The sequence below is a fragment of the Engystomops pustulosus genome, chromosome 6 (assembly GCF_040894005.1).
Source record: "Engystomops pustulosus chromosome 6, aEngPut4.maternal, whole genome shotgun sequence".
Lineage (NCBI taxonomy): Eukaryota > Metazoa > Chordata > Amphibia > Anura > Leptodactylidae > Engystomops > Engystomops pustulosus.
In genome coordinates this window covers 110,984,076-111,056,164 of record NC_092416.1, presented here as the reverse complement: position 1 = coordinate 111,056,164, position 72,089 = coordinate 110,984,076, and the positions used below count along the sequence as shown (strand labels likewise).

General features: G+C 45.0%; 1 long non-coding RNA gene across 3 annotated transcripts; it reads right to left on the bottom strand.

Moving 5' to 3' along the window:
• Positions 1-15,594: 15,594 nt before the first annotated feature.
• On the bottom strand, positions 15,595-67,797 carry LOC140065826 (uncharacterized). 3 transcript variants are annotated; one of them, XR_011848076.1, is made up of 4 exons: positions 25,710-25,841; positions 24,959-25,305; positions 24,698-24,843; positions 15,595-18,179 (listed from the first exon to the last, which is right to left on the bottom strand). It is a non-coding gene; the product is annotated as an uncharacterized lncRNA (long non-coding RNA). The 3 variants fall into 3 exon arrangements; XR_011848075.1 differs by lacking the exon at positions 25,710-25,841 and adding an exon at positions 67,649-67,797 and having other exon boundaries at positions 24,698-25,305; XR_011848074.1 differs by having other exon boundaries at positions 24,698-25,305.
• Positions 67,798-72,089: the final 4,292 nt, after the last annotated feature.

Sequence of the window (72,089 nt, the reverse complement as noted above, 5' to 3'; positions counted from 1 at the left end):
TGCATGGAAGACTGACTGGTGGACAAATTGCTCGAAGCATTGTCGGCAATCCACGACATCACCTGTTCGCACTGTTCTGGCCTCAACAGTGCTCTACCACGAGTCCCAGTAACTTCAGACATGAACCTAGGGAGTGTAGCTCTGCGGCGTTCCCCTGCTCCCTCATAAGCAGGTGGTGTCTCAACCCGCCCAGGACCACGGCCTCTGACCCCTGCAGTAGTTTGACGCCCACGTCCCCGCCCTCGTCCTCTACCCCTAGCCCTCGGGTTAAACATTTTGAAAATGAAAACTTTTTTTTGTGTTTTTTTTTTTTGTGTGTTTTTTAGTTTTTAAAACCAAACGATGCTATCCTATTGCTATGGCTATTTTCTAGCCAAGTATGAAAGCACACTGCTATGCCAGATGAGATGACGCTGAGTTATGAAAAAAATAAACGTAAAATAAAAAAGGAAATGGCAGACTGTGCCTAATTGAAATCCAACCCCGGGCCCTAATAAATTTTCCCACTTCGGTCTTTGCGATGGATATGTGCGTCACTAAGCGCAAAACACAGTGGTCGCAAGTCTCACTCCAAATTGCTCACAATTTGCTAGTAGATGCACTGCAGCAACTACAGCCACCAGCAGATCAACCAGAAATCAAATATATATAACGCTACTGTAGGCGTAAGTAAGCCGTTTGGATTCTCCTATGGCTATTTTCTAGCCAAGTATTAAAGCACACTACTATGCCAGATGAGATGACGCTGAGTTATGAAAAAAATAAACGTAAAATAAAAAAGGAAATGGCAGACTGTGCCTAATTGAAATCCAACCCCGGGCCCTAATAAATTTTCCCACTTCAGTCTTTGCGATGGATATCTGCGTCACTAAGCGCAAAACACAGTGGTCGCAAGTCTCACTCCAAATTGCTCACAATTTGCTAGTAGATGCACTGCAGCAACTACAGCCACCAGCAGATCAACCAGAAATCAAATATATATAACGCTACTGTAGGCGTAAGTAAGCCGTTTGGATTCTCCTATGGCTATTTTCTAGCCAAGTATTAAAGCACACTACTATGCCAGATGAGATGACGCTGAGTTATGAAAAAAATAAACGTAAAATAAAAAAGGAAATGGCAGACTGTGCCTAATTGAAATACAACCCCGGGCCCTAATAAATTTTCCCACTTCGGTCTTTGCGATGGATATGTGCGTCACTAAGCGCAAAACACAGTGGTCGCAAGTCTCACTCCAAATTGCTCACAATTTGCTAGTAGATGCACTGCAGCAACTACAGCCACCAGCAGATCAACCAGAAATCAAATATATATAACGCTACTGTAGGCGTAAGTAAGCCGTTTGGATTCTCCTATGGCTATTTTCTAGCCAAGTATTAAAGCACACTACTATGCAAGATGAAATGACACTGAGTTATTAAAAAAATAAACGTAAAATAAAAAGAAACTGGCAGACTGTGCCTAATTGAAATCAAACCCCTAATAAATTTTCCCACTTTGGTGTTTGAGGTGGATATGTGTGTCACTAAGAGCTAAACACAACGGTAGCAAGTCCCCCTGCTAATTCCTCACAATTTGGTACTAGCTGCACTACTAGTGCCAGCAAGCCCAGCCACAAGCAAATAAAAAAAAAAAGTATAACGTTATTGTAGCCCTAAGAAGGGCTGTTGGGTTGTTGTAGAATCACTCCTGCCTAACAGTAAGCTAATAGAACAACCTAACGCTTTCCCTGACCAGCAGCAGCTCTCTCCCTAGCGGCATCCAGACAGAGAATGATCCGAGCAGCGCGGGCAGCGGCTAGTCTATCCCAGGGTCACCTGATCTGGCCAGCCAACCACTGCTATCGACGTGTAAGGGTACCACGTCATGCTGGGTGGAGTGCAGAGTCTCCTGGCTTGTGATTGGCTCTGCTTCTGGCCGCCAAAAAGCGAAACGGCGGGAGCTGCCATTTTCTCGAGCGGGCGAAATACTCGTCCGAGCAACGAGCAGTTACGAGTACGCTAATGCTCGATCGAGCATCAAGCTCGGAAGAGTATGTTCGCTCATCTCTATTTATAAGTGCATTTTCCTACATATAGGTAGTATATGTATCAGTATTTTGCCTGGTTAAGACGCAGAGAGGAACCAAAGGAGGTGAGCAAGAAGCGCTGAAATGATTTCCTATGTGAACAAAAGGTTGACCGTATATTTAGTCGATAACACAGCATGATGGCAACATAGTGACCAAGTTCCATAACGTATATGGTGAAACACCCGAAAAATTAGCCTGACACAGCTTGTTTGCTAAGGGGACGACATGTGGAGGCAGCCATGGAGACGACTTCCATGATTAAGAGTGACAGTATGAGGCATCCATATTGCGCTGCTATGATTGAAACTTCAGGTCTCCAGCATGGCGGCAACAGATGGGCCAAGTTCCATTATGTATCTGGTGAAACACCCGAAAATTCTGCCTATGGAGACAAAAAAATTTGGATAGGGCCTGTATGTGGCAGTCCAAAAAAGTTTTCAAACCAAAGAAGCAGGTAGGTGGCCCCCCAGAAAAAAGAAATAGATTGAGTGCCTGTATGTGGCAGTCCAAAAAAGTTTTCAAACCAGAGGAGCGGGTAGGTGGCCCTCCAGAAAAATTAAATACATAGAGTACCTGTATGTGGCACTCCCAAAAATTGTTTAAAATAGAGGACCGGCTAGGTGGCCCTCCAGAAAAATTAAATACATAGAGTACTATAGCTAGAGCCAGTTGGCCCTGGCAAAAAATAGCCAGTTTCCTCTGCTTTAGTGTACAAAGAGGAGGAGAATGAGGAGGAGGAGTGCATACATTATTCAGGTTGAGCTGCTTTTACCTGGTGGAGAATGGAAATCCTGAGAAATCCAGGCTTTATTTATCTTGAAAAGCGTCAGCCTGTCAGTCGACAGGCGTGTACGCTTATCAGTGATGATGCCACCAGCTGCACTGAAAACGCACTCTGACAACACGCTAGCGGCAGGGTAGGCAAGAACCTCCAATGTGTACAGCGCCTGTTCGGGCCACATGTCCAGCTTTGAAACCCAGTAGTTGTAGGGAGCTGTGTGATCATTTAGGATGATGGTATGGTTAGCTACGTACTCCCTCACCATCTTTCTGTAAAGATCAGCCCTACTCTGCCGAGACTGGGGACAGGTGACAGAGTCTTGCTGGGGTGACATAAAACTGGCAAAGGCCTTGTAAAGAGTACCCCTGCCAGTGCTGGACAAGCTTCCTGCTCGCCTACTCTCCCTCTCTACTTGTCCCGCAGAAGTATGCCCTCTGCCGCTAGCGCTGTCAGAAGGGAAATACTGTTTCAGCTTGTGCACCAGGGCCTGCTGGTATTCATGCATTCTCAGCGTCCTTTCCTCTACAGGGATGAGAGTGGAAAGATATTGCTTGTACAGTGGGTCCAGGAGAGTGAATACCCAGTAATCGGTGCTGGAATAAATTATTTGAATGCGAGGGTCACGGGATAGGCAGCCTAGCATAAAATCTGCCATATGCACCAGAGTCCCAACGTGCAAGAATTCACTCCCCTCACTGGCCTGACTCTCCATTTCCTCCTCCTCCTCCTCCAACTCCTCTTCTTCTGCCCATACATGCTGTTCAGTGAAGGACTGAGCAATACTCCCCTCTTCTGTCTCGCCAACATTCTCCTCCTCTTCCTCCTCATCCTCCACCACCTCCTCCGATATGCGCTGAGAAACAACCCTGAGGGTGCTTTGGCTTTCAACAAGGGAATCTTCTTCCCCCATCTCTTGTGAGGAGCGCAAAGCTTCCAACTTCATGCTGACCACAGAGTTTTTCAACAGGCCAAGCAGCGGGATGGTGAGGCTGATGATGGCGGCATCGCCACTGACCGTCTGTGTTGACTCCTCAAAGTTACTCAGCACCTGACAGGTATCAGACATCCATGTCCACTCCTCATTGTAGACTTGAGGAAGCTGACTGACCTGACTACCAGTTCTGGTTGAAGTTGACATCTGGAAGTGTACAATCGCTCTGCACTGCTGGTAAAGTCTGGATAACATGGTTAATGTTGAATTCCACCTCGTGAGCACGTCGCACAACAGTCGGTGAGATGGAAGTTGGAGGCGGCGCTGCGCTGCCCTGAGAGTGGCAGCATCTGTACTGGACTTCCTGAAATGTGCACAGATGCGACGCACCTTCGTGAGCAAATCCGACAGATTGGGGTATGTCTTGAGGAACCGCTAAACTATGAGATTTAACACATGGGCCAGGCATGGCACGTGTCAGTCTGACGAGTTGCAGAGCCACCACCAGGTTACGGCCGTTGTCACACACAACCATGCCTGGGTTCAGGTTCAGCGGTGCCAGCCACAGATCAGTCTGCGCCGTGATGTCCTGTAATAGCTCTTGGGCGGTGTGCCTTTTATTGCCTAGGCTCAGCAGTTTGAGCACCGCCTGCTGTCGCTTAGCAACAGCACTATTGCTGTGCCTAGAGCTACCGACTGATGGCGCCATGCCCACGGATGGTAATTCGGAGGAAGAGGTGGAGGAGCGGTGGGAGAAGGAGGAGGCATAGTAGGCCTGAGAGACCTGGACCAAGGTAGGCCCCGCAATCCTTGGCGCTGGCAGTTTATGAGCAGCCCCAGGGTCAGACTCGGTCCCAGCCTCCACCAAGTTAACCCAATGTGCCGTCAGCGATATATAGTGGGTGATGTTGTCTGACACGTGCTGGTGCCGGGCTTGGACTGCACATCGGGAAAAGTAGTGGTGGCTGGGGACAGAATACCAAGGGGCGGCCGCCGCCATGAGGTTGCGAAAGACCTTGGTCTCTACCAGCCTATAGGGCAGCATCTCCAGGCTGAGTAATTTGGAGATGTGGACGTTGAGGGCTTGGGCGTGTGGGTGGGTTGCACTGTAAGGACCGAGCACTTTCTTGTTTTTTTCATTTTTATGTTTCGCTCCCAACCTTCAAAAATCTATATATTTTTTATTTTTACACATAAAGAGCTCTGTGATGGCTTGTTTTCTGTGTAAAAAAATTGCACTTCATAGTGATGGTATTGAATATTCCATGCCATGTACTGGGAAGCGGGAAAAAAATTCCAGATGCTGTGAAAATGGTGAAAAACTGCATTTGCAACGTTTTCTTGTGGGCTTGGATTTCACAGCTTTCACTGGACGCCCCAAATGACATGTCTACTTTATTCTTTGGGTTTATACGATTACATGAATGCCAAATTTGTATAGGTGGGCAGTCCCGAACCTGTTAATATTTCTCTCTGTACTGGGAAGGGGGTCTGATCACTGGTGCAGGTCTCCAGAAAGCTAGAGATCCACTGCCCAATGTCTGCCATACAAACTGCATCGTTACTGCAAATTATCATTTACGTGCCATACCTAGGGGGTAGAGAATGAGCTAGGTATGTTCAAGGTTACGGAGATTGGGGCTTGGTCTGACCATAGTGCCAGGGTGATTGAGGCCGTAAGCTGCCAGGCCAGGGCATGGTGATTCAGCCAGAGCATATAGATTTGGCTGTAACACTGATGGGCAGGGGTGTAATAGGAATAGTCCCATCTTTGTGGATTGAGACTACCATACATCCGCTAGTCGCGAGTTGTCTATAGCTCACCGTAGGGAACGCATCTGGGAGGGGGCTATAGGAGGTCTGGGGGATGAACAGTCCGAGGGCAGTTCCATAATGGAGTTAAAGTTGCCCCCAAGTACAATTATCCCCTCTGTAAAGTCACGCAGTTTGAAAAGGACAAAGCGGCAGGCTGCAACCTGTCCTTTGTTGGAGAGGTAGAGGTATGCAAAGGTGATCAGGTGCCCCCACAGCCTCACTTTAAAAAAGACATAGCATCCCTTCGGGATCAGTTTTAGTATCCAGTATCCAATAACTCATGGGCCATCCTCCTGTGGATAACAATGGAGGCCCCTGTGGATTTAGATATAGGTTTTGTGCTGTGAAACCAGGACGTGTATGTGCATTTGGTATAATATCTGGTTACATTAAGAGAGTAGCATGTTATGGAAACCATAGGGAAAACAATGAGGGATGGGGCTAGACACAAAGAGGGTAGGTGATGCCAGGAACGAGTATGGAAAACAAGAACTTAACGGACACTACAGACACAGTCGGGTACTACGTAACTCCAAGCAGTGGAAACCCTGGTGGGGTCACGGACCAGAAAGGTCTAACCACCTCTGACCAGCAAAGCCAGAAGCACCCCAACAGGAAACAAGCTTTCTGTGAAGGGGGTTACCCTCCAGTCCCTCCCCCATCACCACCATAAATTAAATGTAAACCTGAATATGTAATATAAATTGTATGCATGGGAACAAGAACGACACATTATGTTTGAGCTAATATCACAGACAAAACTATGTAAGAAAATTAACAGGTAATCATATGAACTTATGTAAACTATAACCTTTTTGTGATTTCCCCCTCCCACCTTCCTTCCAATGTCATCATAACCACTTGTTCAACATAACACCCATAATTGGGCCACTACAGGTCCGTGAAGGAAATTTTTGGCTTACCAGAGGATCCGATTCTAACTTGAAGGTCTATGCACCAGTGGGGGGTATACAAATTTATCACAGAACTTTTCAATCAGTCGCCCCAGGTCGTGGGCCTCACTCCGGTGGGGCGACCCCTCTACCATGGCGTATCCTATTTAACCCGCGTGGTCCTCTTTGTGGGAGTGGTGGGAGACCCCATCTACCTCCCTGAGGGAGTGTGAGGAGGGATGGCCAATCCTGTATTTCAACTGCGGGTAATGCAATGTCTCTGGTAAGAGCTGGAAGGTCATCTGGGTGATGAAGAGTGTATGACCTGCCAGGCTGATGGACCTGTAGGCGGAACGGGAAGCCTCATGAGTATTGTAATTGGCCAGTAGAGGGCGCAAGGCTCTGCACTTTTGCAAGGTGAGGCAGGAGAGATCAGGAAGGAGTTAAATAGGATGACCCTGGAGGACCAGTGGGCCTCTTGCCCTCCCAACCCTCATAATGTTATCTTTAAGTTGGTATCTGTGTACCCTGCAGATCAGGTCTCTAGTGATGTATTGGGGGGCACCCCTAGAGACTTTTTAAACAATTGTCGGAGGGTAGAGTCTAGGTGGCGGGGTTCAACGGACTCAGGGAGGCCCCGCACCCTTATGATGTTCCTCCTCCCCAGTTCTCGGCATCATCAATGACATCAGCTAGGTGTTGAAGTTGCATAGAATGCGTAGTTAGGAGCTCCTCCATGACTTGAACCTCAGAACGCAATGTAGCTAATTTCCACTTTGTAAGTCGCTTTCAGCCTTTTCACAAGATTCCATATCGTCCCTGTTTTGGATAGCAGCAATGTGTGTTCGGAGGTTGCTAATGTCGTCCATTTCTCTTGTCAAATAAAGTGCTTCCTGTGAGGGATAGAAATCCCCCAAGGAAAACGTGGTCAGCAGACTAAGCTAGCCCTGGGGGCATGCTCCCTGGAGGGATGGAAGACATCTGGAATGGAGGGGCATGACAAGTCCACATGGGGGAGCCAAGTGAAGGGTGGTATTGTGCTAGGGCCAGCTCTCTGGTTACACGTTGGGCCCCTGCCCCTATAGGAGCCTCTCTCTCTGTGGCCTCTCGGAATAGTGCCCTCTTACGTGTTCTGATGGGAGTGGAGGGTGATGCCTGTCTCCCCCCAAGAGCTGTGGCCCAGCTGCTTGCTGTAGCCCCAGAAGTTGGTGGGGACCAGTCCCTGACCCAGGGCCCACTGGGCTACTCTCTGTGGCGGTCTCTGGGTTGTTCAAGGCACTGTGCTGCTGCGGTCGGTTTCCTGAGAGGGGCTTCCCCCAAGTGCTTAGCCACAGGTGTAGATGCCAGTGGCCGGATGGTAGGAGGCAACCTTGCTGCTAAGGAAGCCGGTGTCTCTGGTCTAGGGAGGGCCGGAGGTGGTGGTGCAGACACCTGTATCTGTGCAGCTGGGAGGTCATGTTCCGCCCACTGCGCCACAGGTGGCCACCTTGGCTGTGTCCGTAGGAGGATCCGGCAGGAAGAATATCTCGATTTCCGGAGTGACAAGTACCATGACCATGGGGAGAGCCTCTTATACATGCTATTCGGTGGTGGTACGATGAGTTGTGTGACTGGAGCGGGAGTACATGGCAAACAAGTCCTCACTACTGCATAACCAGTCCACATCCTAAACATCTTATATTTATTCTATATGATTATGTGGATACCATATGGGGATATTTTTTCTTAGGATGTTACTAAATTTCTCAAAAAAAAACTTATGTGAGGAAAAATCCATCGTTTTTCATCAACGTCTTCGTTTTTGCATCGCCGGAGCTGATTGATGCCTTGTTTTTTTGCAGAACATTTTGATCACTTTCTATTGCATTATTTGCAAGATGAAATACCCTATATATACTTGAGTATAAGCTGACCCGAGCATAAGCCGAGGTCCCAAAAACTGGGAAAACCTATTGACTCAAGTATAAGCCAAGGGTGGGAAATGCATTGGTCTTAGCCTCTCAGTATATAGCCAGCAAGCCCCAGTAGTATACAGGCAGTCCCCTTTAGTATATAGCCAGCCATCCCCCTGTAGTATACAGCCATCCATCCCCCAGTAGTATACAGTCTGCCCTGTATACTATAGCCAGTCAGTCCTCTGTATTGTACAGCCAGCCAGCCGGCTGTAGCATACAGAAAGCCAGCACCCTTTAGTAGCCAGCCAGCCCCCAGTTTGCCCAGCACTTAAAAAAAGAAACTTATATACTCACCTTCGGGTGGTCCCGATGTTTGGTGCGGCTCCCTGATGCTTGGCTTGGCGATCAGAGCATCGCTGGTTCAAGTTCAAGTTTGAAACACTAAACATTATAATAAATAAAAAATAAATAAATAAAAATATAAGCCCCTAAAATGTCACTTTCCCATAAAAACACTAAATAAACTATAAAAAACACAAAACACACAAAAAACCGCCTCATATTTGGTATTGCCACGTCCGTAACAATCTGTATAATAAAACAAAATTGTTACTGGATCTGCACTGTAAACTCTGAAAAAAAACGCAATTAACGTTCCAAAAAAAGATAATTTTTAATAAGTACCTTTAAAAAAATGCTCTAAAAAGTGATAAAAATGTTCACCACTAAAAAGAACAACTCTTCTCACAAAAAAAGAAGCCCCTAACCAGATTTGTCAGCCGAAAAATAAAATAAGTTATGCATATGGAAATATGGCAATGCTAAAATGAACAAGATTCTCTCCAAATTAGTTTTTATTCAGTAAAATTTAATACGATGCACAAAACCCCCACATATTTGGTATCGCTGTGTCCGTAACAATCTGCATAGTAAAACAGAATCATTATTTGATCCAAAAAAAACATAATTCCATGCATTTCTTGAATATTTCGCTCTGGAGTGGCGATACTGTTAAAATTACTCCATATGTTAAACCTACTTCCACCAATTCTATCCTAGAAGCTACCTCATGCCATCCCCCACACATCATTAAAAACATCCCAGTTGGTGAACTAATTACGTTCAAGCGTAATTGTACAAATCCCTCTGATTTTTGCATCACTAGTCATCGAGTACAAGAAGAATTACACAAAAGAGGCTTGTTGCTTCGTAGAGCATCTAACATAGTTAATGATATTTCTAGAACAGATCTTTTACAAGATAGTAAGAGGAAAAATAATAGTCATAATATTACTAAACCTGATGCCCCTGTTACCTTCTCCACTCCTTACAGTGACCAATACCACCAAATTGTAAAGTACTTACCTTTATTACAGACAGACGATTCCATCCCTAAGTCTGCCAGCAATAAGATTCGATTTGTCTCAAAAAAGGCACCCACATTAGGCAATATCTTATCACCTAGCTTGTTTACGTCAAATAATGACATCAAAAAGAACCATTGGCTTTCCATAACAGGTTTTTTTAAATGTGGCCACAACAAATGTACTTGTTGTAATCATGCAACTCCGGCACGGTTTTATCAATCTATGCATACACAACAAAAATATAATATCTTTCTGATGCCAAAAATAAAGACCTAGTCAACGTATCTATGGCATCAAAACATTTTCGTACCATTCATGGTGGTGACTGTAGTTCCTTTTCAAGCATTGGCACAGAAAGGATTTACAGTTCACCGCGTGGAGGAGATCGAAGAAAGAAAATGTTTAAATCGGGAAACGTACTGGATTGTCTGCCTGGAGACTCGGGTTCCCAATGATCTAAACAAATGTCTTGATGTGATTTGCCAAATATGAATTGCAACTAAGTTTTGATACTATGTTGTCAATATGTACTTCTTTTTCTTTACTATATGATGTATAGCCAAGCTCTTATTTTAACAATTTGTGCGACAGTTTGCAATGCAAATAATACAAGTTTTAATGTTTCCGGATCACTCCCACACCTTGGAGCTGATTGGCCCCTAGTGTGGATCTGACCACATTGATGTTTGTATATATAGTTAGTCATTTCATCTTTCGCTAGCCATGAATAAGGATATAGAGTTTATCCGAAACGCGTAGGCGTTTAAGGGAATTCTCCCGCTGTCCATGCCAACCCTTTTATGATGTTATTGGGTAATCTTCAATAAAGCTTCTTCGATTTTACTCATTTGGATTGGAGTTCACTTTTGAGCCGGATTTCCTCCTCCCTTTTTTTCTTGATTGAAGCGCCTTCTGTGAAGCGGGCGATATCCGAACTTGAGTTTACTTCCCCATCAATCCACTGCGTTCCAGGTGAGCTGACAGAACTGTTTCGTTTGTACTTGCCGCTCGGCCTATCCGGCCACATGTCACTGTTCCCCCGGCCACACTTGGCTGTAGGTCCCGGGGAGGAACACTGCCCATGGAAGTAGGAGCTCCTACTTCCAAAGTGATGACGTCAGCGGGAGCAGCCACTCGGCCTATCCGGCCACATGTCACTGTTGCCCGGCCACACTTGGCTGTAGGTCACGGTGAGGAACAGAGCCCATGGAAGTAGGAGCTCCTACTTCCAAAGGGGACGTCAGCGGGAGCAGCCCCTCGGCCTATCTGGCCACATGTCACTGTTCCCCGGCCAGACAGCAGCAAGTCCCGGGGAGGAACATGCCCATGGAAGTAGGAGGTGAGGTGCCGTGCCCGTTGGTGTCTTGTGGCTGCCTATGACGAGCTTTGCCCCGAGAGGCGGCTTTACAGCACACTCTGGCGACGACCGGGAAAACCCCCCTCCCATAGCCGAGCCCATGGAAGTGGGTCCCGGCCTGGAGGTCCAGGGAGCCTCCGGCGCGTCCCTCCACCGTCCGGAGGTGATCTGGAGTGTGAAAATTTTTCAAAGTGTGGTACCTGTCCCGGACCGGCATGACCACCTTCCCGCGGCCGCCCTCGTGGAAGCGTTCCCCGGCCGCGGGGTTGCGGGAGCTCCCGGGGTGGGAAGAGAACCGGGAAAGGGAGTTTTTCCGCTAAGCCGCCGCCGAGGAGGGCTCCACGATCCCGGCGTGATTCCTGCAAGGCACCGGTCCCTAGAGCGACCTCGACAGGGTGGATTTATCCGTGACCAGGGAACCCTGGGCCGGGAGCCACGGGGCGAGAGGGGTTCCATGGAGTGCGGACAGACTAGAAATACCCTCGTCTGCCCACTGGAGGGCGCCCTTCCCAGAGCGGAAGGGACCCCCTTTGCGGGTTTGGAGCTCGAAACCCTACCAGACTTGGTTGTGGGTCCCGAGGAGGAACAATGCCCATGGAAGTAGGAGCTCCTACTTCCAAAGGGGACTTTAGCGGGAGCAGCCGCTCGGCCTATCCGGGAACATGTCACTGTTCCCCGGCCACACTTGGTTGCAGGTCCCGGGGAGAAACAATGCCCATGGAAGTAGGAGCTACTACTTCCGAAGGGGTACGTCAGCGGGAGCAGCCGCTCGGCCTATCTGGCCACATGTCACTGTTCCCCGGCCACACTTGGCTGTAGGTCCCGGGGAGGAATAATGCCCATGGAAGTAGGAGCTATACGTAGGATATATACACCGGATTTTCTTCCTCATTCATTACAATGTGCAATTAGCATATTGTAATGAATGGGTGTCACGGGTGGTCCTGCGACCCATATCGCGGGTTGCGGGCTCACCCGTGCTTCCCTGCCCCCGCCAGTGCATCGCCAGCACTGCTTACTTCTCCCGGCTCCCGGCTCGTTCCCTAGCATTTGGGGCCGCCCGCGGCACCTTCTCAAAATCTAAAGGGTCAAAATTTAGCACCCTAGAGAAAGCTTTTCTGATACCTTGTGCTCTTTCTGTGAATTCCCATTGTGACCCTGGTTCCGTTTCTGACATCGCTCCTTTGCCGCCTGCCCTGACCTGTTGCTACGTCTCTGACTCCAATCCTGTGCTGACCTCCTGTCTGTTCCCGACTACAAGATTGCCTGCCGTTTCTGTACCTCGACCTTGGCTGCCACTGCGGACAAGTCACGCCTGTGGAACGACCTGGTGGTACCACGCCGCAGCAAGTCCAACCCGCTTTGCGGCGGCTCTGGTGAAAACCGGGTACCACTTAGACTCCGGTCCCAGGTAGTGGCAAAGGGTTAAACAAGACAGCTTCGGGTCTTCGGAAGACCCAAGTCATAGCAACAGATCGGCTCTCCTGGATGACGTCACAGGGAGCGCGATCTTCGGCAAGATGGCGGCGCCCAGGTGCCGCCATCTTTTTGAAGCCGGCGACAGCTTTGCCGGTGACGATCGGGTGTATAACACCCGCTATCATTGCTAGCACAAATATGCTGATGTTACCGGTAAGTCTTTGCTTCAATATGCAGACCAATGTGCCGCGTTCCTATCCTGGGAATTTAGGTTAAATAAGGTTATATCTAACAGAAATAAAATTGCTTCATTAGTTCACACCCACATACACCTGAAAAATTCTTGTTGTTTGATATAAAAGTGCACCATTAGTTCACACCCACATACACCTGAAAAATTCTTGTTGTTTGATATTTTTTAATGTCATTAAAAGTATTAAAAGTGATTTTAGTGACATTAAAAAATATCTATACTAGATTCAGATGTATGAAAAATGTGTGAAATAATGGTGCACTTGCAATTTTGTTTCTGTTAGTAATCTTAAATTTGACTTTAAAACTGTGACTGTGGTAACACCCACCAGAGCCCTTCTGGTTGATTAGCATAATTTAAAAAGTTGATCTTAGAAGGAAGGAGACCATGGATAAAAAATATAAGAAGATTACCATAGTCAAGGGGTCTGAATCTATGATTATTCACCTGTTTATCATGTTTTATTTTGATGGTAGATTTCCTTGAAGGATGTAGTCAGTTTGCAACTTTGATTAACAGCCCTGCATCTGCATTACTGGGGGTCATTTACTAAGGGCCCGATTCGCGTTTTCCCGACGTATTACCCGAATATTTCCGATTTGCGCCGATTGTACCTGAATTGCCCCGGGATTTTGGCGCACACGATTGGATTGTGGTGCATCGGCGCCGGCATGTGTGCGACGGAAATCGGGGGGCATGGCCGAACGAAAACCCGACGGATACGGAGAAACCGCCGCATTTAAGAACGGAAAATGTGTCGCTCGGGACATGCTTACCTTCACTCAGCCCGAGCCGGTGAACTCCAGCGCGTTCAGATGCTTTTCAGCGCAGCAGCGGAGGAACTACCTTATTAAATCCCGGCCGGACCCAAATCCAGCGCAGAGAACGCGCCGCTGGATCGCGAATGGACCGGGTAAGTAAATCTGCACCATTGTGTCCACACATCAGACCTCATCTGCATGCAGTTCAGGGGAGATGCAACTAGAGAGGAATTGTATATATATATATATATATATATATAAACATATAAACACCTATCTCGCACATGTAGGTGTAGCTTTTGCGGGGTCCCCAACTGTCTAGTCTATTTAAGTGATCTGGTGCTTCCTGCTTAAAGACATTAAAATAACAAATCATCTTATATAGAAAATATAACCTAACTAAACCTAATACATGGGGACGGTACCAAAACCAAGCTTACTAAATACATATGTTGCCAGAACCAAGATTATGACAAAGATAGAGAAGCACATCCAAGCTTACTATACACTCACCGGCCATTTTATTAGGTACACCATGCTAGTAACGGGTTGGACCCCCTTTTGCCTTCAGAACTGCCTCAATTCTTCGTGGCATAGATTCAACAAGGTGCTGGAAGCATTCCTCAGAGATTTTGGTCTATATAGACATGATGGCATCACACAGTTGCCGGCTGCACATCCATGATGCGAATCTCCAGTTCCACCACATCCCAAAGATGCTCTATTGGATTAAGATCTAGTGACTGTGGAGGCCATTTGAGTACAGTGAACTCATTGCCATGTTCAAGAAACCAGTCTGAGACGATTCCAGCTTTATGACATGGCGCATTATCCTGCTGAAAGTAGCCATCAGATGTTGGGTACATTGTGGTCATAAAGGGATGGACATGGTCAGCAACAATACTCAGGTAGGCTGTGGCGTTGCAACAATGCTCAATTGGTACCAAGGGGCCCAAAGAGTGGCAAGAAAATATTCCCCACACCATGACACCACCACCACCAGCCTGAACCGTTGATACAAGGCAGGATGGATCCATGCTTTCATGTTGTTGACGCCAAATTCTGACCCTACCATCCGAATGTCGCAGCAGAAATCGAGACTCATCAGACCAGGCAACGTTTTTCCAATCTTCTACTGTCCAATTTCGATGAGCTTGTGCAAATTGTAGCCTCAGTTTCCTGTTCTTAGCTGAAAGGAGTGGCACCCGGTGTGGTCTTCTGCTGCTGTAGCCCATCTGCCTCAAAGTTCGACGTACTGTGCGTTCAGAGATGCTCTTCTGCCTACCTTGGTTGTAACGAGTGGCGATCTGAGTCACTGTTGCCTTTCTATCAGCTCGAACCAGTCTGCCCATTCTCCTCTGACCTCTGGCATCAACAAGGCATTTCCATTTTTCGGACCATTCTCTGTAAACCCTAGAGATGGTTGTGCGTGAAAATCCCAGTAGATCAGCAGTTTCTGAAATACTCAGACCAGCCCTTCCGGCACCAACAACCATGCCACGTTCAAAGGCACTCAAATCACCTTTCTTCCCCATACTGATGCTCGGTTTGAACTGCAGGAGATTGTCTTGACCATGTCTATATGCCTAAATACACTGAGTTGCCGCCATGTGATTGGCTGATTAGAAATTAAGTGTTAACGAGCAGTTGGACAGGTGTACCTAATAAAGTGGCCGGTGAGTGTACATCCAGGACCAGATTCAAGCTTACTCTCTAGATACATTAACAAAATCATGTCTACTTCAGAAATACTTTAACAGAACCAAATCTACAACAATGAAACAGCAAAGAAACAAAGCCTACTACATAGAATGCTAAATATATACATTACAAGAAACGATCAGACTTAAGGTACATTCGAACGAACGAACGAAAAGGTCTGTATGCGTATCATACCATACAGGTTTTTTTTATGGGTTACATATGGCCACATTCATTTCACAGGACAATACATCCAACCATTTATATTGCCGTTGTTAGAAAAGTACCTTTTGCTGGCCGTAAAAAAATATAGAGCATGTCTTATTTCCTCCCGTATATGGGTCCTGTACACGGGTTAAATGGAAGTGAATCCCATTTTGTGAGACAAGCGGGCAGAAAACTTTGCGGACCAGCCATGTAGGTAAAAGCGTGGGAGGAGCTGACGGCACAATTGCTGTCAAATGCATGGAGCGTAGCGGAAACTGCTAAGCAAAGGAATGCACTTGGTGAGTGAGATTGACTCCCAGTGTCCCTATCAAGTTCCCTAAAGCCATGTGCAGCACCTGCGTGCCAGTGACCCCTGTAGCATTGTGCATTGAGACCAGTAAAAGCGAGAGAAAAGCATGATCAAAAAAAGTGGTAGTGGAAAACTGAACAAAAAATCCTGTCAGGATCCCCAATCCGGACTGTCCGATGAGGATGAAGTCCGGCGCGATTCACCAAGATCGTGCGCCCAAGATCCTGCAAGTGTCACTTCTCAGCTGAGGTCGCCAGAGTTCCTTCTTCTTCCCGGTGTATGTGAGTGCATATCTTGCGACACAATTTGACATGTTAAATCCCACGCATTGTGCGAATCCATCGCATCGTCCGTCGGCCATGCCCCCTGATTTGGCTCCGATGCGCCAAAATCCGTTCATGTGCGACACAATCCCCCCTGCGATCCCCGAAAACGTTGGAAAACCCGGCGGAAATTTCTTTCCAACATGCAGAATGATATCCCTCATCCGAGAACATTCATTAAGCATGGTGGACAGGAATCCCTTGCATATGCATGTCCATTTTTAATTTAAATTTTTCGTCCCACAGAATGGCTGATAGCCTAATGGGGCAGACTTTCTTACCCGTTCCTGTCGCGATCCAGCGCCGCATTCTCTGTGGAGGATGCGGGTCTTCCGGGGATTCACTAAGGTAGTGCGCCCGATGTCCACCAGGTGTCACTGCTCCGCTGAAGTCCGTCGGAGTTCACTGGAGTTCCCCATCCGTTGCTGGGTGCCGGTAAGTGCGTGTCAAGCGACACATTTTTTTTTCAAAATACAGCGTTTTTTCCGAATCTGTCGGGTTTTCTGATGGCCACGCCCCCGATTTCCATCGCCGATGCGCCACAATCCGATCGCGTGCGCCAAAATCCCGGGGCAATTCAGGGAAAATCTGCAAAAAACGGTAATATTCGGGTAACCTGACGGAAAAACGTGATTTGGGCCATTAGTAAATGACCCCCCATTGTGTTTTTTATGTAAAGTGTTATTTGAATTGTAGTGGAAATCTACGTCATTCTGATTATACATGGGTATTCCCAGAATCCAAGTTTAGCCCTATCCACAAGTATAGGGCCTAACGTGCTGATGGGTGGGGGTCTCAGTGCTGAGACCCCTACAGATCATGTGAAACCGGGTTCTGAATGGGTCCAAGGTACCTCTGCACCTGGTACCCCATCAGACAACATTGAGACCCCCAACGATCATTAAGTTAGGCCCTATACTGCAGTTTATAGAAATATATTGCATGGACATTCCCCTGACCAGATGATGAGCCGGGCCTCCACTACTCAACTAAGCAATTCGGGCAAGGCTGATCAGCCAAACAGGGGAATTGTCCCTGCATAATATGCATAATATTTGTACATAATGCAGTGTGCTGCAACCACACCAGTCTGTGCAGCCCGTGTCATTGAGCATCCAAGCAGCAAGTATACACGGTCTGCACACACTTGTGTGTACATGGCACTAATCCCTAATTCTCCACCCCCAGATCCGATAAAACACTAGACACAATTTTTTTTTTTTTTAAATGTATTTTCAATTTTTATCACCAAATGATAATGTCTTGGTTAACTCCTTTGACTCATTTTTAATCTTGTAGTACAAATACCACAAATCAAAAATGGGTCAATGAAGTTTTAAGATCACAACCCGTGTCAACGGGCCCCATCTCTTGCGAGTCCCTACACTAAACTACCCCCAAAAAAAGAAAATAATAAAAAAGCTAATCTATTAGTCCAGAGCCTCAATGGCCACTAATAGTATCGATCAGGAACTGCACCCTCCAAAGAAACAAAGCAGGAGGCAAACTGCTCATGAACAAACAATCCTACCACTCTGGAGAATGTTGTCCAGGGGAATAGATGCTGTTGGAGGTCTTCCCTCCAGTTCACCATCTGAAGTACCATCATGGATCCGAACGTAGTTGTGAAGAATAATGCACAAATGGTGCAGGAGGTTCAGTAGTTCCAGGTAGAGATCCTGGCTCTGGAAGGGCGAGCTGGTTGGAGCAAAGCCGTTCACTCATTCTGGAAGCCCTGAAGACTGCTGCATCCACAGAACTTCAATAGGCCCCAATGTCCACAATTCTAAACATCTAGTCACTATCAGCCAAAGCCAACAAGACAACAGAAAAATATTGTTTAAAATTTAAGAATTGGGACCCTGAGAGAGCCGGGATCTTCACACGAATGTGTTTCCCATCCAGCGGCCCCGATGCAATTTAGAAACTCTGCTAATTCCTGGAAACCATCAGATATCTGGATCCAGTCTTCAGCAGTCGGCTCAGCTGCTCCCGTATCCCTTCGAAAGTCGCTCTCACGATAATCAAAATGGTGGAAACATTCAGCTGGAACCCAAAATGCAGGGAAGCAAACTTGTTCCCAGTGGCAAGAAACCTAAAAAAGATAATGGAAAAAATGATTATTTAAAGAGACAGTACTACTTGAAATTAAGAAGTGTATATACTAGAAAAAAGCACATCTTGCGGGCATACGCTGTGATAGAGAATTAAAATGCTAATCATTCCGTTGAGTTCCTTTGCGCAGAGTAGACACAGGACAGAAGATGGCCGCTGATCACATGTCCACATCACAGGTCATTTGATCACCTCTATGTCTGGCTGTAGTGGGTTGGTTGACCAGTGTTGTGGTAAGTGTTGTGAGATAACCTCAATGAGGTAATGTGCAGTGATGGCACTTACATATTACTATTGTAACAGAGCAGAACAGTCTGTTACATCATCAATGGGAGCGGAGCATAAGAGTGAGTAGGAGTTCCTGAGAAGTAAAGTATTATGGGACTTGTAGTTTCCAGTAGCGGCAACTACGATTCGACCAGGTTCACTTAATTTTCCAAAGAAAATTTGTTTAGACTTAAATCGAATTATGTCGGATTACCTTAAAAACAGGTATTTTCTGGCTGCAGAGAGCCTGTAGGGTGTTGTAGAATGTTGTGTCATGCTCAAATATGCATAGGGAACATGATTTGGTCTTCAAACAATGCTGTGTTTTAGTATGACATGCACATAACAGCTGCTGCTCTTAGAATCGCTTCACACTTAAATTCCATGGGCACTTAAAGGGGCCAACTTCACCAAATAAGTGAAGCTGGAACGCAGCCTGACAAGATTAAATCTGTGCCAGCTCGAAAGGACTGGGCTGTGGGCCAAGATCCCACTATAACAACAAAGTGTGCACTCTTTTTACACTGACATCAGATGATTCCATAAATTATGACAGACAAATTGAAGAGGAAAACCAAACATAGTGGCAACAACATAGAGTGATGGAGCGTGAAAACAGCATTATGGAAATCACAGCGTGTTCCGGGGAAACAGTGGTCAGTTGGCAGCAGCATGAGTAGGCTGCAGTGTGTCACAATGACAAATTATGAAGGTGGCAGCAATAAGATAGGCCACTGAGTGGGAGAATGACAGAGTGTGCAGGTGGCAGCAACATGGTTGGCCACAGAGTGGCACAATGACAGAGTGTGGAGATGGCGGCAACAGCATCATGAGGTCAGAGAGTGGCACAATGACAAATTCTGGAGGTGGCAGCAACATGGAAGGCCACAGAGTGGCACAATGACAGACTGTGGAGGCGGCAGCAAGATGTGGGCCACAGAATGGCACAATGACACAGTGTGGAGGTGGCAGAAACATGACAGGCCACAGAAAAGCAGAATGTGGAGGTGGCAGCAGCAGGAGGTCAGAGAGTGGCACAATGAAAAATTCTGGAGGTGGCAGCAACATGGTTGGCCATAGTGTGGCACAATGAAGGAGTGTGGAGGTGGCAGCAACATTGTGGGCCACAGAGTGGCACAATGACAAATTGCTGAGGTGGCAGCAGCAGCAAGAGGTCAGAGAGTGGCACAACCACAGTGTGTTTAGGTGGGCAGCAAGATGTGGGCCACAGAATGGCACAATGACACAGTGTGGAGGTGGCAGAAACATGACAGGCCACAGAAAAGCAGAATGTGGAGGTGGCAGCAGCAGGAGGTCAGAGAGTGGCACAATGAAAAATTCTGGAGGTGGCAGCAACATGGTTGGCCATAGTGTGGCACAATGAAGGAGTGTGGAGGTGGCAGCAACATCGTGGGCCACAGAGTGGCACAATGACAAATTGCTGAGGTGGCAGCAGCTGTATGAGGCCAGAGAGTGGCGCAATGACAAATTCTGGTGGTGGCAGCAACATGGTTGGCCACAGTGTGGCATAATGACAGAGTTTAGTGGTGCAGACAGCAGCAGCAGAAGGTCATAGAGTGGCACAATGACAAAGTGTGGAGGTGGGTGACAATAATCCACCAGTATTGCTGAAGCCAAAAACAAACATGAGTGGATCCAAAACAGAGATGACCAGTAAATGGGATATTTGCATGTCCTCTGTGTTCTGTATCCACACCTGCTTTTGACTATCAATCCTAAAGCTTTTCATTCAATCTGACAGATTAAATGAAGGGGGAAAACCAAACATAGAGTGGTGGAGGGTGAAAACAGCATTATGGAAATCACATGGTGTTCCAGGGAGACAGCAGTCAGTTGGCAGCAGTATGAGTAGGCCGCAGAGTATCACAATGACAAATTATGAAGGTGGCAGCAACATGGAAGGCCACAGAGTGGCACAATGACAGAGTGTGGAGATGGCGGCAACATGTGGGCCACAGAGTGGCACAATAACAGAGTGTGGAGGTGGCAGCAACATGTGGGCCACAGAGTGGCACATTGACACAGTGTGGATGTGGCAGCTAAATGGCAGGCCACAGAGTAGCAGAATGACAGAGTGTGAAGGTGGCAGCAGGAGGTCAGAAAGTGGCACAATGACAGAGTGTGGAGGTGGCAGCAACATCATAGGCTACAGAGTGACGTGCCGTGGCTGAACTGTGGGCGTGCCTGGCTGTGGTGTCATGTGACCGGCTCAAGCAGGAGGAAGGAGGATTGTGCCGGTCACGTGATCGCCCAGCCAGGACTCACTACACACCAGACACAGCACAGATGAGCAATCTAGTCAGCCCCATATATAGAAACTACATACGGTGTATCCACATACACCCCTGAAGAAGCCACAGGGCTAGGTGGTGCAACACGTGGGGAGCCAGCCCCCCCTCCTGTTATCCCTGTTATATCTTTATATTTAGCCATTTCACAGCATATAGAGCTTTGATTGTATTTATTTATGCTTTATATTATACTAGGAAATTGATTGCACATATCATTGATTACAGGGGAGAGGGTTTTACAGCAACCACTGCTTATTCTTTGCACATATCTAAGTGGATGCTATTGTAATCCTTGCATCATTTTGCACATATTTGACTGATTACATAGGACATGAATTTGCACATGTTAGTGCTTTTAAATGTTTTTAACTTGTCTGTAGTATGAATTTAAATAAAGATATTTGATATTTTTTCAAAAACTATTTATTGAGTTGGTACCTTTAACATGTCACTCTGTTTGTTTGCACTGAAATGCTTGTTTTTGACATGTGGTACCAACATTGGCCATTAACTGGTTTCAAGGCTACAGAGTGACATAATGACAAATTGTGGAGGTAGCAGCAGCAGCAGGAGGTCAGAGAGTGGCATAATCACAGTGTGTGTAGGTGGGCGGCAGCAGTAGCAGTAGCATGAGGCCTGAGAGTGACAAATGGTGGCAGCAACATGGTAGGCCACAGTGTGGCACAATGACAGAGGTGATGGTGCAGACAGCAGCAGCTGAAAGTCATAGAGTGGCACAAAGTGACAAAGTGTGGAGGTGGGTGACAATTCCAGTCCTTGGTAAAGATGGTAGGAGGCAGATGTAGCAACTGGCAGCAGATTTTTGTCATCAGGCGGGTGGCAGCATCAGAATAGTGGCAAAGGTAGGTAGTTAGAATTGAGACTCATTTCTCAATGTTTGGGGCTGATCTAATCTGATGCATAAGGCATTGGTGTTGATATCCTGGTCCACCCATGCCTGATTCATCTTGACAAAGGTCAGTCTCTCCACATTACGGGTGGACAAGTGGGTTCTCCTTGGGGTAACGATGGCCCCAGCCGCACTGAACACCCGCTCTGATGCCTCACTACTGGCCGGGCAGGACAGCTTCTCTACCGCAAACTCCGCAAGTTGCGGCCACACATCAAGTTTGACTGCCGAGTAGAGCATCCCCTGGACTACTCGGCAGTCAAACTTGGGGTGGTAGAGTGCTGTCCAAGTAGGCCACCACCTGCTGGTGCAGGGTCTGCTCCATGTCCTGCTGTTGCTGGTGGCGGCTACCCTCCTCACTAGGCGGGAGAAGGAAGCTGCTCATTAAGGACTCCAGGAATACAGAACCCCAAAAACTGACACCCTGGACTTTGAGAAAAAATCACTCCATCAACTATGTTGATGTGACACAGACACGGTGTTCCTTTCTTCTACCCAGAATTCTCTACCCCATGTAACACGTGCTCGCGGCCATCTCTAAACAGAACCTTTTAAGAAAAAACATGTAATTACCATATATACTCGAGTATAAGCCTAGTTTTTCAGCACAAAAAAAATGTGCTGAAAACCCAAACTCAGCTTATACTGGAGTAAAAAAATATAGGTTTTACCGGGTTTTTGTGGTGAAATTAGGGGCTTATACTTGGGTCGGCTTATACTCGAGTATATACTGTAATTAAATATAATTTTTGAAAAATTATGTCACACTGGTTAATTGTGTTACGGGTGTTCAGACCCAGTTCACCATTCTCAAAATGTTCTCGTTTGGATGGCGTCCTTGTACTACTGGTAGATTCTGTGTCATATTGGCCTATGGCAGTATCAGCAACCCAGTAAACAACCACAGTTGGCCCTCCAGGTGTTCTCCTCAGATATCCATGATAAGAGGGCACCACATTCCACTTCTTGTTTGTAAATTACACAATGTGGTTGATTTACGCCCCATAATAATGGGAGAGACCGACTCCAGGAGTTTGATAGCATCAGTTGGTTTACAATAGGGTTAACCTCCAACTGTCCATTTGTGATCCCTATCAGGGTGTTGTCCATTCTGTTACCTTCTTGCTATTTTACTTTATTTGATATGAAATTTAATCATGTTGACTTCAACATAGGAATAAAAAAATATGGAAAAACCAGAGACCCTGTAGCTAAAGGTGCTATGGTTCCATTAATGTGGAATTGAATTATTTTGAATTTACATTAAAACGCATTTTAAAAAATCCTCTCTTGAAGATTACAGGCGCCACATGCATTATTCATTGTTCGGTGTCTTTACATCTTTAGTTCTCTTTCCTCGTGTCTGCTTTGGTTTCTTATGCTGTCTTGAACCCTGCTTGTTTCATCCTTGTTCGTCCTGTTTTTTCCCTCTGTCTGAATACTGTCCTAACACCCACATTGCAGCTTTTCTGCCTTATCACCTCACTGCGGCTGACAGACCTATTTGGGTTCCTCTCACCTCCCAGGGCCTTGCATGGTAGTTAGGAGGTTCCTGCGGCAGAGGCTCCCTACCTTCAAGGGGGTTTCTGCCTTGGTAGGGTCTAGTTGGTAGATCAGCGCAGGGTTAGTTCGCCCTCTTGCTATGTTCTGTCAGCCTGCACTCAGACTGTGTGGTAGTTTTGTGTAAAGTATTCAAGACGTGAGTTTTCCTAACACTAAACTAAAAACACTAAAAAACCAAGCCAAGACTAGGGTTTTGTATAAGAAACCCTCAACCCACTAGCCTGGCAAATAAAAATAATAAGTAAGATACAATAGAAAAATGTACAGGTAGTGACAAGTTAGCAGCAAGATATAAAAACCTCAGTAGATATGTATATATACAAATAAACATCCCTTAAGTTCTGCTAGATACAGAATACAATTACCAGTATAGAATATGTAGATACATTACAGTTTGAAATAAGCACAACTTTTTTAGAGCATTCCAGCATGCTAAGTGTAAGAGGGCCAGTGTAAGAAAGTTCACCATGAACCCAATTGTCACTTTGGCAGAACTCCAAAGATTCTTTAATTTGATTGTATTGGAGTAGGTGGATTTATAAGACTCGGCCTTGCTGCCTTGTGGTTTTTAGTGCAGAACATGAAGGTGAAGCCCATGTATGGAGAACCCATAGCTTCTTGAAAAACCTCTGATTAAAATTATCAGATAATATTATAATTTTCTATATTGATAATTTATTTTAGTCAGACGTTTGTTCTTCCGGGCATGATTTCAATTAGTGGATAATGGATTTCCTTCTTTCCTGCTGGATTTGGTTATTGTGAGATGTTAAACAGTTCCAGATCTTGAATTTGACCATAAATCTCTTGATTGTGTTGTGTTGATTGACAGGGCTGGGAAGGATTAAGTGAGGATTTACGTAGATAAGGCTCTCAATGATCTTACACGGTCACTAGCTGCACAGGGTACTGTACTTTTCATGTCCATTAACTCAAATTAATTAAATTAATGGTTCTGCTACATGCAGACTTTTCCGAATGCAGATTTGAGAGTGTTTCAGAAAATGTGGACTCTCCTTGTGTTTGTTCTTCTCGACTGCCAACAAAAACACATAAAGCTCACTGACAGCCGAGAGAAGTGGCTTAAAGCAACATTCCTGGAGAACTTAATCTCTTTCCTCTTTATGTGAATGCTAACTTCTTGTTCACCCATCTAAAGTGAACAACACTCTCAATACTGGGCTGGGGTTATACATCAATGACATGGACTGAATTGTACAATGAGCCAATATATGGGTTTTATACTTAAACTGCTAAAATAAATTAGGACAAAAAAAGATGAAATTTTGGCAACTTGCACTGTAGAAAGCCTCTACACCAGCATAGGCCCCACAATAGGTTGCCAAGCAGTCCAATACTTTCTATCAAAATATAAAGATAAGAGCTAGGCCCAATAGAAAATTAATATTAATGCCCAATGATTTGTGTTGAGCCATAATTATTTACCTTTGATGCATGATTCATCCTTCAAACCCATGGAACGGTGATGGGACTGCTTGCGCGTCCACCTTTGCTAATCTGTTCCTTGGGTGATGGCAGTAGGAGAGGGTATTGGGAGGCGATTTAGAAGAACACACTGGATCTTTATTAACCTGGAAAAGGTATATAGATGATATACTGTTCATATGGAAGGTAGAGAGGTTAAACTGGTAGAATTAATTCGTTTCCTTAACCAGAATGACAGAAACATCAAATTATTCAGCGCACCATTTCAGCAGTACTATTTTTGAATATAAACATCCACAGGGTGCAATTGAATCCAATCTTTATCTAAAAATACATTCACGAATAGTCTCCTCCATGTAGAAAGCACACACTTGAAGGGGAATTCCTTAGATTATGCAGAAATAGACTTTAGAAAACATCAAAAGAGGGGCCGCACTTTTGATGGAAGCCTAAAACAACTCCATTATTGTTATTATAAGTGTATATGGAAAAAGAAAAACAGGTTTGCTATGTGACATGCTACAACCAAGACAGAAGTTTGTATTTATATGGACAAAATTTCTTTAAAATTCAATGCCGAATTTGCGTCTTCATCAGGTCTGAATATACTGTAGAAAGGAAAAAAAAACAAACACAATATAAAATTAGCAAATTAATAATAACATTAGTAAACTAGTAATACATTTATGGTAAATTAATTAAATAAAAATGTTGCTTCATAAATAATTGATAAATAGTTAATACATAGTTATAAATAGTTGTAAATAGTTATGAATAGTTATAAACAATTAGTAGTTAGTAAAATAATCAGTAAACATGGGTAACAAATATATATAAAAAACATAAAAAGTAGCTGACCATAGCGAAAAGATACTTTGATTATAATTTATATTGATAATAATTCATATTAATAGCAATGACAATGCAGCAGAGGACTAATCAGCAAATGCAAAGGGAAAGGAAATAGGAGAAGGAGATAGTAATGATAAGGTGTACAATTGAGTGTACATACCAATCCAGTGGAAAAGAAGTCTCTGGGATGTCGGTGTTTGTGTGCGTGCCGTTTGTACTAAAGCCGGCTCAGGCACGGGAAGGAGAAAGCCGAGTGCACAGGCGTGGTGTGCTGAGGAATGGAGGGACGGAGAGTGCAGGGTGTACTATCACTAAGCGGAAAGCGGAGGGGAAAGCTGTGCATGTGCAGGGAAGGTTCCATATTATAAGGACTGGGAAATAAATGATATAGCTAATTAGGGAAAAAGATGTACAGGGGTGGAGAAATTATAATGAAAATTATAAGATAAAATGTAAAATAGGAGTAGATTGAGTGGAAATGTGTAGTTGGGTGTGATGAGATAATGAATTTGTTTACTGAGTGAACAATATACCAGGATGAGAGAAGCGTGGTCTAATGGAAAAAATCAGCTTACACGAGTCATATGATATGATGAATTGTATGGGGTGAAATTCAATTAGTATATATATGTGTATACGCGGCAGCTCGGGATTCACCAAGTACTGCAGTAGAATGTGGTCAGCAAATCAGTTGAGGTTACCATTCACCACCAGATAACTGACCAATTGGAAAAAGCATTATATACATTGTGTCATGTCCTGATGACCCGGAAGAATTTCGCCCATTATTCCTTGATATTATTTATATTATCATATTATTGTTATTGGCGGATATACTTGTCAGTTATGTGTTGCGCAGCAACCAAAATTAACTTTCTTGCTGATTGGTTAAAGTGACATCTTGGAGACATTGATCCCACCCAGAAACTATATATTGCCCTCTTACCTCATCCCACAAATTAGTAGCCCTGATCCCCTGATGACGGCGGTGATCAGGGGAAACTTGTCGGGGAGGCTTATGTATGTGTTTTAAGGTGTATTGTGATGATACTGCAGAGATACACTAATAGAATAAACCTTGAAATGCCCACCAACATCTTTTCATTCAACATTACTGCTCTCTATATAGATGTATTTATACTATATAAATATAGTAGATATACATTATATACTCGAGTATAAGCTGACCCGAGTATAAGCCGAGACCCCTAATTTTACCACCAAAAACTGGGAAAAACGACTGACCGAGGGTGGAAAATGCATTGGTTACAGACCCCCCCAGTATACAGCCAGCCAGTCCCCAGTAGTATACAGCCAGCCAGTCCCCAGTAGTATACAGCCTGTCAGCCCCCATGTAGTATTTAGCAGCCCCTAGTAGTATACAGCCTGCCAGCCCCCATGTAGTATACAGCAGCCCCTAGTAGTATACATCAAGCCCTTAGTAGTATACAGCAGCCCCTAGTAGTATACAGCAGCCCCTAGTAGTATACAGCAGCTCCTAGTAGTATACAGCAGCTCCTAGTAGTATACAGCAGCCCCTAGTAGTATACAGCAAGCCCCTAGTAGTATACAGCAAGCCCCTAGTAGTATACAGCAAGCCCCTAGTAGTATACAGCAAGCCCCTAGTAGTATACAGCCAGCCTGCCCTCACGGCCTTTAAAAAATAAACTTAAATACTCACCCTCTGATGTCAGCGCGGCTCCCCAATGTCGGCGCGGCTCCCCGATGTCCCCAATGTCAGCATGTTCCATCTTCTTTCTTCTCCGCGGCTCCTCTTCTCTCTTCCGGCATGGACGCGGCCATGTTTTCTTCTAGCAGGCGCATACTATGACGCCAACCTTTACATGGGGTCATTTGAAGCCAATTACATCCTCGGCCCTAATCCCTTCTCTAACAACATCATCTTCTTTCGCGGTTACATTGATGACCTAGTTTTCATCTGGCAAGGAGACCAGACTTCAGCAAAAGACTTTGTGAGCCATCTAAATAACAACACATGGGCCTATCTTTAACTCTCCTCCACAAGCAAAATCGATTTCCTAGATCTCTCCATCTAGCTGAACAATGAAGGTTGTTCATTGAGCACACACTTAAAATCCGTCAATGTCAACAGTTATTTGGACTTGCAGTGCCCATTACGCAAATTGGCTCAAGAACATCCCATATGGCCAATTCAAACACATCAGAATAAATTGTACTGATACCACCACTTTTCTCAAACAAACAAACATCCTGAAATAAATATTCATAGACAAACACTACCCCAAACACCTGGTACGAGATGCACTCAAAAACTCAAAACACTAGCTCTCACTCAGGACCAATATGTCTACATCCAACCACCCACACCTCTAGCCTAACATCTCAAACACTCCCACTCAACTTCATTACAACATACAACACCAGCCACCGCACTATCAAACAAATCATGATGAAACATTGCTTCATTCTACTCAGTGATCCTCAACTTAAACGTTCTCGCCAAACCGGCCTATGGTTACATTTAGGAGAACCAAGACAATTTGCAATATCCTAGCACCCAGCAAACTAAAATCCGAGATAAAAACTACATAAACCACCTTTTTCACTGTCAAACGATCATGCAAATGTGGGTTGGCTAGATACCTCTGTCGTGAAAACATCAAACACAGAAGAAAAACTTTTTGTCCTATCACCACTGGAGAGGTTTTTCGAAATCCAATCTTTTCCTTAATGCCTTTCGTCCTTTGTCATCTACCTCCTTGAATGTCCGTGCAATTTACAATACATAGACCGTACCACCCAAGAACTACATATCCGAATGAACAATCACAGATTGAACACTACTAATGGCTTTTTAAATCACAGTGTCTCAAGCCACTTTTCTTTAAAATACCACAAGGACTTTAGTTGCATCCGGATCACCAACCTTCAACCACCAGAAATAGTTTTCAAAAACTCTGCCAGCAAGAATCCTATTGGATTTTTTTTTTTTTAATTTCATTCTCTTTATTCAAAATTTTTCTTAACATTAATACACCAATATACAAAACATGAGGAAGGGAACAATTGTTATCTATACATTGGTCATAGAAATAAACAGACAATCTTATACTTCATTTATCATCGACCATATTCCACAAGTTATATTCATCATCCTGTTCCTTCCGCTGATTAAATCTAACCATCTATAACCCCGTAACCCCCCCACCCCTACTCTGCAAAAAAAATAAATAAATAATTTTTTACTCTTATTGACCTTGAGAATCCTCCTCCACATCACATAACCATCTTTTTTTCCATGCTCTCTCTTTCCTTGCTGCTCCATACTTTATTTTTTCTAATATTTTAATTCTATTCACTCTATTATGCCATTCTTTAATGTCGGGGGTACTGGATGATTTCCAACCATAAATCAGCATACTTCTAGCAATTTGTAATACAGTAAATAGCCATTGTATTTGGTTTCTAGACCCCTTTATTTCTGTTGTGTTTCCAAGCACCAAGACATCTGGTGTCTTTGGGATGTCTAATCCTGAGAATTTTACAACCTCTATATAAATTTCTTCCCAAAATTTCAAAATCCTCGGACAATTCCAAACCATGTGTAGAAAATCTGCGCTTATTTCTTGACAACTGAGGCATTTTTCTGTCCGCTTTTTCTTAAAATGATTTATCTGTTTTGGGGTGTAATATAATCTATGTATAATTTTAATCTGAATTAATCTGTGGGATTCAGAGCAGACCATGCTACCCACATTCTGAAATATGCTTGCCCAATGAGTATCTAATAGGGTACTAATATTCTCTTCCCATTTTATTTTGCTACTGTGTTTCATACCATCATAAAAACTGCTTGACAAATATCTATAAATTTTTGAAAGTGATTTTTTCTTCCCTTTTATATTACCCAAAAATTCCACTGTATGGTGCTTTTCTACCTTTAAAAGTTGTCTTTCTCTTAAGCTATTCACCCTATGGTACAACTGTATATATTGAAAATAGTGTTTTTTCTCAAATTTATGTGCGTCTTTCATCCTATCGAAAGATATCAGTCTGCCGTCCAGAAAAATATGTGAAATTTGATCAATCCCCCTGCCCTCCCAAAAATTGCGCCCCTTAAAGTGCCTCATCTCTTTTAAGTGGAGATTATTCCATAACGGTGCATATGTTGTGCTACTCTTAATTTCAAAGTGCTTTTTAACCCAATCCCAAGTTCTCCTGAAACCCCTACATATTGGTACCCGGGCTAATTCTGTAGAATCCAGAGCCCCAGAGTCCAACAATGTCAAGCCATTTTTAATATCTAAGTTAACCTTTTTAGCTATAGCTTTAATGATTATGTCATCGTTACCCCCTAATAGATATTGCAAATTAGCAGATACAAAGTATAGAAAAAAGTTAGGCAGGGCCCAGCCCCCCTTCTTTTTCGGTTTGCACTAGTATTGTAATTTTAGTCTGACTCTCTTCCTTCCCCAGATGAGTCTTTCAATGATTTTAAAATATTTACTACTAATCCAAATTAGAGTGGCTGTAATCACATACAGTAATTGCGGCAGTAGGATCATTTTGATAAGCGCAAGTCTATCTACCTGGGATATTGGCAATTTCACCCATATGTGTTTTCTTCCTTATCTTCTGAATTAAGGGTATCAGGTTCTGATTGATACAAGTTCCAGGGTCCCTAGACACTCTTCTCCCTAGGTATTCTATCGAATCTCCTCTGTCCAAAACAGGAAGTGCGGTGAGCTGACAAACTGTAAAGTCATCCACTGGAAGAAGGCATGACTTATTCCAATTCACCTCTAACCCGGAAAACTTACTAAATTCTGCTATTGTTTCCATTATTTTTGGGACAGATTCCTCTGTTCTTTCAACAGTGAATAGTATGTCATCTGCATACAATAGCATTTTTTCTTGGGTTCCATTGCACCCCCAACCTAAGATCCCTACGTTGCTTCTACACCTAATTGCCAACGGTTCTAAGAATAACACAAATAGAACGGGGGAGACTGGGCAACCCTGTCGAGTTCCTCTTAGAATATCAAATACATCAGTCAGACTTTGTCCAATTCTGATTCTAGCCTTTGGATCCGCATACAGCAATTGGATATATTTCACGAACTGTGTCCCGAATCCAAATCCTCTCAACACTTCCCAGAGGAAGGTCCACTCCACCCTGTCGAAAGCCTTAGCTGCGTCAATCGACAGGATGGAGCGGGTTCCCCCCTGGCCTAGCTGAATCCCTGCAAAAATCCTCCTTATATTGTTGGAGGCATATCTACCGGGAATAAATCTCGATTGATCTATATGTATGAGCCCCCCCACAACCGATTTCAATCTGATTGCCAACGCTTTAGCATATAGCTTAACATCGGTGTTTATTAGGGATATAGGGCAGTATGACTCAACCTCTGTGTCTATTTTGTTTTTCTTCGGCAAGAAGATTATGGCTTCCCTCATGGAGATCGGTAGTCCTCCCTCCTTCAGTGAGAAGTTTAGGACCTCCAGTGCCTACTAATTTGCTACTTATTTGCTACTACTATTCCGGAATAATACCATTAATGCATGTATAGGCTGGACTAAGCCGAAGTTTCAGATTGAGTGACTAACCATCAAACTAATTTCTGCCTATTAATTTTCTACTCAACAGCTTTCCTCCTAACTAACAACTTATCTTCCTGGAATTAATGAACTAAGTGTATGTCTCCGCGTGGCTTTAAGCTGTCGTTGATGCGGAAAACGGCAATCTTCTGTAATCTGCCTGTTTTTTTTTTTTTTTTTTTTTCGTTTTTTTTTTTTTTTTTTCTCCCCGCTGAGTTCCCCTAAACTATTCTGGAGTGTTGTGTTAGTTGTCTATGACAGCTTTTTTCTTGCACTGGCTTTTTGAATTTTATTAAGGCGGGTATGGGCTGGTCCGAGCGGAGGTCTCAGGCTTATTGAGTTATTAACCATCTAACTACACTCTGTCTAACCACTTGCTATGAAACTGTCTCACTTCTAACTAATGGACTAAGCTAGTGGAAAATTGGGCAATAGTCTCTTGGACTAACCGTCTTTCTGCAGGCAACAAAACAATTGCTTTTTGCGGTCATTTCTGCAATATATTTTGTTTGAGGTTTGGGGAACATTGGCTGTTTTTTTTTGGTTTTGTTTCTTTTCTGGTCGGTTCATAACCTGGAAAGGTTAAGTAAGCTATCACTCTCTATATCACTGAGCGACGAAGAAAAATAAACGCTGTGTTTTCACCAATCTCTTAAAATTGACCATACTGTCAACTTGCAGAAGGGGGGAAATAGGGCAGACTAACTGGGTTTTTTTTTCAGGGCCTGGGTATAATGACGAGAGGGAAAAACCTACTAAAAAAAAACACCCCGCCTAAACTAAAAAACCAACTAACCCGCGCCCAAAATAAATCTTCTGTACGAGATCCAACTTCGAATATATCAAAGGGAGTTAACTCTTTACGTTTTAATTTTCAGCCTAGATTAACGCCCCAGATCCCCCCTGTTTCTCAGTCCGACGCCCATTCAAAAGCCATGGCAATGTCTGCGAGAGATGTGCATACTGTAACCTCCTCTGCAAATCAGCAAGGAGTACTTACAGTAGAGGTAATGCAGAGTATGCTAGACAGATTTGAATCTAAACTCCTAACAAAAATGCAGGACATGATGGGGGAATTACAAAAAGAAGTAAGATCAATTGGAGAAAGAATAGACCAGGTGGAAACTAAATTATCGGAAGTAACTGGGTCGCACAATAACCTAATGACCTCGCATGCCGAAATGGAACATAAGTTAAATAACCTGGAGTTAAAAATAGGGGATTTAGAGGATAGATCAAGGAGAAACAACGTACGACTGAGAGGCATACCGGAGGCGGTCCCTGACTCAGCTCTTGAGGAATATGCAGGTAAATTTATCTCCGCAATATTACCAGAAGCAAAGGAGACAGAAATGCTAATAGACCGTATTCATAGGATCCCGAGACCAAAGCATTTAAAAGCAGACACCCCAAGGGACACCATCCTAAGGATGCATTTTTTCAAAACTAAAAACCTCCTAATACAAGAAACCCGTAGAAACCCAAAGTTCCCTGCACCCTATGGGAACATTGAGATTTTTTCTGATCTGTCACCGACAACCTTGAAAAGGAGACGTGAATACGGGGAACTAACTAAAATACTTAGAGAAACAGGTCTGGCATATAAATGGGGTTTCCCAGTAAAATTAATTGTTATAAAAGATAAGTCTACTTATACATGTAATAATGTCAAAGAGGCTGAAAATCTATTGGAAAAGTGGGGTTTGTTTAAATGTAAGGATCCAGAAAAAACTAAGAGTAATATTGAACAGGAGTGGTCGGTAGTAAAATAGGGGTTTACGGGGGAGCGGTAGGGACAGTAAACCCTCAATATGGAGACACCAGGTGGAGGGGAACTTTTTCTACCTTAATATAGGAGAGGGAGTACCTTCTTCCTGGCGAAAGTTTGCCCTCTATCCAGTCTGAGAACACTGGATTTGTTAAAATTCTTGCCGGCTAATAGTCTAGCTGGTAATTCAATGTTTTTGTTTATTAAATATGTGGTTGTAGTGGTGTTTTGTATTTATGAGGATTCCTGCTCTGGGAGGGGCAGATTATTTGAAATAAATAAGACTGTATTTATAGCAATGAAAAACGTGGTTAAGATATGGTTATTGAAATAATGTCTTTGAATGTTAATGGGCTGAACACTCCACAAAAGCGCACCTCACTCTGGAAAGAAATAATTAACACTCAAGCAGACATAATAGGGATACAAGAAACCCACCTGCTTAAAAAAGATGAATCTCGGCTCCATCACCGGGACTTCCCCTTGATTATCTGCGCAACAGCCAATACCAAAAAGGCGGGGGTGTGTTTGATGTTTAAAAACACTGTAATGTTTAAACTCGCAAGGAAAAAGATCGATGAAGAGGGCAGATACATTATAGTGGTGGGTAAAATAAATGACATTCCCTACACTTTTGTGACAATTTATGCCCCAAATAGAGGTCAAAAAACCTTTCTTAAAAAAATGGTTGCTCTGTTAGAACATAACGCAGAGGGGAAAATTATTATTATGGGGGATTTTAATGCCCTGCCAGATGGAAAATTGGATTGCTCTTCGAGTGCGAGAGGTGATAAAGGAGATCTCGCACAGATAATAAACGAAGAGAGGTTGCATGATGTGTGGCGGTATCAACATGCGGAAGAAAGGGATTATACCTTTTTCTCCTCTAGGCATCTCTCGTACTCGAGGATAGATTTTTATCTGGTAAATAATTTAGCATTAACATCCTGCCTATTCTCTAAAATAGGTCAAATAACCTGGGCGGATCATGCCCCAATATTTTTAACTATCAAGGAAAGCTCTATTGCTTTCTCGAATTCCCCCTGGAGGTTAAATAATTCTCTTCTAAAAAAAGACAATACACAAAATTTGATCTCTAGGGCTATAGAGGAGTTCATTGAAATTAATGATAATAAGGAAGTTAATGATGAATCTCTATGGACTTCTCTTAAGCTACACATAAAAGAAGTTTTTAAGCAGATAGCAGCTAGAGAAAAAAGGGCAAAAGATAAAGAAATTCGTGAAATTTTGCTACAGATAGCCATATTAGAAAACTCTAATAAAATAAACCCCTCTCCCTCTGTTAGTAATGATCTCTCGTCACTAAGAGCCATATTAAGAGCACGTACGTTATCAGACTATGAAAGATCTTTAAAGAGATTAAAGCTCCAAAATTACGCCCTGGGAGACAGAGCAAGCGGGACTCTCGCTAAACAGATTAAAAAAAAAACAGCAAAAGAGCGAATAATCCTTACTCAAGAAAGTAATAAAACACAGCTAAGAGACCCTAGAGAGGTAGCGGAGGCCTTTAGGAAATATTATGCTATACTATATAATTTAAAAGAGGATAAGGATACATTGCACCCTTCTATAGAGGAAATTCGTAAATTTTTCGCCTCAGTCTCACTCCCCAGTATTTCAAAAGAACAAGCCGATAATCTGGCATTGCCTTTCAATCAAGAGGAATTAAAATGGGTTTTAAAGGGTCTCAAACCTAACTCGGCCCCAGGGCCGGATGGTTTGACAAATATGTACTATTCTAACTTTGCTCAGGCCCTCAATCCATTTTTGATTAGAACCTTTAATTTTTGGCAAAATCGGGGAAAGATATCAAAGGCGAACACAGAAGCAATAATTAGAGCAATACCTAAACAAGAGAACGCCTGCCCTATCCCAGAAAATTATAGGCCAATAGCATTGATTAACTGTGATTTAAAAATATATTCTAAGATGCTAGCAAACAGATTAGAAAGAATAATTCCCAGTCTGGTAGCTACAGACCAAACAGGGTTTGTATATGGAAGACAAACCAAAGACGCGACAAGAAGGATGATGGACCTGATCCACGTGGCAAACTCAACAGGAGCCCCGGTTGCATTACTGTCTTTAGACGCCGAAAAGGCATTTGACAGGGTGCATTGGGGCTACCTAAAAGAAGTCCTCTCCAAATTTGGTATTGTTGATCAATTCCAAAGGGCTATCTTAGCCCTCTATTCGGAGCCGTCTGCGCGGGTTTTGATTTCAGGTTTTTTATCCTCAACATTTAATATTTCTAATGGCACTCGCCAGGGGTGCCCTCTATCACCCTTAATATTCGCACTAGTAATGGAACCCCTGGCAGAAATGGTGAGGTCTAATTCAGAAATTGTGGGTATAACAGTGGGTAGGGAAAGGCACATAATCACCCTATACGCTGATGATGTGATTATCACGTGCCAAGACCCGGAAAAATCGCTTCCTCACTTGCTACAGATCCTAGGGCGTTTTTCATATATCTCATATTATAAATTGAATATTAAAAAATCCGTTGCTCTCCCAATAAACATTCCATCCACAGCTTGTAGGGAGATGTCTAATAAGTGCGGCATAATTTGGAAACCGGAAGGCATAAAATACCTTGGAATTATTCTGTGCCAAACAACGAATGAGACAATTAGAAAGAACTTAACTAAATTAAAAACAAATCTGAAAACAGACTTTGATAAATTAGGCAAAATATACTTATCTTGGGTGGCAAGAATCCAGTTTTGTAAGATGACAGTTCTACCTAAGATTCTGTATGTCTTCCGATGCCTGCACACATTAATATCTAATAGAGTCTTAAGAGAGATTCAAATTATGCTTAGTAAATTTGTATGGAATAATAAATATCCAAGAGTAACAAAGGCGACTCTGTACCTCCCTTTTAATGAAGGAGGCATGGCAATGCCAGATATTGCTACTTACTATAAGGCAGTCTCTATTGACGCACTGCGAGAATGCTGGAACCCGAGAGAAAGCCATAAATGGATAACCCTAGAACAGAGTGTCTTAGGGGGGAGACCCTTAAGATTAGTAATGGAAGCGGCTTGCTTGGGGAATGTAACAATTCCCACAAATATGCCCTCACTACAATACACAGTTAAAACATGGAACTCAGTGGGTGGCAGTATAGGTTTAAAAAGGGGACAAATGTCCATCCGTGCCTTAGAACTACTGATCCCTAATATGACACTTGAGTTGTGGGCTAATAAAGGTTTATATATAATCTCAGACCTCTATGAAGGAAATGTTTTTAAGTCTTTTGAAACCCTTAAGGACCAATTTGACCTCCCGAATAAGGTTTTCTTTCAATATTTACAAATAAGAAGCATATTAGTAAAGGGGCAAAAGGAAGGGAATCCTCATTTGTATCCCCTTAAAAAACTTTTTGAGCCCTCTGATAGAAAAGTTAGGGGTATTTCAATGGTATATAATACTCTTAATTCACAGGGGGAAAGAGACAAGTTGAGATACATGAAAAAATGGGAGTTGGACTTGAATGAGGAATGGGATGTTGAGCAGTGGGCAAAAACTTTTAGGTGGACCGCTCAGTGTTCCCCCTGCATAAACCACTTAGAACAAATTAAAAAAACTCATATGAGATGGTATCTTACCCCAGACAGACTCTCCAAGGGAGGAATGTCCTCTCCTTGGTGCTGGCGAGGATGCCGAATTAAAGGGGGACAAGTCCATATGTGGTGGTCTTGCCCTAAATTAATTCCTTTTTGGTCGCAAGTTAGTGACTGGATAAATATTGTTACACAAGCACAGAACGTCATTTCCCCACAGTTAGCTCTCTTACATATAGGGACGGAAAAATTCCCAATAGCACAGAGATGGATCATTACTTACATCCTGATTGCAGCAAGGCAATGTATAGCGGTAAATTGGAAGACGGCACAAAAATTAAAGTTAACAGAAGTCCGCAACAGAATAAATATGTACAGGCATTACGAGATCATGTTGGCGAGAAATTACACGCATCTTTGTACAATTAAAGAAAAATGGGTCCTATGGGAGAAGTCCCCCTTTTTTGTGGATTGACTATGTGCTGTGTAAGACCCTACAAAGTACTCGGTCTAGCCTCTAAGATCACTTAAAGTGTTCAGCCCAACTGAGGTAACAGAAGGGTTATGTTTAGCCCGATATGAAAATAGTTACTTAAAATATAAAACTAAAAGGTTGCCCCTCCCAGACTGCAGCCGCAGAAAATTCTTAATGATGTATTGTTTTATGTTTGTTTTGTTGTTTGTATTTGGTATGTATTTGTAATTTTGTAGAAAATAAAAAGTTTAAAAAAAAAAAAAAAAAAAAAAAGAAGTTTAGGACCTCCAGGAGGATGGGTAACAATACCTTACCCCCCCTACGGTATATCTCAAATGGTATCCCATCCGATCCCGGGGCGGTATTACCTGATATTGCACTAAGAGCTTCATTAAGTTTCCTCTCCATTATCTGTTCGTCTAGTTTTTCTTTTTCCAGTGATGATAGCTGTGGTAAGTCGATCCCCTCTAAACATTCCTTTACATTATCTGCTCCCTGTGGTATACTGGATGAGTATAAATCCGAAAAGAATTTCAAATTCCCTCCGTATCTCTAATTTATCACTTGTCAAGTTCCCGGTACTTGTCCTAATTGTATTTATCCCTGGGTTATGATTAGAGATGAGCGAGCACTAAAATGCCCGGGTACTCGTTATTCGAGACGAACTTTTCCCGATGCTCGAGTGCTCGTCTCGAATAACGAGCCCCATTGAAGTCAATGGGAGACTCGAGCATTTTTCAAGGGGACCAAGGCTCTGCACAGGGAAGCTTGGCCAAACACCTGGGAACCTCAGAAAAGGATGGAAACACCACGGAAATGGACAGGAAACAGCAGGGGCAGCATGACTGAATGAGGCTAGATAGCATCTAAACCATGCAATAATTGACCCTGACACTATAGGGGACGGCATGCAGAGGCAGTGGCAGCAGCGGCAGGATAGAGAGTGTCATGGCGACATACCCTAAATGGACTCAGGCTTCAAACCAATGGGTGGCAGAGAGGAACCAAAGGAGGTGAGCCAGAAGCGCTGAAATGATTTCCTATGTGAACAAAAGGTTGACGGTATATTTAGTCGATAACACAGCATGGTGGCGACATAGTGACCAAGTTCCATAACGTATCTGGTGAAACACCCGAAAAATGAGCCTGACACAGCTTTTTTGATAAGGGGACGACATGTGGAGGCAGCCATGGAGACGACTTCCATGATTAAGAGCGACAGTATGGGGCATTCATATTGTGCTGCTATGACTGCAACTTCAGGTCTCCAGCATGGCGGTGACAGATAGGCCGAGTTCCACTATGTATCTGGTGAAACACCTGAAAATTCTGCCTGACACAGCTCGTTTGATAAGGGGATGATGTGCTGCATATCCTCTCGTGCTCCAGCGTCTGGGGTATAGAGAGTTGAAATGAGACATTGGTGGACGCTGTGGAGGATCGTGGAGGCAAAATGGACAGGAAACAGCAGGGGCAGCATGCATGGATGCCTCTGAGGATGCCTAATCTTGGGATGGAGCTGGCAGTCCGCTGCCAGGCGAGCTTTCGCCTGTCCAAGCCCCTGTCTCTCGGCACCTCCCCACCCAAAATGGGCCTGGGGGCCAAAAGCGTTTACTTTGAAAAAATTATAATTTTCAAAGCAGGCCGGGTCGTTTGAATATTTCACCTAGGAATAATGGAGTAGCATAGTGGTTCCATTTTTAATTGTTTTTACGGAAATGGTTCCATGATTAAGAGCGACAGTATGGGGCATCCATATTGCGCTGCTATGATTGCAACTTCAGGTCTCCAGCACGGCGGCGACAGATGGGCCGAGTTCAGTATCTGGTGAAACACCTGAAAATTCTGCCTGACACAGCTCGTTTGATAAGGGGACGATGTATGGAGGCAGTGAACTAGTAGTAGATTAAAGGTGCTGCAGTTAAAACTATGTTAGTTGGATCTTGGGATGGAGCTGGCGCTCCGCTGCCAGGCGAGCTTTAGCCTATCCAAGCTGCTGTCTCTCGGCTACTCCCCAAACAGCACTTCTAAGAACCTTTTGTATAAGATCAAGTGTAGTAGCGTTCTTATAAGTTTGGGATATGGTGGGTGAGGGGAATGTAAACAGATGCGCAAGAAGCGCTGAAATAATATCGGTAAATGATAAAAGTTTGCCAGTATATTTTGTGGATTACACAGCAGGGTGGCGACAAAGTTAACAAGTTTGATGTGGAATCCATGAAAACAACCCAAAATTCTGCCTGACACAGTTTGTTTGATAAGGAGACCATGTATGGAGGCAGCTATATGGACGACTTTTGGAGGCAGCTATGGCGATGACGTGTGGTGGTAGCAATGGAGACAACGTTTGGAGCCAGCTAAAAAGACGACATGTGAAGGCTGCTATGGAGACAATTTCATTTGGATAGTGCCTGTATGTGGCAGTCCAAAAAAGTTTTCAAACCAGAGGAGCAGGTAGGTGGTCCTCCAGAAAAATTAAATAAATAGAGTACTATAGCTAGAGCCAGTTGGCCCTGGCAAAAAATAGCCAGTTTCCTCTGCTTTAGTGTACAAAGTGGAGGAGAAGGAGGACAATGAGGAGGAGGAGTGCATACATTATTCAGGTTGAGCTTCTTTCACCTGGTGGAGAATGAAAATCCGGAGAAATCCAGGCTTTATTCATCTTGATAAGCGTCAGCCTGTCAGCGCTGTCAGTCAACAGGCGTGTACGCTTATCGGTGATGATGCCACCAGCTGCACTGAAAACCCGCTCGGACAACACGCTTGCGGCAGGGCAGGCAAGAACCTCCAAGGCGTACAGCGCCAGTTCGTGCCACATGTCCAGCTTTGAAACCCAGTAGTTGTAGGGAGCTGTGTGATCATTTAGGACGATGGTATGGTCAGCTACGAACTCCCTCACCATCTTTCTGTAAAGATCAGCCCTACTCTGTCGAGACTGGGGACAGGTCACAGTGTCATGCTGGGGTGACATAAAACTGGCAAAGGCCTTGTAAAGCGTACCCCTGCCAGTGCTGGAAAAGTTGCCTGCTCGCCTACTCTCCCTAGCTACTTGTCCCGCAGAAGTACGCCCTCTGCCGCTAGCGCTGTCAGAAGGGAAATACTGTTTCAGCTTGTGTACCAGGGCCTGCTGGTATTCATGCATTCTCACACTCCTTTCCTCTCAAGGGATGAGAGTGGAAAGATTTTGCTCGTACCGTGGGTCCAGGAGAGTGAATACCCAGTAATCGGTGCTGGAATAAATTCTTTGAACGCGAGGGTCACGGGATAGGCAACCTAGCATGAAATCTGCCGTATGTGCCAGAGTCCCAACGCGCAAGAATTCACTCCCCTCACTGGCCTGACTCTCCATTTCCTCCTCCTCCAACTCCTCTAACTCCTCTTCTTCTGCCCATACACGCTGAACAGTGAAGGACTGATCAATGCTCCCCTCTTCTGTCTTGCCAACATTCTCCTCCTCCTCCGATATGCGCTGAGAAACAGACCTAAGGGTGCTTTGGCTATCAACAAGGGAATCTTCTTCCCCCATCTCTTGTGACGAGCGCAAAGCTTCTGACTTCATGCTGGCCAGAGAGTTTTTCAACAGGCCAAGCAGCGGGATGGTGAGGCTGATGATGGCGGCATCGCCACTGACCATCTGTGTTGACTCCTCAAAGTTACTCAGCACCTGACAGATATCAGACATCCACGTCCACTCCTCATTGTAGACTTGAGGAAGCTGACTGACCTGACTACCAGTTCTGGTGGAAGTTGACATCTGGCAGTCTACAATCGCTCTGCGCTGCTGGTAAACTCTGGATAACATGGATAATGTTGAATTCCACCTCGTGGGCACGTCGCACAACAGTTGGTGAGCGGGCAGTTGGAGGCGGCGCTGCGCTGCCCTGAGAGTGGCAGTATCTATGCTGGACTTCCTGAAATGCGCACAGATGCGGCGCACCTTCGTGAGCAAATCCGACAGATTGGGTTATGTCTTGAGGAAACGCTGAACTATGAGATTTAACACAAGGGCCAGGCATGGCACATGTGTCAGTCTGCCGAGTTGCAATGCCGCCACCAGGTTATGGCCGTTGTCACACACAACCATGCCTGGCTTCAGGTTCAGCGGTGCCAGCCACAGATCGGTCTGCACCGTGATGCCCTGTAATAGCTCTTGGGCAGTGTGCCTTTTATCGCCTAGGCTCAGCAGTTTGAGCACCGCCTGCTGTCGCTTAGCGATGGCACTGCTGCTGTGCCTAGAGCTACCGACTGATGGCGCCATGCCTCCACCAAGTTAACCCAATGTGCCGTCAGCGATATATAGTGGCCCTGCCCGACAGCACTCGTCCACGTGTCCGTGGTCAGGTGGACCTTATCAGAAACGGCGTTGGTCAGGGCACAGATGATGTTCTCTGACACGTGCTTGTGCAGGGCTGGGACGGCACATCGGGAAAAGTAGTGGCGCCTGGGGACCGAATACCGAGGGTCGGCCGCCGCCATGAGGTTTCGAAAGGCCTCGGTCTCTACCAGCCTATAGGGCAGCATCTCCAGGCTAAGCAACTTGGAGATGTGGACGTTGAGGGCTTGGGCGTGTGGGTGGGTTGCGCTATACTTCCTTTTGTGCTCCAGCGTCTGGGGTATGGAGAGCTGAACGCTGGTGGATGCTGTGGAGGATCGTGGAGGCGAAGATGGGGTTTTCGCACGGGAGGTGTTTGGGCCGGGGTCCTGGGCAGGGAGCTGACTAGCAGATGACACAGGGGAAGGAGCAGTGGTGTGCCCGGCCGGAGGTGAACGGGCTTGGTGCCATTGAGTGGGGTGTTTAGCATTCATATGCCTGCGCATACTGGTGGTATGCTAGTAGTGGTGGAACCCCTGCTGATCCTGGTTTGGCAAAGGTTGCACACCACAGTCCGTCGGTCATCCGGTGTTTCTTTAAAGAGCCTCCAGACTTCTGAAAATCTAGCCCTCGCCACGGGAGCTTGACTACGGGCAACATTTGGCGCTGATGCACCAGCTCTGGCCCTGCCTCTCCGTCTGGCCCCACCACTGCCTCTTCCAACCTGTTCGTCTCAGAAGCACTGTGTTCACCCGGCCTATCAACCCAGCTTGGGTCTGTCACCTCATCATCCTCCGATCCCTCAGTCTGCTCTCCCCTCGGACATCCTGCCCTGACAACAACTTCAACACTGTCTGACAACCGTGTCTCCTCATCGTCCGACACCTCTTTACACACTTCTTCCACTACGTCAATAATGTCATCATCACCCACAGACTGCGACCGGTGGAAAACCTGGGAATCGGAAAATTGCTCAGCAGCAACCGGACAAGTGGTTTGTGACTGTGGGAAGGGTCCAGAAAACAGTTCCTCAGAGTATGCCGGTTCAAATGCCAAATTTTGCTGGGAGGGGGCAGACTGGGGGGAAGGAGGCTGAGGTGGTGGAGCTGGAGGAGTGCTGATTTCGGTGACATGGGTGGACTGCATGGAAGACTGACTGGTGGACAAATGGCTAGAAGCATTGTCCGCAATCCACGACATCACCTCTTTGCACTGTTCTGGCCTCAACAGTTCTCTACCACGAGTCCCAGTAACTTGAGACATGATGAACCTAGGGAGTGTAGCTCTGCGGCGTTCCCCTGCTCCCTCATCAGCAGGTGGTGTCTCACCCCGCCCAGGACCATGGCCTCTGACCCCTGCAATAGTTGGACGCCCACGTCCACGCCCTCGTCCTCTACCCCTAGCCCTCGGGTTAAACATTTTCAAAATTAAAGTGTAAACTTCAAATTTTTTTTTTTTGTGTTTTTTGTGGGGTTTTTATTAAACAAAACGATGCTATCCTATTGCTATGGCTAGTTTCTAACCTACACTGACAGCACACAACTGGATTTTGTGCTGTGCCTGATGACTTTGAGTTAAGAGAAATAAACGTAAAAAATAAATAAATCAGCAGACTGTGCCTAATTCAAATCAAACCCCTAATAAATTGTCCCACTTCGGTGTTTGAGGTGGATATGTGTGTCACTAAGAGCTAAACACAAGTCTCCCTGCAAATTACTCACAATATGGTACTAGCTGCACTACTTATAGCAGCAAGCCCAGCCACAAGCAAACCAAAAAAAAGGAAAATAAAACGTTATTGTAGCCCTAAGAAGGACTGTTGGGTTCTTGTAGAATCACTCCTGCCTAACACTATTCTAATAGAACAGCCTAATGCTTTCCCTGACCAGCAGCAGCTCTCTCCCTAGCGGCATCCAGACAGAGAATGACGCGGGCAGGGGCTATTCTATTCCAGGGTCACCTGATCTGGCCAGCCAACCACTGCTATCGACGTGTAAGGGTACCACGTCATGCTGGGTGGAGTGCAGAGTCTCCTGGCTTGTGATTAGCTCTGTTTCTGGCCGCCAAAAACCAAAACGGCGGGAGATGCCATTTTCTCGAGCTGGCGAAATACTCGTCCGAGCAACGAGCAGTTTCGAGTACGCTAATGCTCGAACGAGCATCAAGCTCGGACGAGTATGTTCGCTCATCTCTAGTTATGATCTTGACTTTGTATCACCTTTGCTAGTGTCTTCCCGGGTTTACCCCCTCCAAAGTGTTTCTTATATCCTGCAAAGAAAACAGCATGTTCTGCCTTTTCCATCAACACATCCTCTAGTTCTTTATGAGCTATTTTTAATTTGTCATAGTTCTTATTATTCGGCATGGTTCTAAACCTCTCCTCACATTCCTGAATATTCTCTTTAAGCTTTTCCTCCTGCTTACGTTTTGCTTTTTTGCCCATTGTATTTTGCTAAATAAGAACCCACGGATATGGGATTTCAATGAATCCCAGACTAACCTTATGTCCGTGTCTTTCTTATTCTCAGTCCAGAACCTATTTATCTCTTCCATCAAGTCCAGATCTATATCCAATATTGCTAACCAATGGCCATTAATTCTATATGGAATTGAGCGCTCCCCTATCACTTTCTTATTCCTAAGGTCAAGTACTACCAAGTAATGATCCGATATGCTGTTTGGCTCATATACCATTTTTACCACATATTCCATACAAGCGCTATTCCCTAATGCAAGATCTATCCTAGACATCCCTTTATGGGATTTACTGAAACAAGAATATGCTATTCTTTTCGGGTATTTCTGCCTCCATATATCTATGAGGCCCACTTCATCACAGATTTTTTTTAATGGTGATCCTCCTTCTATTTTTCTAGTGAGATCCCTTGAGATTCTGTCAAGTTCCGGGTCCATTATGCAATTATAATCCCCACAAGACAATACAGGACAATTAGGGCAATTTTCCAGAAAAAGCAATAAATGTCTAATGACTTCTGGTGAATATGGTGGAGGGATATATACAAAGGCCAGTACACACCTTAGACCTTCTAAAATGCCATCAATAAAAACAAATCGGCCAGACTCATCCGTTTTGGATTTTAATACCTTAAGATCAATTTTATGATGGATCAATACACTCACTCCCCTTGAGAGGTTACTGAAGCATGAATGATATTGTGTGCCAATCCATTTCCGATTTAATCTCCAAATTGTATCCTGGGTCAAGTGGGTTTCAATTAACACTATAATTGCTGGAAGATGCCTATTAATGCAATCGAAGATGGCTTTTGCCGAGTACCCTACCCCTCTATTTGGCCCACTACTATCTTTCATAGGCCTCTCCACTAAGACCTCACCCCTCCATTAATCCCCCTCGCCGCCCTGCCACCACCAGACCCTCCGCCAAAAACAGTTCAATAAAGACCAACCACATCCAGTGTCATTATTTAATCCTATTTTCTCATAGGCCTTTCGAATCTAACCACTCCATCGCTTGCTCTGGGGTATAAATAAAAAACAACTTTATCTTGATAAATAACTCTTAACTTTGATGGAAAAAGGAGAGAGTATCTTAAGTTTGCCGTCTGTAACCTTTTTCACATCATAGAAACTCTTCCTTTTAACTTGTGTGGCCCTTGAATAGTCTGGAAATAACATCACCTTAGCTTTCTCATAAAACACATAACCTTTCTCCCTTGCTTTCTTTAGTATTGTATCTCTGTCTTTAGACAATAACAGTTTGACTATTATATGCCTAGGCCCCATTCCTGGTGGTGGTGGCTTTCCGGGTATTCTATGCTCTCTTTCTACGCAAAACACAGACGATAAATGTTCTTTCCCCGTTACCTGTTGTAACCATTTCTCCATACAATCCACGGGGTTTCCCCCTTCTGCCCCCTCCGGCAAGCCCACCACCCGTATATTGGCCCTACGGGATCTATCTTCCATCTCGTCCAGTTTTTTTTGCCGTGTACCCTTCCCTTCTTTGAGAAGGTTAACCTCTTTTTTCAGATTATTTCTCTCTTTTGTAAGGTCCACTATCTTATTTTCATTCTCTTTTAATTTTTCTCTTATTTTTTTAACTTCCCCCCTCATAAATGTACTTTGTGTCAAATTTATTTGTCAAATCCAAGATAGAAGCGTTGCAGTCTTTAATGGCTTGCAAAATTTCCAAGACCGAGTTCTTATCTAACATTACATTAGTAAGCAAGCTACTTTCTATACCAGCCTCCTCTGTGCCCCCTCTCTGCTCTTCTTGAGCCGATTCTTCGGCGTTAGTTCTGATTTGGCCCTTAGGTTCTACGCCTTGCTTCTGATTTGCTTTTTTCCTTGTCTGTGGTGATTGCCATAATTTTTCCAATTTATTCTCATTCCTAATAGTTCCCTTAGCCTTGGGCGAAACAGCACCTTGTGACTTCCTTTTTATCTGATTTGTCTATTTTCGGCACCATTTTCTCACTAGAGTTGAGAGGGACCAAGTCAAGATAAATAGTCACAAACCGAACAGTCGGTGCTAGGTAGGGATTGGACCTTGGGGTACACCTATCCCCCCTATTCTACTTCCCACTAGCACGTTACCTGATGATACACGTTTAAAGGGAGACACTGGGAGGCTACAAAACCTTCCTTATGTTCAAAGTTCCCTTTTCCTACCACAACGGGGAGAAAGGACAGGGATACATACAATTCACCACCTCTGTTCTCTAAATAGCATATATCTTGTTGACACTAGGTAGTCTCTTATGTTATCGTCTATGTTCAGAAGTCAGATAAGACAATTCATGACTGTTATTAGTAAAACCCCCACAACCCATCAATTCCCATATCATAGGCATAGAACATTAGCGACAAACAAGAGGTATTGTAGGCCCAATATCGCCACAAATCCACTCTTCCTTAGGCCCTAAACTTAGTGTGTTGAAACCGAATTGAACGTAAATACTGCCTAGGACATAAGATAACAATAGCTATCAATAGAGCAATTCAATAACAACGATGCAAGTCCATTCTTCCTGCCACCTTGGGCATAAGTTGTTAATAACATAAATGATGTTAATAGGGCCAGTATCAACCAGTTATTCCTATAACCTTGAGCATAATTTGTTAATAACATAGTCAATGTTAGTAGTACCAATACAGGTCAGTTCTTCCTGCAGCCCTGAGCATAAGTAGTTAATAGCATAGTCAGTGTTAGTGGAATCACTTCTTACTGCAACCTCAGGCATAAGTTGTTAATCACGTATTCAATATTAGTAGTACCAACACAGGTCAATACTTCCTTCCACCTGGGGCATGAGTTGTTAATAGCATAGTAATATTAGTATATTAGTAGTGCCAGTATACATCAATTCTTCCTTCAACTTTTAGGCATAAGTTGTTAATAGCATATTCAATGTTAATAGTACCAATGCAAGTCAATTCTTCCTTCCGCCTTGAGCATAGGTTGTTAATAGCATAAACAATATTAGTAATACCAATGCCAGTCAATTCTACCTTGAGCTTTGGACATAAGTTGTTAATAGCATGTTCAATATTGGTAGTGCCATTGCAGTCAATTCTTCCTTCAACTTTGGGCATAAATTGTTAATAACTGTTAGTAACTTGTTAGTAACTTAGTCAATATTAGTAGAACCAGTGCAAATCACTTCTTCCTACAACCTTGAGCATGAGATGGCAACAACATAGACCGTATTGGTAGTGCCCAGAAAATCTGTTCCTCCTACAGCTTTAGGCTTAAGGTGTTAACAGCATAAAGGTGTTAGTAATGCCCACATGGCTCCACTCTTCCTAAAGTTGCTCAAGGTAGTATGTTAGAAGGCTGGTTAGGAAAGTTAGTAGCGAATTAGCTTGCCTGAATAGATAAAGTCACCACGACAAAACACAGTCAGAAGGACAGCAAAAAGATAAATTCAACAGCCTCCACTGTGTCCATTTTTTTTCCCCACAATATTATAGTAGACACTAGCCACATACTTATAAAAGACAAGTTGTGATCGCTCATCTCACCATCTTCGCCTCGCTGGCCTTGGGTTGCAAACCGATCCCCTCAGGCTTCCACGAGTGTCTCCTTCAAAGTGATGCGTTGATCAAGATGCGGTCTCTGCTAGCTCCTCCATCGACAGCCACTGCCTCCTGCGTTTCCAGCTGGATATCCTAGATCAGAGGGAAATCGCTGGTCCCGATCCGGTCCAACTCCCAGTGTTCCACTCCACTGGTGCCGCTAATTTCAGGCTCCCGGAGGGGCTGCCATATGTCTCAGCCACCTGCCCCCAGCACTGGCTCACCAATGTAGCCTTACCACCGGCGCACGCTCGGCTCCGTTATGACCAGCGGTTCACCATCCAGGCGGCGGCGGTGTAGTCGTACTTCGGTGGTCCACCGCGCTATCGACGGGGTTTCGGAACGCTGGAGGGCTGGTATCGCAGGGCTTCCATGCGTGGGGGAGGAGCGGTGAACGACATGCTCACATCATGCCGCTTCCGGTCCGGACCCTTGACCCTTGGCCGCCCTTAATCATAACATACATAGTATAGTATGTCATGTATGTCATGATTAAGGGCGGTGTTCCTCTCGAAATGCGTTGACGCTTTGACTTGCTTCTATCTATTGGTTATAATGTAATCCAAATAAAGTTGTCGGGAACCTGGCTGGACCGTGATTATATTCTTCAGACTTATCAAGCTGTCTGAAAGTCAGAATATTCCAATCTCAGCTCCCCTTTAAAGTATTCATGAACACTGGTAAAATGAAAGCTGAGCTCTAATTGGTTGCCATGGGTAACTAGTAATATTCTGACTTTCAGACAGCTTCATAAATCTGCCCCAATGTTCCCAAACCCTCCACTGCTGTGTTACAGGCAACCCCAAAGCATGAGAAATTTTGTGATGCGGAGTTCCCTACCATCAAAAATAAACTTTCCCCTGTAATGTCAGGAACTGCAAAACCTGCTCTCTAATTTTGACAAGAGACAAGACAAGATACATATCCCCAACACACAGCAGGAATATAACATGCCCGGGAAATTTTCATGTTCCATTTTTAATGTGGTCTACCTGATTGGGTGCAAAAAATGTCCTGTGGGGGGTCTTTATGTTGGAGAAACGGGACAAAAACTTAAAGCTTGGATAAGGTCTGATTGCCACACAATGAAAGAGGAGCAGAAACATCTAACTGTGGCAAAACACTTTTGCAGTCCTGGCCATAATACCCTGGATATGAAGGTTCTTATATTAAAGGGCAATTTCCGGGAGAGATGAATTTGGGAATACAAGTTTATTACCCTCTTTGGCACCCTCCACACCGGACTCAATGGGGCACATTTACTTACCCGGTCCAGTCGCGATCCAGCGGCGGGTTCTCCGTCGCTGATTCGGGTTCTGCCGGGTTTCACTAAGGTCCGTGCGCCGATATTCACCAGGTGTCGCTGCTGCGCCGAGGTCCGCCGGAGTTCACCTGCTTTTTTCTGGTGTATGTGAGTGCTTGATCTTGCGACACAAATGGCTTTTTAAATTCCGCGATTTTTCCGAATCCTTCGGGTTGTCCGGTGGCCACACCCCCCGATTTATGTCGCGTGAAAATCGGCGCGATTGCGCCAAAAATCGATTGCGTGCGCCACAATCCCGTGACATACAGCGCAAAGCAGAAATATTCGGGAAAAACCCGACCGATTCGCGGCTGCGGACCCTTAGTAAATGTGCCCCAATGTATCAAAGGGATTCATAACTCACTACAACCTCTAACCGATGTTAGCTTGAGATAATGGTTCATCAGAGACTCCAGAGTTTTTAACTTACAGGCAATAAGCCATCACATTGCCCAAGTCATCTCTGTCCATGGTGTATAAAATCTGTGTCACTTCAGAAAGACTGTCATACAATGCCTGATGAAGGGACAATAGCGGTCCCGAAAGCTTGCTTGCAACATCTGATATTTCAGTTATCAAAAGGTATCACAATCTCAAGAAGATTACTTTATTTGACCTATCAAAAGGGATCTTAACCCTTTACCGTCACGAGCCGTAATAGTAAGGCGCGGTCAGGTCCCGATGCATGTAGAGGGCTGAGCCCTCTCCATAGCCAGTAAGTCTTTGCTGCATATTGCAGTTCCTTCTCTACTAAAATATCCCCCATAGCTCGATTTGTTACATTGAGAAGATACATACGGATATAGCGTAGACAGTTTTGAGAAAAAAAAAAGAGTTTTAATATCAGATCTACTTACATAAAAAAGTGCATATTTCAAATCCATGAGGACGCCAGTCATCCCACCTCACAGCTTCTTAAATAATATTTTATTATCACTGAAAACATTTTTTTCGCCAAAAATATACTCCTCCTCCAATTTCTCCATATATAAATTTGCAAATGATGGGTCAAATTTTGAAACGAATAAGTAGAATTCAGCGGCACTCACCAGTTTCGTGCGAAGAAATCTTTATCGAGGTGTGTACATAGGCAGAGCGGGGCCTGGCGATGGGCCATTTCGCGCTAGTCTAGCACATCATCAAACCAATGATGGGGGTAAAATTCTGCCAAATCGCCGTACCATCGATTTGCACACGAAAACTGTGCTGAAAAATTGGGCTTATACTCAAGTATATACGGTAATTACAATCCAGATAAACTCAGATTTTTGGTAATTGACAAAGTGGCGACTAGAGATGGGCGAATTTGTTAAAATTTCGTTTGTCCCGATTAGCCAAATTTTTTGAAAAAATTTGATTCGACCCGAATCGAATCATGACGAATCACCTTAAAAAACAGGTATTTCGTGGCTGCAGAGAGCCTTTAGGGTGTTGTAGAAAGATGTGCCATGCTTAAATATAAATAGGGAGCGTGGTTTGGTCTTCAAACAATGCTGTGTTTCAGTATGACACTCACATGACAGCCGCCGCTCTTAGAATTGATTCACTCTTCAATTCCATGTGCACTTACAGAAGCGAAGCAGGAATGCAGCCTGACAAGGTAACGTCTGTGCCAGCTCGAAAGGACTGAGCTGAGGGCCAAGATTCCACTATAACATCAAAGAGTGCACTCTTTCTACATTGACATCAGATAATTCCATAGATTACAACAGAACCTGTTCTGTTAAACGTGGATACATGTAGAAATCCCCCAAAAGAGTGGAGAGGGTGTCAGCAGTAATTCTGCATTGACTTCACTGATCATTTTGCCCTTCATTTCGTCCATCAGTGTCCGCTTTCAATCGGTCATTAATCCATCAACAGTATTGCTAAAAACAAAATCAACAGGACTGGATGCAAAACAGAGATGACCAGTAAATGGGATATTAGCATGTCCTCTGTGTTTTGTATCCACTCCTGCTTTTGGCTATTAATCCTGAGGCTTTTAATGCCTTCTGACAGATGAAATGAAGGGGGAAACTAAACATAGTGGCAACGCCATAGAGCAATGGAGAGTGAAAACAGCATTCTGAAAATCATAGGGTGTTCCAGGCAGACAGTGGTCAGTTGAGAGCAGCATGAGTAGGCTGCAGACTGGCACAATGACAAATTATGGAGGTGGCGGAAACATGGAAGGCCACAAAGTGGCACAATGATAAGAGTGTGGAGGTGGTGGCAGCAGAAGCAGCAGCAGGAACCCACATGTGGCAGCAACATGGTGGCAGCAACATGGAAATCCACAGAGTGGTCCAATGATGGAGTGTGGAGGTAGTGGCAGCAGCATCAGCAGCAGCAACAGGAGGCCACAAAGTGGCACAATGATAAGAGTGCAGAGGTGGCGGTAGCAGCATCAGCAGCAGGAACCCACAGGTGGCAGCAACATGGTGGTAGCAACAGGGAAAGCCACAGAGTAGCACAATGATATAGTGCGGAGGTGGTGTCAGCAGCAGCAGGACCCCGCAGAGTGGCACTTTGATATAGTGTGAAGGTGGCATCAGCAGAAGCAGGAGCCCGCAGAGTGGCACAATAATATAGTTTGGCGGTGGCGTCAGCAGCAGCAGTAGGGGCACGCAGAGTGGTGCAATGATATAGTGTGGAGGTGGCATCATCAGCAAAAGCCCACAGGGTGGCACAATGATATATTGTGGAGGTGGCATCAGCAGCAGCAGGAGCCCGCAGGATGGAACAATGATATAGTGTGAAGGTGGCAGCAGCAGGAGCCCGCAGGGTGGCACAATGATATAGTGTGGAGGTGGCTTCAGCAGCAGCAGGAGCCTGCAGAGTGGCACAATGATAAAGTGTGGAGGTGGCTGATGTCAAAGTTACACAGGGGAGTAGGCCATTCTGATGCTGCCACACAAGGAGGGTGTGCTTGGCTATGTAAGAATGGCTGAAGTGCATGCACAGTGTCCTTGTCATTTTTAGAATGTCTTGTAGATGGGTTAAAGACTTCAGGAACTTGTTGACAACCAGATTGAACACATGCGCCATGCAGTCTGCATGAACCATCCCTCCTCGTTGCAGCACGGACACCATGTTCCTCCCATTGTCTGTCACCATGTTTCCAATTTTTAGGTGTCGCGGAGAAAGCCACACATTGATTTCTTCTTGCATGACACGGAGCAGTTCCTCCTCTGTGTGACTTCATTCACCCAGGCAAACCAGGTGTAGATCTGTGCGACACCACTGTGCCCTGCTCATGTGGTATGATGAATCAGCACTTGTGGAGGCTGAGCTGGTGGTGGAGGAGGTGGACACCGGCGCAGGAGCAGCAGTTTGATAATGAGGAGGAGAAAGCGCCGTCTCTTGTGGAAGTTGTTGGTGTGGCTGGGAGGGAAGCACATTCACCCAGTGGGCTGTAAAGGACATGTACTGCCCCTGACCATAGTTACAGCTCTACATGTCCGCGCTGCCGTGCACCTTGAACGAAACTGATAAGCTCAAGGACTGGCCCACCTTCCATTGTACATATTGGTCAAGGGCTGGCACTGCCTTTTTGGAAAAAAATTGGAACTCTCCACCTCGGTTCGGTACAAGCCATTAGTTCTCTGAAGAGTGCAGAGTTGACGACTTGGAAAGGGACGGACTGCAGTACCAACAACTTGGACAAGAGCACTGTCAGCTTCTGCACCTTAGGATGGCTGGATACATACAGTTGTCTCTTTGTAATCCCTCGCTCAACGACTGCTGGTGCCATGCGTAGCGAGGAGCAGGAGCATTTGGACCGGGAGATGATGTCAAAGACAAACAGCTCCCTTCGGCAGAGGTGCTGGAGCCTTGACTTGCTGAAACAGCATGTGTGCCACTAGGTGCTGCTGCTGTTGCTCCGCCTGCAGGATGGACCACATCTGACACCCGTTTATCCCAGGCCTTTGGATGGTGATACTCATAGTATCATAGTATCATAGTATATAAGGCTGGAAGGAGACGCAAGTCCATCAAGTCCAACCTTTAAGAATTAAATAAATGTTTTATCCCCGTAACCCGTGATATTTTTTCTCTCCAGAAAGGTATCCAGGCCTCTCTTGAACATGTACATAGAGTCCGCCATTACAACCTCCTGCGGCAGAGAGTTCCACAGTCTCACTGCTCTTACAGTAAAGAACCTTTGTCTATGTTGATGGTAAAATCGCCTCTCCTCTAAGCGTAGAGGATGCCCCCTTGTCCTGGTAACAGACCGAGGTATAAAAAGATCTTTGGAGAGATCCTTGTACTGTCCGTTCAGGTATTTGTACATTGTAATGAGGTCTCCCCTCAGTCGTCTTTTTTCTAAACTGAATAATCCCAAATTTTTTAATCTGTCAGTGTATTCTAGTTCCCCCATTCCCCTAATAATCCTGGTTGCTCTCCTCTGCACCCGTTCCAGCTCTACTATATCCTTTTTATACACTGGTGCCCAAAACTGTACACAATATTCCATGTGTGGTCTGACCAGGGATTTGTATAAGGGCAAAACTATGTCTTTATCATGAGAATCTATTCCTCTCTTGATACATCCCATTATTTTATTTGCTTTAGCAGCAGCCGCCTGGCTCTGGTCACTAAAATTAAGTTTACCATCCACCAATACCCCCAAGTCCTTTTCAGCTTCAGTTTTACTAAGTAATTGACCGTTTAGAACATAATTATACTTTTTGTTTCCATGGCCCAAGTGCATAACTTTACATTTATCTACATTAAACCTCATCAACCATTTCTCTGCCCATCCCTCAAGCTTCCACAAATCCCTCTGTAATGCTAAACTATCGACCTCAGTATTAATTACTTTACACAGCTTAGTATCATCTGCAAATATTGAAACTTGACTGTGTAAACCCACTACAAGGTCATTAATAAAAATATTAAAAAGAAGTGGCCCCAATACTGACCCCTGTGGCACTCCACTGGTAACATCAACCCAATCTGAGAATGTGCCATTAATGACCACCCTCTGTTTTCTATCACTAAGCCAATTACTTACCCAAATACACAGATTTTCTCCTATTCCCAGCAGTCTCATTTTATATACCAACCTTTTATGTGGCACGGTGTCAAATGCCTTTGAAAAGTCCAGATATACAACATCCACAGCGTCCCCCAGATCCAGTCTTGAACTTACCTCCTCGTAGAAACCAATCAGATTAGTCTGACAGGAGCGATCTCTCATAAACCCATGCTGACGCTGGGTTATAAGGTTGTGCACAGTGAGATACTCCAGGATAGCATCTCTAATAAACCCCTCAAATATTTTCCCCACCACAGCAGTTAGACTTACGGGTCTGTAGTTTCCAGGATCGCTATTTGATCCTTTTTTGTATATTGGTACCACATTTGCTATGCGCCAGTCCTGTGGAACATAACCAGTCCTCAGTGAATCTTCAAATATTAAAAATAACGGTTTGTCTATCACCGTACATAATTCATGCAGAACCCGGGGGTGTATGCCATCTGGCCCAGGTGATTTATCTATCTTAGTGGTTGCGAGGCGGCGCCGTACCTCTTCCTGGGTTAAACTGTTGACATTATAAAAAGAATTAACATTATTCCTCATTGTGTCTTCCACCAGGGGATTTTCCTGGGTAAAGACAGTTGAGAAGGCGACATTCAGTAGATTGGCCCTTTCCTCATCTCCTTCCACCATGACCCCCATGTTATTTCTAAGGGGACCCACACTCTCTGTTTTTAGTTTCTTATCATTTATATACTTGAAAAATAATTTGGGATTATTTTTGCTCTCCCTGGCAATATTTCTCTCAGTCTCTATTTTTGCGGCCTTTATCTGCTTTTTACAGGATTTATTTTTCTCTCTATAATCCTGTAATGCCTCATCGCTACCTTCACGTTTTAGCACCTTAAACGCTTTATCTTTCTCGCTTATTGCTTTCCTTACAGGACTAGTTAGCCACATAGGGTTTTTCTTGTTCCTTTTATGCTTTTTCCCATAAGGTATGTGTTTCTCACAGGACTTTTTCAGAATATATAAGAAAAAGTCCCATTTTTGGGGTGTACTTTTGTCTTTGAGAACATTATCCCAGTCTATGCCTTTAAGGTCTTCCCTTAGTTGCTGAAAATTTGCCCTCCTGAAGTTTAGAGTGTTGGTTGCCCCTTCACTAACGCTCTTAGTAAAGAATAATACAAAATCAATAATATTATGATCACTATTCCCCAGGTTCCCCCCAACCTGTAGTTTTGATACCCTATCAGGTCTGTTGGTAAGGATAAGGTCCAGCAGTGCCCCCCCTCTTGTTGGCTCCAGGACTAGTTGCGACAGGTAATTGTCTTTTGTTGTTGACAAGAACCTGCTGCCTTTGAAGGACCTGCATGTTTCTGCCCCCCAGTCAATATCTGGGTAATTGAAGTCCCCCATGATAAGTACTTCACCATGCTTTGAAGCCGCATCCATTTCACTTATCAGCATTTCCTCTGCTGCCTCCATTATATTTGGAGCCTTATAACAAACCCCTAGTAATATTTTATTATTTTTTTTCCCTCCCCTTATCTCCACCCATAGGGACTCCACATTTGCGTTACTGATGTCATCTCGCAGGACGGGCTTGAGGCAAGAATTCACATATAAACAAACCCCTCCCCCTTTTTTATTTATACGATCCTTTCTAAAAAGACTATAACCATCTATAGCAACAGCCCAGTCATAGCTACTGTCCAGCCATGTCTCGCTGATACCCACTATATCATATTTCCGCTCCAACATCAAGAGTTCCAGTTCCTCCATTTTGTTTGTGAGGCTTCTGGCATTTGTGTACATGCACTTTATATGGTTTTCCCTGTCCGTATTCCTTTTGTTCTTATTCCCCAATCTCATTCCAGCCCCCCTTCCTCCCCCATGGACTATGACTCTTCCCAGCTCTCTATGTACACTGTCTATTTGCCCTGCACAAGTGTAGTTGCCCTCCCCCCAGGTCTCTAGTTTAAACACTCCTCCAACCTTCTAGCCATTTTTTCCCCTAAAACAGCGGCCCCCTCCCCATTGAGGTGCAGCCCATCCCTACTGTAGAGCCTGTAGCCGACAGAAAAGTCAGTCCAGTTCTCCATGAACCCAAAACCCTCCTTCCTACACCAACTTTTGAGCCACTTATTTACCTCCTTGATCTCCCGCTGCCTTTCTGGTGTGGCACGTGGTACAGGCAGTATTTCGGAGAAAATTACCTTTGAGGTCCTTGCCCTGAGCTTATGGCCTAAATCTCTGAAATCATTTTTAAGGACCTTCCACCTACCTGTTACTTTGTCATTAGTGCCAATGTGGACCCTGACCGCTGGTTCCTCACCAGCCCCTCCCAGTAATCCGTCAACCCGATCCGCAACATGCCGAACCCGAGCACCCGGCAAACAACACACTGTTCGGTATGCACGGTCTTTGTGACAGATTGCCCTGTGTGTTCCCCTAATAATCGAATCTCCCACTACCAGCACCTGTCTGACCTTGCCTGTGCTTCCATTACCCTTCTTACCGGAGCAGACATTCCCCTGGTTGCTAGCGGCCACGTCTTTCTGCAGCATTGCTACCCCAGAGCTGATATCCCCCTCATCCGCCAGCCTGGCAAACTTATTGGGGTGCACCAGATCAGGACTAGACTCCCTACAACTCTTCCCTCTACCCCGCCTTCTACATGTTACCCAACTGGCTGCCCCCTCACTCTGCACCTCCATACTTCCCTCCCCACACCCATCTTCCCCAGAGAGTTTGTGCTCCAGGAGCAGCAAACTTCGTTCCATATTATCAATTGCCCGCAGCCTTGAAACTTGCTCATTTAGATCCAGAATTTGGGCTTCCAGATGAGCAATTTTCACACACCCCACACAGCAGTATTCCCCCTCGAACGGCTGTTCAAGGAAAGCATACATGGCACAGGATGTACACCTTGTAGCAATGCCACTTATGGAGTCCATTATTCTAATGGGGATTACAATAGAAATATGCACAGAAAGAAGAATCTACAGTCAGAGTAACACAAAACACAGCAGTTACCTGTTAAAGCCCCTCAAACTTAAGTCCCTTAAACCTAAGTCACACTTAAGACAGTGCACACACTTGGGATCAATGCACACTCGCCGCCAAGCTCACACACTCGCTTTTCTGATGCTTCTTTTAAAGGTTATCTGCCACAAAAATCTGCAGAGCTCACTGCAACAGGATCTGGCTGCAAACCACCTGCATGTGTTAGCGCAGGGCCGCTTCACTTTCTGTCTGCAGATACAACATATACCCACGCTCGGCTCCTCTGGTGTCCTTACAAAAAACTGGCACCCCACCGAGGTGATAATTTTGCCGCCAACACTCTGCACTGAGCAACCTGCCTCGCTGAGCCCCTGGGCCACTGCTTACTTGGACCTGCGAATTGGGATTAGTACCCTGCGGACGTTTGGCTCCTATCCTCGCACTGCTGTCACTGCTTACTCAAGGCCACAGTAGTAACTTGCTGCCTGCTCTGATGCCTGACACGCAAGCTGACACTCTCTTTGCCCGACAATGATGAATCCAATGCTACACCCGGCTCCCATGTGTGACCGGCTACATCATTGTCAATTTGCGTTTCCCTGCCACTGCTACTCTCCTCACCGGTGTCAGTATGCACAGCCTGCCTACTGCAGGCAGCAGCGGAAGTCTGCTCCACCTCTTCACTGCCAAGCACCTGCTGACTGCCCTCAAACACTTTGTCCTCGCTGAATAGTGGCACTGATCCCAGACCACTTAGTGGCTCTCTGGCTGTGGGAAAGGAACAGGACAGAGGCTGTTTGAGGACAGGTGAGGGCCGCTGACCTGCTTATGGGCCATGCCAACGCCGGCCGGCACATCCCCCCACCCGGCACATTGATCCTCCCGCCGGCCGACACAGTTACCTGCCTACATATAATATATATATATATGTATATATATAGTAGGGGTTCACTCAAATGGTAGCCTTTAGAGAAGTGCCACGCAGCAGTCTTTCAGGTGAACAAAACAGGTGTCTTTATTTAGACTTAAAAATAACAGGCAAAAGGGCTTGCTCCAGCCAGCAAAACAAAATGCATAGTCCATATGATAAATCTCAGTCCATGTTATCAAGCACAGTTCACATTCAAAGGCACAGTACCGTACTTCACCCTCCTGGGTTAGGAGCACCTTTCTAGTCCTCAGACTTCCCCACACAGCAACGCTCAGCTCTGGCTCTGCTATTCCCTGTGTTCCACTCAGCTACACAGGTAGGGAACCACCCACCCTTCTCCTGACACAGGTAGCTTTACATAGGGCTGCAAGCCCTGGCCTGGAACGTGGGAGCATCCATCCCACCCAGCACTGTGACTGCTCCAGAAAAAACCCGTCCCGGATCAGCTGCATTGCAGCTATGCTAAAATAACAAAAGTGTCAGTGGCCGAACGCTGCTGACACCAGAAATACTGGATTTTACTTAACCGAGGCCAGGCACCACGGCGACACGTATCTACCATCCACCACAACACCTTGTGCCTTTCTACATACCCCCCCCCTCTGCCCAACACAGGGGGTCTGAGCACCTTCAGCCAGCATGCAATAAACCCTAGACAGCGCATCTGCGCTACCTTGTAATTTGCCAGGCCTATGCTCCACTGTAAAATTAAAGTCTTGCAGAGCCAAGAACCAACGGGTCACACGGGCATTGTTACTAGAGATGAGCGAACACTAAAATGCTCGGGTACTCGTTATTCGAGACGAACTTTTCCCGATGCTCGAGTGCTCGTCTCGAATAACGAACCCCATTGAAGTCAATGGGAGACTCGAGCATTTTTCAAGGGGACCAAGGCTCTGCACAGGGAAGCTTGGCCAAACACCTGGGAACCTCAGAAAAGGATGGAAACACCACGGAAATGGACAGGAAACAGCAGGGGCAGCATGCATGGATGCCTCTGAGGCTGCCTAATCGCACCATTATGCCAAAATTATGGGCAACAGCATGGCCATGACAGAGTGACAGAATGAAGCTAGATAGCATCTAAAACATCCAATAATTGACCCTGACACTATAGGGGACGGCATGCAGAGGCAGCGGCAGCAGGCTAGAGAGTGGCATGGCGACATACCCTAATTGGACTCAGGCTTCAAACCAATGGGTGTCAGAGAGGAACCAAAGGAGGTGAGCAAGAAGCGCTCAAATAATATCGGTACATGATAAAAGTTTGCCAGTATATTTTGTGGATTACACAGCAGGGTGGCGACAAAGTTAACAAGTTTGATGTGGAATGCCCTGTAATAGCTCTTGGGCGGTGTGCCTTTTATCGCCTAGGCTCAGCAGTTTCAGCACCGCCTGCTGTCGCTTAGCGACGGCACTGCTGCTGTGCCTAGAGCTACCGACTGATGGCGCCATGCCCACGGATGGTAATTCGGAGGAGGAGGAGGTGGAGGAGGGGTGGGAGGAGGTATAGTAGGCCTTTGAGACCTGGACCGAGGTAGGCCCCGCAATTCTCTGCGTCGGCAGTATATGACCAGCCCCAGGGTCAGACTCGGTCCCAGCCTGCACCAAGTTAAGTGTAGTAGCGTTCTTATAAGTTTGGGATATGGCGGGTGAGGGGAATGTAAACAGATGCGCAAGAAGCGCATGATGCGCATGGAGCTGGCGCTCCGCTGCCAGGCGAGCTTTCGCCAATCCAAGCCCCTGTCTCTAGGCTACTCCCAAAACAGCACTTCTAAGAACCTTTTGTATAAGATCAAGTGTAGTAGCGTTCTTATAAGTTTAGGATATGCCGGGTGAGGGGAATGTAAACAGATGCGCAAGAAGCGCTGAAATAATATCCCTAAATGGTAAAAGTTTGCCAGTATATTTTGTGGATAACACAGCAGGGTGGCGACAAAGTTAACAACTTTGATGTGGAATCCATGAAAACAACCCAAATTTCTGCCTGACACACCTCGTTTGATAAAGGGACGATGTATGGAGGCAGCTATATGGACGACTTTTGGAGGTAGCAATGGAGACAACGTGTGGAGGCTGCTATGGAGACAATTTAATTTGGATAGTGCCTGTATGTGGCAGTCCCAAACATTTTTCAAACCAGAGGAGCAGGTAGGTGGCCCTCCAGTAAAATGGAATAGATTGAGTGCCTGTATGTGGCAGTCCCAAAAATTTTTCAAACCAGAGGAGCAGGTAGGTGGCCCTCCAGTAAAATGGAATAGATTGAGTGCCTGTATGTGGCAGTCCCAAAAATGTTTCAAACCAGAGGAGCAGGTAGGTGGCCCTGCAGTAAAATGGAATAGATTGAGTGCCTGTATGTGGCAGTCCCAAAAATTTTTCAAACCAGAGGAGCAGGTAGGTGGCCCTCCAGTAAAATGGAATAGATTGAGTGCCTGTATGTGGCAGTCACAAAAATGTTTCAAACCAGAGGAGCAGGTAGGTGGCCCTGCAGTAAAATGGAATAGATTGAGTGCCTGTATGTGGCAGTCCCAAAAATGTTTCAAACCAGAGGAGCAGGTAGGTGGCCCTGCAGTAAAATGGAATAGATTGAGTGCCTGTATGTGGCACTCACAAAAATTGTTTCAAACAGAGGACCGGGTAGGTGGCCCTCCAGAAAAATTAAATGCATGAAGTACTATAGCAAGAGCCAGTGGGCCCTGTCAAAAAATAGCCATTTTCCTCTGCTTTACTGTACAAAGAGGAGGAGAAGGAGGAAAATGAGGAGGAGGAGGAGTGGATCAATTATTCAGGTTGAGCTTCCTTCACCTGGTGGAGATTGGAAATTCTGAGAAATCCAGCCTTTATTCATTTTAATAAGCGTCAGCCTGTCAGCGCTGTCAGTCGACAGGCGTGTACGCTTATCGTGATGATGCCACCAGCTGCACTGAAAACCCGCTCGGACAAGACGCTAGCGGCAGGGCAGGCAAGAACCTCCAAGGCGTACAGCGCCAGTTCGTGCCACATGTCCAGCTTTGAAACCCAGTAGTTGTAGGGAGCTGTGTGATCATTTAGGACGATGGTATGGTCAGCTACGTACTCCCTCACCATCTTTCTGTAAAGATCAGCCCTACTCTGCCGAGACTGGGGACAGGTGACAGTGTCTTGCTGGGGTGACATAAAGCTGGCAAAAGCCTTGTAAAGCGTACCCTTGCCAGTGCTGGACAAGCTGCCTGCTCGCCTACTCTCCCTCGCTACTTGTCCCGCAGAACTACGCACTCTGCCGCTAGCGCTGTCAGAAGGGAAATACTGTTTCAGCTTGTGCACCAGGGCCTGCTGGTATTCATGCATTCTCACACTCCTTTCCTCTGCAGGGATGAGAGTGGGAAGATTTTGCTTGTACCGTGGGTCCAGGAGAGTGAACACCCAGTAATCGGTGCTGGAATAAATTCTTTGAACGCGAGGGTCACGGGATAGGCAGCCTAGCATGAAATCTGCCAAATGCGCCAGAGTACCAACGCGTAAGAATTCACTCCCCTCACTGGCCTGACTGTCCATTTCCTCCTCCTCCAACTCCTCCAACTCCTCTTCTTCTGCCCATACACGCTGAACAGTGAAGGACTCAACAATGGTCCCCTCTTGTGTCTCGCCAACATTCTCCTCCTCTTCCTCCTCATCCTCCTCCACCTCCAACTCCTCCGATATGCGCTGAGAAACAGACCTGAGGGTGCTTTGGCTATCAACAAGGGAATATTCTTCCCCTGTCTCTTGTGACGAGCGCAAAGCTTCCGACTTCATGCTGACCAGAGAGTTTTTCAACAGGCCAAGCAGCGGGATGGTGAGGCTGATGATGGCGGCATCGCCACTGACCATCTGTGTTGACTCCTCAAAGTTACTCAGCACCTGACAGATATCAGACATCCACGTCCACTCCTCATTGTAGACTTGAGGAAGCTGACTGACCTGACTACCAGTTCTGGTGGAAGTTGACATCTGGCAGTCTACAATCGCTCTGCGCTGCTGGTAAACTCTGGATAACATGGTCAGTGTTGAATTCCACCTCGTGGGCACGTCGCACAACAGTCGGTGAGCGGGCAGTTGGAGGCGGCGCTGCGCTGCCCTGAGAGTGGCAGCATCTGGGCTGGACTTCCTGAAATGCGCAGAGATGCGGCGCACCTTCGTGAGCAAATCAGACAGATTGGGGTATGTCTTGAGGAAACGCTGAACTATCAGATTTAACACATGGGCCAGGCATGGCACATGTGTCAGTCTGCCGAGTTGCAGAGCCGCCACCAGGTTACGGCCGTTGTCACACACAACCATTCCCGGCTTGAGGTTCAGCGGTGCCAGCCACAGATCAGTCTGCGCCGTGATGCCCTGTAATAGCTCTTGGGCGGTGTGCCTTTTGTCGCCTAGGCTCAGCAGTTTGAGCACCGCCTGCTGTCGCTTAGCGACGGCACTGCTGCTGTGCCTAGAGCTACCGACTGATGGCGCCGTGCCCACGGATGGTAGTTCGGAGGAGGAGGTGGAGGAGGGGTGGGAGGAGGAGGAGGCATAGTAGGCCTGAAACACCTGGACCGAGGTAGGCCCCGCAATCCTCGGCGTCGGCAGTATATGAGCAGCCCCAGGGTCAGACTCGGTCCCAGCCTCCACCAAGTTAACCCAATGTGCCGTCAGCGATATATAGTGGCCCTGCCCGGCAGCAGTCGTCCACGTGTCCGTGGTCAGGTGGACCTTGTCAGAAACGGCGTTGGTCAGGGCACGGATGATGTTGTCTGACACGTGCTGGTGCAGGGCTGGGACGGCACATCGGGAAAAGTAGTGGCGGCTGGGGACCGAATACCGAGGGGCGGCCGCCGCCATGAGGTTGCGAAAGGCCTCGGTCTCTACTAGCCTATAGGGCAGCATCTCCAGGCTAAGCAATCTGGAGATGTGCACATTAAGGGCTTGGGCGTGCGGGTGGGTTGCACTATATTTGCGTTTCCGCTCCAGCGTCTGGGGTATGGAGAGCTGAACGCTGGTGGATGCTGTGGAGGATCGTGGAGGCGACGATGGGGTTTTTGTGGCAGGGTCCTGGGCAGGGGGCTGACTATCAGCTGACACAGGGGAAGGAGCAGTGGTGTGCACGGCCGGAGGTGAACGGGCTTGTTGCCACTGAGTGGGGTGTTTAGCATTCATATGCCTGCGCATACTGGTGGTAGTTAAGCTAGTAGTGGTGGAACCCCTGCTGAGCCTGGTTTGGCAAATGTTGCACACCACAGTCCGTCGGTCATCCGGTGTTTCCTTAAAGAACCTCCAGACTTCTGAAGATCTAGCCCTCGCCGCAAGAGCCCTCGCCACGGGAGCTTCACTAGTTGACACATTTGGCGCTGATGCACCAGCTCTGGCCCTGCCTCTCCGTCTGGCCCCACCACTGCCTCTTCCAACCTGTTCTGGTCGAGGACTCTCCTCCGTCTCAGAAGCACTGTGTTCACCCGGCCTCTCAACCCAGCTTGGGTCTGTCACCTCATCATCCTCCGATCCCTCAGTCTGCTCCCCCCTTGGACTTCCTGCCCTGACAACAACTTCCCCACTGTCTGACAACCGTGTCTCCTCATCGTCGGACACCTCTTTACACACTTCCACTACGTCAAGAAGGTCATCATCACCCACAGACTGTGACTGGTGGAAAACCTGGGCATCGGAAAATTGCTCAGCAGCAACCGGACAAGTGGTTTGTGACTGTGGGAAGGGTCCAGAAAACAGTTCCTCAGAGTATGCCGGTTCAAATGCCAAATTTTCCTGGGAGGGGGCAGACTGGGGGGGAGGAGGCTGAGGTGCAGGAGCTGGAGGAGTGGCGATTTCGGTGACATGGGTGGACTGCGTGGAAGACTGACTGGTGGTGGACAAATTGCTCGAAGCATTGTCAGCAATCCACGACATCACCTGTTCGCACTGTTCTGGCCTCAACAGTGCTCTACCACGAGTCCCAGTAACTTCAGACATGAACCTAGGGAGTGTAGCTCTGCGGCGTTCCCCTGCTCCCTCATCAGCAGGTGGTGTCTCACCCCGCCCAGGACCACGGCCTCTGACCCCTGCAGTAGTTGGACGCCCACGTCCCCGCCCTCGTCCTCTACCCCTAGCCCTCGGGTTAAACATTTTTAAAATGAGAGTTATAGCTTTAATTTTTTTTTAACTTTTTTTTGTTTTTTTTTGTGTTTTTTGTTTTTTTTTGTGTTTTTTGTTTTTTTTTGTGTTTTTTGTTTTTTTTTGAGTTTTTAAAACCAAACAATGCTATCCTATTGCTATGGCTATTTTCTAGCCAAGTATCAAAGCACACTACTATGCCAGATGAGATGACACTGAGTTAGTGCCTAATTGAAATCCAACCCCTACTAAATTTTCCCACTTCGGTCTTTGCTATGGATATGTGCGTCACTAAGCGCAGAACACAGCGGTCGCAAGTCTCACTACAAATTGCTCAGAATTGGCTAGTACATGCACTGCAGAAAGTACAGCCACCAGCAGATCAACCAGAAATCAAATATATAGAACGCTACTGTAGGCGTAAGTAAGCTCTTTGTATTCTCCTATGGCTATTTTCTAGCCAAGTATCAAAGCACACTACTATGCCAGATGAGATGACACTGAGTTAGTGCCTAATTGAAATCCAACCCCTACTAAATTTTCCCACTTCGGTCTTTGCTATGGATATGTGTGCCACTAAGAGCTAAACACAACGGTAGCAAGTCCCCCTGCTAATTCCTCACAAAATGGTACTAGATGCAAATAAAAAAAAAAAAAAGTAGAACGTTATTGTAGCCCTAAGAAGGGCTGTTGGGTTCTTGGAGAATCACTCCTGCCTAACAGTAAGCTAATAGAACACCCTAACGCTTTCCCTGACCAGCAGCAGCTCTCTCCCTAGCGGCATCCAGACACAGAATGATCCGAGCAGCGCGGGCAGCGGCTAGTCTATCCCAGGGTCACCTGATCTGGCCAGCCAACCACTGCTATCGACGTGTAAGGGTACCACGTCATGCTGGGTGGAGTGCAGAGTCTCCTGGCTTGTGATTGGCTCTGTTTCTGGCCGCCAAAAAGCAAAACGGCGGGAGCTGCCATTTTCTCGAGCGGGCGAAGTATTCGTCCGAGCAACGAGCAGTTTCGAGTACCCTAATGCTCGACCGAGCATCAAGCTCGGACGAGCATGTTCGCTCATCTCTAATTGTTACCCTTTTTCTCTCTTAGCCATTTCAGAGGAGCATGGTCTGATACCAGCCTGAACTTTCGACCCAGGAGTACTGGAACTAATCTAGGGCCCACTTGATGGCCAAGCATTCTCTCTCGATTATTGAATAGTTACGTTCCGCTGGGTACAGCTTTCTACTGAGATAGCACACTGGATGTTCCTCCCCATTTACCACCTGCGACATTACAGCCCCTAGGCCTACCTCTGATGCATCTGTTTGCACCACAAACTCACAATTAAAATCAGGGGCTATCAACACTGGCTGTCTACAGAGAGCAACCTTAAGCTTCTGGAAAGCCCCCTCAGCCTCTGGGGACCACTTGATCATGGCCATTTTTTTTCCATTTGTAAGGTCGGTAAGGGGTACTGCTATTTCAGCAAAGTTTGGGATAAATCTCCTATAATATCCCACAATACCGAGAAATGCCCTCACTTGTTTCTTTGTAAGAGGGCGGGGCCAGTCCTGGATGGCTTCTACCTTATTTATCTGGGGCTTAATCTCACCTCTCCCTACGGCATAGCCCAAGTATCTGGCTAAGTATCCCAATGGCACACTTACTTGAATTTATAGTAAAACCGGCCTTTCTAAGCGCATTCAGGACTGCTTGGATTTTACCAAGATGACTCTCCCAATCCTGGATAAAGATCACTATGTCATCCAAGTAAGCCGCTGAATATTCTCTGTGAGGTCTTAAGACCCGATCCATAGCACTTTGGAAGGTGGCTGGGGCCCCCTGTAAACCGAAGGGCACCCTGACATACTGGAAGGATCCCTCAGGTGTGGAAAAGGCTGTCTTCTCCCTGGCTTCCTTAGATAAGGGAATTTGCCAATACCCCTTGGTGAGGTCTAAGGTAGTAATATACCGGGCTGGCCCTAGCCTCTCAATAAGCTCATCTACCCGAGGCATGGGGTATGCATCTACCTTTGACACCTCATTTAATTTGCGATAATCATTACAGAATCTCCACTCTCCATTGGGCTTTGGGACTAGCACTATGGGACTTGACCACCCACTTTTACATTCCTCAATGACCCCTAGTTTCAGCATTCTGTGCACTTTCTGTGCCTCTGGGGCATCTCTATGTTTCCAGGGCTTAAGCAAGTTAATATGATAGACCTGATAGGGTTTTCTTCTGCCTGGCTGATGAACTCGATAGTTAACTTCGCCCACCCTCTCGACAACCTCATAAGGCTCTTGCCATCTCGCCAAGAATTTGCTCTCCACCGTAGGTACTAACACGAAAACTCGATCCCCCGGACTAAACTGTCTAAGACGAGCCGATCTGTTATAGACTCTAGCCTGTGCTTCTTGAGCCTGCAGGAGATGCTCTTTGACAATAGGAGTGACCTGAGCTATTCGATCCTGTAATTGGGCAACATGTTCAATGACACTTTTGTAGGGTGTAACTTCGCTCTCCCATGTCTCTTTTGCTATGTCTAACAGACCTTGTGGGTGTCGAGCATACAACAGCTAAAATGGAGAGAACCCTGTGGAGGCTTGGGGTACCTCCCTAATGGAAAACAACAGGTAAGGTAAAAGGTAATCCCAGTCCCTACCATCTTTCTGAACTACCTTCTTTAACATAGCCTTCAAGGTCTTGTTGAAATGTTCCACCAACCCATCTGTCTGTGGGTGGTAAACAGAGGTGCGTAGTTGAGTAACCTTTAGCACCTTACAGAGATCCTGCATGACCCTGGACATGAATGGAGTCCCTTGGTTAGTCAGAATTTCCTTAGGTAGCCCTGTTCTAGAAAATATCTGAAACAATTCTCTGGCGATAACCTTGGAGGAGGCCTTTCTCAGGGGAACGGCCTCTGGATACCTGGTAGCATAATCCACTAGCACTAGTATATACTGGTGACCCCTAGCCGATTATACCAGAGGCCCTACCAAATCCATGGCAACCCTCTCAAAGGGTACTTCGATAATTGGCAATGGTATTAGGGGGCTGCGAAAGTTTGCCACCGGGGAAGTTACTTGGCAAGTAGGACATGACTGACAATAATCTCTGACCTCCCGGTAACATCCCAGCCAGTAGAATCTGCGTAGAATCCTCTCTACTGTCTTATCTTCCCCCAAATGCCCTCCATGACCAGGCGCCGATACTGTTTGGGAACCAGGAGCTGTTCCACTATGTCCTCACGGATTTTAGTCACTCGGTCCAACAAATTTTCATTCATGGCAAAATGAGGAAATCTTTTTTCTGCCCCTAGCTCCTGAGGAACCCCTTTAATTACCATTACATTAGTAAAAGCACCTTTGAGAGGTTGGGCCGTCCCAAAGTTACCCCTAGACACCTCCAGGTCTGGGACAGTATCTTCAACAGTTAACTCTTCCTCCCTGTCCCCCAACATGACAGAGAATGGAAATTCAGGGACTACCTCAGGGTCTGTGCTCAAGGGGCTGTCCTTTTCCTCTGGGAGTCCCGGCTGTACCACCTTATCCCAAAGACCCCAGAAAAAGGACAGTCCCGACCAACAATGATGTCATGCATCAGTCCTTGCACTATTCCCACCTGGTGGGATATTGTACCCCCATCTGTTTTTAAGGTAACCTGGGCCACCCAAGAGTCCAAGAGTCCGATGATGGGGGTACCATTCACCCTGATTGCACAAAGTGGTCCTTTCTCCATATTTGGCACAGCACTGCACACAAGATGCACAAACATAGAGCTCAAATAACAAAAATTTCACAAAAGCTCAAACCTTAACCTATTATGTAAAAGAAAAAACATTCGATAGGGGGGGGGGGACGGCGCAGGGGAACACAGGTGAGAAAGTCCAAAAACACCTAAAGATTCAACAGAAGATAGAAGTATATTGTTCACCGCATCAACGTCCTTGCCCGCTCTTTATTAGCGCACATCAAGCGCCAAGAGTGAAGTTAGATTAAACAGTACCTTTCTTGATGGAAAAAGGTGTGCTCGTATTCCACGCTCTCACTCAGCTTTCTTCCGGTCTTGCTGGACGAAAACTCCGGATCGTTGTTTGTTACCGGTGCGTGGGTAAAATCCTCCGACCAGGAACTGCTGCCACCGTGTGGTGTGTTCCACAAATTTCACGGTCACTCCGGTTCACTCGTCAAAAGGAAGAGAAGATAACACGCGATAGTGCAGACAACTTTTGTGGTAATTAAGTTGAAACATTTATTCAATATACTCACAGACAAAAGTTAAAATAAGGCCTTTAGTAATTTAAAAATGCACGTTCGGTTTTCCTCGCCCGACTCCGAGTTTCGCCTCCACGGCTTCTTCCGGGGCTTACCGACGTGCATGCATTGTTGACTCTTTATAGTAATTACTCTCCCAGACTACATCAGTGAGATTTACTTGGATGAGACATCCAAGTGGAGGGGGAACATACATATTAAAAACGTATTAAAAACATATCAAACTATATAAATGTAAGAAGGTATTAATACTAAAAAATTATTTTTCATCTTATCAGTAACTTCCTTCTTATATGAATTCCGTAATGAATTTTGATATATTTAATAACAAAGTATTCTTCCATTCTAACATAGATATATATGTATAACATTCAACATAAAATATGAGGTAGATTATGTATTAATACTAATGTGCAAAAATTAAAGTGCTCTGTGTTTAGTGTTCAATAGTGATTATAAACCTCATACTCAGTTGCAGGGGGATACTAGAGGAAACATTTAATCTCAAAGTCTGCATTGAGTCCCATCGGGATCAGGGTTTTTAATTGATAAATCCAAAAGGATTCTCGTTGGCTCATTTTCTTTTCTAGATCATCTCCTCTCCAATGTGGGGATACCTGTTCAAGGGTAAAGAACTTAGTACCCTTGGGATTGTTTTGATGAAATTTCACATAATGGGCAGACAAAGAATGATCTAATTTACCATTTTTGATGTTCCTAAAATGTTCTCCAACCCTAACCTTCAGTTTCCTTATGGTTCTTCCAATATATTTTAAGCCACATGGACAGATAATCATATAAATAACTCGAATGGAGTCACACGTGGCAAAGTGTTTTATATTAAAAACTTGTGCGTTGTCAGATGAAGTGAAATTATAAATACCACCCGTGGATGATTCTCCCGTGCTGTTGCACACTTTACAATGTGTGCACCTAAAAAAACCTTTATGTGCTATATCTGTGTAGTCATCTTTATGATTGATACTACTCTGTACTATACAATCTTTCACATTCCTTAATTTCCTGTGAACAATTTTTGGTTCTGTTATAAGGTGTCCTATGACTGGATCGTGTTTTAAAATGTGCCAATTCTGTTTAAAAAATTTTTTGATAATGTGTGCGTCCTTCGTATAATCGGTGATGAATGGAACAACTATTTTTTCATTATTTTCGCCCATAATATTATGTTTATTCTTATTTTTCTTTTCACTATCACTCATTCTTGAGGTTTCTTGCTCTAATTCGGTTTGTGCTTTATCTAGCTCCTCTATTTTATCATTTCTTTGTAAAAACCTCTCTTTTAATATTGCAGCCTGCTCTTCGTAATCCTCCTTCTTGGTGCAATTTCTTTTTATTCTTTTTAGTTGTCCCTTTGGGATGTTGTTCAACCACGGCGCATAATGGCAACTGCCGTATTGGATAAAACTATTACAATCGGTATCTTTAAAGAAGGTTTTAGTATAAATGGTGTTTTTATCTTTAATAAGTTCTAGATCCAAGAAATGTATATTTGAAGTACTGTAATTGGAAGTAAAAGTTAAGTTAAAATCATTACAATTAATATACCTGATGAAGTCATTTAGTAATTCCTGGGGTCCTTAAGGTAAGCGGGGGTATTACATACATAGGACTGTAGGAATCTATCTATATATTCTGAGATCCTACTTGATACAGAATGTATTCTTCTTATTCTTATGTAACTTAGGTAAGAAATATATAGTTGGAAATTTTGGGAATTTTATGTTTAAATATTCAAACTCCTTATTATCAATAATGCCCAACTCTTTGGCTTCCATTAAAATTGATCTCAATTCTATTTTAAACTTTTCAGTGGGATTCTCTTTTAATTTGCAAGACCCCCCTGGGACGACCTATAGTCGCCGGTATAGATTCTGTATCAAGTAGGATCTCAGAATATATAGATAGATTCCTACAGTCCTATGTATGTAATACCCCCACTTACCTTAAGGACTCGGGGGCTTTACTCCAAATCATTAAGGATATTGAAGTAGACAATGACACTATCCTTTGTACCTGCGACGTTACCTCCTTATACACCTGCATACCACACTTGAAAGGTGTAGCTGCTATTAGAGAATTTTTGGAGAAGGATACACGGGTTTTAGAAGAACAGAAGAATTTTATAATTAATTTAATACATTTTGGTCTCGAAAGGAATTATTTCTGGTTTGAGGGAAAGTTCTTCCTACAAAAGTCAGGAACGGCCATGGGGGCTAAATTTGCCCCCTGTTATGCGAATTTATATATGGCCACCTGGGAAGACAAACATATTTTTTTACAATAATCCATTCAAAGACCATCTAAAACTATATAAGAGGTATATAGATGACGTCATAATTTTATGGCAGGGCCCCCAGGAATTACTAAATGACTTCATCAGGTATATTAATTGTAATGATTTTAACTTAACTTTTACTTACAGTACTTCAAATATACATTTCTTGGATCTAGAACTTATTAAAGATAAAAACACCATTTATACTAAAACCTTCTTTAAAGATACCGATTGTAATAGTTTTATCCAATACGGCAGTTGCCATTATGCGCCGTGGTTGAACAACATCCCAAAGGGACAACTAAAAAGAATAAAAAGAAATTGCACCAAGAAGGAGGATTACGAAGAGCAGGCTGCAATATTAAAAGAGAGGTTTTTACAAAGAAATGATAAAATAGAGGAGCTAGATAAAGCACAAACCGAATTAGAGCAAGAAACCTCAAGAATGAGTGATAGTGAAAAGAAAAATAAGAATAAACATAATATTATGGGCGAAAATAATGAAAAAATAGTTGTTCCATTCATCACCGATTATACGAAGGACGCACACATTATCAAAAAAATTTTTAAACAGAATTGGCACATTTTAAAACACGATCCAGTCATAGGACACCTTATAACAGAACCAAAAATTGTTCACAGGAAATTAAGGAATGTGAAAGATTGTATAGTACAGAGTAGTATCAATCATAAAGATGACTACACAGATATAGCACATAAAGGTTTTTTTAGGTGCACACATTGTAAAGTGTGCAACAGCACGGGAGAATCATCCACGGGTGGTATTTATAATTTCACTTCATCTGACAACGCACAAGTTTTTAATATAAAACACTTTGCCACGTGTGACTCCATTCGAGTTATTTATATGATTATCTGTCCATGTGGCTTAAAATATATTGGAAGAACCATAAGGAAACTGAAGGTTAGGGTTGGAGAACATTTTAGGAACATCAAAAATGGTAAATTAGATCATTCTTTGTCTGCCCATTATGTGAAATTTCATCAAAACAATCCCAAGGGTACTAAGTTCTTTACCCTTGAACAGGTATCCCCACATTGGAGAGGAGATGATCTAGAAAAGAAAATGAGCCAACGAGAATCCTTTTGGATTTATCAATTAAAAACTGTGGGGAATTGCTCTGGTAGTTGACAGGTAGCAGTGCAGGAAGCAGTGACACACGCAGGTTTAAAAGTCCAACTTAAGTGTTTATTCACACTTGCAAAACAGAACACAAATTCAGCCTTGGCTTAGGCACATGCAAAAACATTATAAAAGTAATTCCTGCCCAGCTAGGCGCTGTCTAATACATTTTGAGGACCCTAGCTATCCGGGTACCAGGCTGCCTGGCACACGCTCTTGGCCAGCAGCAAGACAGGAGACCCTCAGTTACCTTTGCTGTCAGAATGCAATCTCGCTTTCAGCTCTCCAGGTAGGGCCTCTCCTACTGCTTCTGGCCTGCAGACTAAATCAGGCCCTAACGAGGCCTGTGACCTGCACCTGTGGGCTATACAAAAGCCCAGGACCGAAGCCCGGGTGGAGTAGGAGTCCCACTACCAGCCTACCCCTACTCCATAATAAGCAGGCCCAGTACGGACATTACCAATGTGTCTGTGTTAGCTAGGCCAACACAGACAAAACAGACTATTCCTGCTTATCATGTCTGCATTAACCCTTGGGTTACTGCAGACAAACCCAGGGCTTTTACCACCAGCATTTCATCTGCCTGTAAGACAGATAGCGGTTTTCCCACACAACACCTCTCACTTTCTCACATACCCTCCCCCTCAGTTCAGACCCACCGGGGCGAACTCCTGACATTAAGCAATGTGTTCGGGACAAGGCATCCGCATTGCCCTGTAGCTTCCCGGCTCT